Below are 70,000 nucleotides of genomic sequence, written 5' to 3' on the forward strand. Positions count from 1 at the left end.
TTTATATTGACAATACTCTATCTTGGAAACTACACATTAACAGCGTTTGTTCAAAAATGTCATCACGAATGTTTCTTTTGCAAAAAATAAAACCATATCTAACCCTTGAAATGCGTAAGCTCTTCTATAATGGTTATATCTCACCTATATCCGACTACGCATGCGTTACCTGGAGTTCAGCGGCCAAAACGGAAATTAATAGAATAGTCAAAATACAAAAGCGTTGTGGTGCACATATTTTAAATAAAAAGTACAACACTAATTCAAAAACACTGTTTAAAGATCTAAAATGGTTGACTTTCGAACAGCGTAATCACTATTTCACGTCAGTTATTGTATTTAAAGCATTTCACAATCAAACCCCACATTTGACACGACAACAAAATAATCACTATAACTTGCGATCTTGCGAAAAGGGGGATTTAAAGCTAGTGCGAATACCCAAAACAAACTATTTCAAACAATCGTTTGAATTTTCTAGCAAAACAATTTGGAATTCGTTACCCCAATCTAAACGTCAAACAAACAATTTAATTACATTTAAGAAAAAAATAAAAGCTTATCTTTCTTCCACACTTTATGAAATAAACTGAACATGCTTCATGTTGTTTTAGTAAATAACATTAGTTTAATGTTTAAATACTGTTCTTGCATAGATGGTTATTGTAGTTTTATGTCTGTCATTTGTTTTAAAGTATAATATATATCATTATATGTGTATGCATATATGATTCTTTATGTTTTGTTCTTATTGCTCAAGATGAAATATGATGTATTTGTTGTAAATTGTATCTTGTTAAAAGACCTTGTTGAAAATAAGAAATGTATTATATAAATTGCATATTATGTAATTTCATCTGATGTATTTCTTAACAAGTCTATCTTCTTTAAATAAAGATTTTTTATTATTATTATTATAAATCAAGTGTTATGTTTTAATAATATTAAGCGAGGATGCATGTTTCTTAAAAACTTAAAAAGAAATAATGGAAATTTCTAGTGAAAACATCAGTGCTTAAATGCGCGCTTTAAAATACTCACATACTTGTGAATAAGCTTAGGCATTCAGATTTTAATGTGTTAACTATATTTCACAAATCGGTTTTAAATTCGACACAGTGGTTCACCACACAGAGCAATAACGATCCGTAACACTTTTCGCTAATATAAAAATTCATTTGGGCCGTGCTCTGTGAAAAGGGGGTTTAATGCATGTGCGTAACGTTTCGTCTCAGATTAGCCTGTGCAGTCCGCACAGGCTAATCAGGGACGACACTGTCCTCCTAAGCTTGATTTTTGCATAGAAGATACTTTCTTGAAACGAAATATATCATATTATCATATTATGTATGTAGACTTCACAGGCTAATCTGGGACGACACTTTACACCCATGCATCTAACCCTTTTTTCACAGAGCACGGACCATTTGCATTCTGTATAAATCTATTCAGCATTGTACGTAGTATGCGTCTGCTATTATACGTTCAATTCATCGATGTGTCTGAACCATTTTTAGAACTGAACTATTGCCAGGGTCGATACATGAGCCTCGTTATGCGAAAAGTGGGCTAAATGCAGAGGCGTAAAGTGATCTACCCGATTAGACTGTGCAGTCCTCACCGGCCTATTTCGGATTACACTTTCCGCCTAAACTGCATTTTCGCTAAGAAGAAACTTCCTTTAAACAAAATATAACATACCAGCGAAATCTGTCAACCCTGTTAAGCGTGTGCGGACTGCACGGACAAGCAATCTGGGACGAAAGATTACGCACAGGCTTCCACAGAATGAGGATCATAAAGTGCGAATTCAATTTCATTTAAAATATGCTATACAAGACAAATCTTAGGGTTAGGCTAACCCTAACCCTAACCCTAACCCTAACCCTAACTCTAACTCTAACTCTAACCCTATACAAGGCAAATCTTACCACCAACAGTTCCCTCCGACGCTTTGTTTTCCTGGCCCAACAACAATGTTGAGTGCAAAACCAAAACTAAGAACGTGGAAATAAGGACACAGTTTTTGGACACCATCTGAAATCAGAAACCAGATAGTTCCAGATAATAATTGCAAAATGTATTCATCGGTTTTACTCTTAGCCATCATCAGCAAGTCTTTTCAAGTAATAAAGATTGGAATAAATTTAGCGCATTGGTAGGCTTATTAAAATAATAATGTTTCTTTTATACTTTATGATAAAATATGACATTTCGGCAGTGAAATAACAGCAGTGAAAATAAATAATTTGTTATTTTCACCGGTGAAAATAACACATTTTCGGAACTACTTTTTCTTTATTAAGATTAGCAAATCAAGATTTTCTTCATGATTTTTATATATTTATTTGTTCACGAGTGAATTAAAAACGATATTCCATCGAATCCAACAGATTTTCTTTTTATTTTATGTTTTTTTACCGTTTATTTACATTGTACAATTACGTCATTTTGTGTATTGAAATGTATTGAGGCACGCCACTGGAGAAAGGATAACTTTCCATCGCAAGGGAAACACCTTATAATTATTTTCTTGAAAAAGGGGCATAAAAGAAACAGAAAATGTGTTCATGTCAGTGAAAGATCGTTTGTTATTTCACGAATGGTCATAGAAAATATATTTTCACGGCGCATACACTGACATGAACAAATAACCACGATATATTAATCTAAATCAGTTAACAAAGCATTCGTCTTTAAAGTTTAAAATTTTCATTGATATAATGTTGTTCACTAAAACGGTCTCTTACAGAGTGATAAAATATTTCTGTGAAACAAACAAAATATCGTATAAGAGGAATTTATCCGAAATTACAACTGGATTTTCATGTCTGGAAATGCAATTTGCGGTCTTCTCGATTTGAACTAAAACCGGCGCCCCATTGAACATACGCTATCTATTTCATTTCTTTTAATTTCATGCAATTTTTAATTGCTTCTTATGCTGTTGTCATTTTTTGTTTAAAGGCTGTTTTGTAAAATGCCGTAATGGAAATTAACCACTTCTGCCATTTTGGTGTTTCATGCCATGCGTACTTAATACGAGTCGAGTATCTGGTAATATAACAACTTTCATCGCAATAATTGCACAATACTCACCGTTTATTTTAAATATTTGATGCAAATGAAGCGTTAAGTCTCTGAAAAATTTTGATTTAATTACTAATTTATTTCTGTATCCCCATGGTGCAGTTCTCATAATCACATAATTCCGAAATGTTAATACACGTGAAAACAACGTTACGCGCGCGGTTATAACTCGTTGTATTGGACAAATAATCCGCGCTAATGACTTGTTTCAGACCTGACACAGTTTACATTATTTCTTAATTTTATTTGCGTCAATAAATGTGTCAACCCTTGACTAATTTATATATACTTAACAATAACATTGGCGTTCGCGAACATTTATTCGACATCGTTTTCTGTCGATTTCTAGCGTGTCAGATGTAATACCAGTTATGGCGATGATGTCGCATTAGGACTTAATTGCGAGTTTATGGTACTCAAGTGGCGTTTATTGTAAATAATATACATATCGCTGCGTCAGGTGCTATATAGTATGTGCATCAATTCCGTCTTCTGCCTACGATATGTTTTGGTAGACTTCTGGTTGACGTTATACGAGTTATTGGGGCTCTTCGTTCACCAGCCTCGTGCGAAACGGCGATTTGTACTGAATCTGTCCAATAAATAACATTTAGCGTACGTGACACGCATGTGTAATGCGGAATAGCCTGTATTTACAATTAATAAGAATGACCACCTGATCAAGGGGAAGATATAAATTGGAAGTGAGAATTAAATAAGGGTCTACACGCAGGGTCATAATAAATTTACAATTAAGGTATATACTTTTATGCATTAATTGATATTATTATGCTTCTTATATGCTTATACATAATTTGAATGTCCTTTATTAAGGTTAATGACCTGATATTAGTTAAGGGGCCGGACCCAGCTGTCAACTGCCACTGCCCTCTCAGTTCTACTTGTGTGTAACCGCATGGCTGGGATTTCACCACTCTGGATCAGCAGACGATTTATTCCATCTTACGGAGGAGTCCGGAGAAAGCCGATGTATCACGATTGGGATTTCACACGACATTTTTCAATATTTGAATCTCTTTTTCAGGATAACGAAACAATGCATTTATTCAGAAAGTGCCGCTCCTGAATGGTCTGTTTGGACAACACAAGCTGATCATAGATGACAATTGTCAAGAATTCTATCGTATGTTGAATGCAGATAATTTTATTAAACATGGGTAAGAAAACTCAAACACGAGTCTCGGCTGTTGATAGTCAACGAGAGCAAAATCAAATGACGACTAAATAAAATATTACTGACACGTCAATCTCTTGCACGACGGTCACATTACATTCACCTCTGTGTTGGGCTCAGAACGGACTATTGTTATGAAAGCGTCTCATTCATGTCATGATCATTCCAAGCATTCATCATTGAGGTTACAGTATACTAAACAATCTCTTGCACGACGGTTACATTGCATTAACAGCATTAAAGAAAACCATCTCATACCATGATATCTTTTATCAGTCTTTATTCATTATTATATAAAATTGATATGTTTTTTATGTTGAGAAACCAATATACATACACACGTCGAAGCAATTCCTAACGTCACTCAATAAAAAAGTACGTTCAATTGTTTACATTTGTGAAGTGCATGGAATGATTCCATCTGCGTAAATGGGTGATAAAATAGTTCCAAAGAGTTGCATTAAAACTCGCAAGTTTTTGCACGAATTATCGTACATTTTAAAGTCATATTTCTTAATTTAATGCATGCGATCTTAAATATCCAATCAAATATACATTGAATGCGTTTGTTCGGTTTTAGCTATTTGGTAGACAAAATGGCGTGCTGAGCCTTACGCAGAGTTGTATGTGATAGCAAGGAACGACAACTCTGCGTGGAGATTGCTGACACGTGTTTGCTCAATCGTGATACATCGGCTATCTCGGATTCCTCCGTAAGATAGGCCTCGTGGCTAACGGTCGCCATATTGCCTTGTATTACTACTTTACTACCCAAAAGGTTGTCAGTCTATTGTTATGAGGCTGTATACGATGCGCGTTGAACTAGCGCCAAACTTTTTACCGAAACTTTGATATTAAGAGCACTATTAACGTTCATTTGTGTTGCATTTTGACCTATTATCCAAGTGATTTACTTTTCCATTATTATTTAATCACCCTATCATCCAATTTTTAAGATGAAATTACGGTGTTTACAAAACCAACCAAACCGAAAGTGAAACTAGATGCATTACGTTTCGCGATGTAAACATTAAATATTTGTTCAGTTTGAGGAAGCGAATCGATAATAGAGGGTGGAATATGTATGCAATACAGACTATCATTGCCGATTGTAGTACTGGCTAAAAAATACCTTTTATGACAGGTCATGTATAGAACGTTAATCAAATAGTGACCATAAATCACTACAAATGTCTGCGTTGTTCATTAATATAATTAATGCACGTTTCTGATCTAATTGCCTGTATCTAGTTGTAATTACCATGATATTGATAAAAATAAACGGTTTTTTCATAAATTAACATTACATGTTTTATTTTTATCATTTAGGGAATAAATAATTGTATCATTATCATCATTAAATATTCTGAAAATAATCTAAATTATCATGATTACTTTAAAGTAGAATTTTTAAATTTTACTCATTATTTTTAATGAATTTCCACGTTTGCTTGATTCAAAATAAAATGTATTAATAAGGGTTTCAGTTGTTAGTTTTAACCCATTTTTAGTTCGATTAAATTTAAATTACTAACTACGTACATGTATGTGAAATGCTCTTGAGTTCGTTTCCTGGGCCTAGAACCAGTACTTGGGTGTCTCTTGGAGATTTCTTAAGAATGCTCCCAAACTGGGGATCAAACCAGTGACCTCCAGATCATTAGGTGGACACCACATCCATTACACATCAGCGACCTTTAATTAGTAATTTACTTTAGTATTGCAGCATTATATAATATAATGTTGCTACATATTTTTGGAAAATGATTAATGTGCAGTACTAAATAAATCTAAATGCATACAATTTTAATTGTGTATATTGTGTGATTATTAGTTACAAATTCCCTTTTTACAGGTATACTGGATTATGAAAGACTGATAAACATAAAATTGACAACTCATCTCCCCAACGATACTAAGTGTGGCTCATTCTTAGAACAAACCCATAGTCAGTGAGAAAACTACAGTGTAAAAAGACCACTTGATTGTGACAATTATGGCTGACCAAGCAAATGTTATCATTTAAAATAAAGAAAACTTCCAGTTCAATATACATTTTATACCAATTATGACATTGACCAACACAGAAAATAATTATAAGGTTGATTTTCCCAAAATTGACTGTTACAATTGGATACTGTTTTAAGCTTCACTCTACTTTGTCTGAAAATAAAAGTCCTAAATGATGTAATAGAAACATACATATTTAATTTTTAGTTTTACAAGGATATAAATATATATATATACATATATTTATATATCTTTTTTACTTAAATTGATTGACCATCGATAAAAAGATATTTACTAATATATACATACACATTATATACATGTGTATGCTTTGATTTTTTTCTATTGAAGCCAAATTAATATCCCATTAGATAGATAGATAATATCACAACAGTATTCCTAGTTTGTCTGCAAGTACTGCAGAAATCATGGATTATTATTTTACTGAGTCAGCCTTAATCTTTATATTATGATTGTTAAAACAGATTAAGTTGTGCATAATACAATTGAGGATGCATCAAGATAAAAAAATGGTACATGTATAAATTAATAAAGAATCAATAACAATCAGAAACTGTGCATTTTTTCAGTATTGTGTGAAAGGATTTGAAGTAATTATGTGTTTTTGAAATATGATTTATGTGAATTTAAATAAATATATAAAATTTAGTGATTATCTCAGACAAAACTGTTAATTACATGCTTAAGTATTCAGAATGTATTATTGTAATATTCATTCGAATTTTTTAGTACAAAAAGCACTTTTCCCTGGCATTTGTATTTATAGTAATTGCATATTTTATAATTCTAACAGCATTTATAAACTGTGTTCATGCAAGCATGAACACGGTTTCATTTTTTGAGTATTTAAACAGGAGGGCCATGATGGCCCTGTATCGCTCCACTGCAGAAAAAAAAGGCTGAAACAAATTTCTCTGCATGTGCAAATACTTAAATAAAAGCCCTATTTAAGCACATGTACACTTTTGTGACCTTCTGGGCTGGGTCAAATTTAACCCCAGGGGCATAATTTGAGCAAACTTCATAGAGGACTACTATATCTCACTACAGACAAAATGTGGTAGCCCTAGGTCCTAGAGTTAAGGACAAGAATATTTTTAAAGTTTTCACAAAATAAGCAATATATAAGCGTATATAATGTTCAATTTTGTGACCTGCGGGTCAGGATCAAATTTGACCCAAAGGGCATAATTTGAACAAACTTGGTAGAGGACTATAAGATGTTACTGCATACCAAATTTGGTAGCCATAGTCCAAATGGTTTTCGACAAGAAGATTTTTAAAGATTTCACAAAATAGGCGCTTTATACGCGTTTATTCAATTTTGTGCCCCCCCGGGGCAGGGTCAAAGTTGACCCCAGAGGCATTATTTGAACAAATTTGGTAGAGGTTTATTAGATGCCACTACATACCAAATTTGGAAGCCCTAGGCCCAATGGTTATGGACAACAAGATTTTTAAAGTTTTCACAAAATAGGCCCCATATAAGCGTATGTTCAGTTTTGTGACCCCGGGCAGGGTCGAATTTGACCCAAGGGGCATAATTTGAACAATGTTGGTAGAGAACTATTACATGCCACTACATACCAAATTTGGTAGCCCTAGGCCCAATGGTTATGGACGAGAAGATTTGTAAAGTTTTCACAAAATATACCCTATATAAGCATATGTTCAATTTTGTGACCCCCGGGGCAGGGTCAAAATTGACCCCAGGGGCATAATTTGAACAAATTTGGTAGAGGAATATTAGATGTCTCTACATACCAAATTTGATAGCCCTAGGCCAAATTGTTATGGACGGGAGATTTTAAAAGTTTTCACAAAATAGGCCTTATATAAGCAAATTTTCAATTTTGTGACCCCCAGGGCAGAGTCAAATTTGACCCCAGGGGCATATTTTGAACAAATTTGAAAGAGGTTCACCCCAGGAACATTCCTAAGAAATTTCATCAGAATTGGACCAGTAGTTTAGGAGAAGATGTTTAAAGGAAAAGTTAATGCACGGACGCAGGATGGACACAGGACCTATGGCCAGCGGAGCTAAAAATCAAATTAAACATTTAGTTTTGATGTAAAATCAGTTTTTATATGCAAGTGTCTATTTCACTTATAAATTAAAACAGCATATTATTCATTATTGAAAAGATTATTCCAAGCTTGATGTCATATTTCAACTTTGCATAGTGTAGTTAATTGAACCTTGTATTGAACTGTATGGGCAGCTATATTTTTTAATTTATGTATGTTGTATTATACAAAATGCATTATTTCTACCACAAGTAGACCATATAAGGCCTACTGCTACTAAATAGGCACTGGTATGAATTTGACACTGTTTTTGATGCTCATACAAAACTTTAATTATTACTACACTTTAGTATATTAAATATTTTCAAGTTTTTGTTCAACATTTTTTGCAAAAAAAAAGAGTGTCTTAATGCATTTGAAAATATACTTAAAACAAACTAAAAATGCATTTTAACATACCCTTTTCCTGGTAAAGTGTATTTGGGATGATAAAAAATTCACTTGAAGAGTATTAATGCTGGACAAATGCAGAAAAAAATACATTTGTTTCTGTTAGAAGTGTGTCTTGTCTGCATTTTTAAGTGTATTAAATGCACATCAAATGCAGATAAATATACTGTTACATGTATTGTAATGGACATAAAATGCACTTGTTCTTGTAATTAAATGCTTTAGTGAATTGAAATAACCTTTTATAACGTTTTAACAATTAATAATACCTTTTTATATAAATTTTCTTTTGAAATGTGACATATAAATGATTTTTGCACCACTAGTAAGAGATATAATTTGTGCTCATAATGCTTTATCATTACACTATATAATATCATTTGTTGTATGAAAATTACCCGTAAAATTCATGTGAAAGCTCAAAAGATCAATACCAGCGTGCTATACCCTGCTCCTTTTAACATGACTTGACGGTATGTAGTCCCCAATTCTACATGGCTAAGGGAAAATTAATGTGAAGATTTGACAAATAAGTCTTAACTGGGATCCAATAGGCAGACTTTCATATTACTTGTATTTAGTTTAAATCATGATCTGAATTGCTCTTTGGCAAATCTTCGTTGGTCACAGTATTCAACTGAATTTTGTTCACTTTGTAGTGATTATATTTTCTATATTTATCAGACAAACATCTTTCTTCAAAAGTTTAACATGATTGCTTGGTTAATTTAGAAACAAGATCAATGCATCATAACATAAAATGAAAAAATGTGTAATAGTAAAAATGGCAGCAAAAAAGCACCAGATTATCTGCCTTAAATCTGAGACGATATGTTGATGTATTGGAATTTCTCATAAATAATGTGTCCCATAGTTGTATAATTGTATAGTCGCATGCATGAGTGGTGTCAATGTCACAATACCAATTAAAGCCTATAATTTACTAAAACAATTTGAAGTTTGATGTGTGTTTTTTTTCAAGATCTGTTATATATATTTATAATTTATATATATATATATATATATATATATATATATATATATATATATATATATATATATATATATATATGGTTGAAAAGTTAACATGCAATAGGTTTACTGTAATTAAGTGACAAATAGTTTTACTGATTTGGTTGGATGCATATATGCATATATATCATGGTTTGTGCAGAGGACAGTAGCAAAAACAAGAGCTGTCTCCGTAGGATGACGTACGCCCCCGATAAACGCTTTAATAGAAGTTATGAGCATTTTTCAAAACCTAAACGCTGACCCTAAGTTCAAGGTCAAAGGGGTCAAAATTTGTGTGTGTATGGGAAGGCCTTGTCCATATACACATGCATATCAAATATGAATGTTACATCTGAAGCGACATAGAAGTTATGAGCATTTTTTCGAAACCTAAATGCAAAGTGTGACGGATAGACAGACGGACACTGCGAACACTATATGCCCTCCTTTGGGGGCATAAAAATGTGTTTCACATTGTTTTGGTAAATTAGTAATGTACAAACATGTAGTTAAAAGAACAGAATCATCAATTATAAAGTTATTGATTATAAAGTGTTGCTGGCATATTTCATGCATTCATCTAGCTATAAGAAGGTCCCTGTTTTATCCCCACTGGCACCGAGTGAGGGTTCTCAAAATCTTTAAACAATATGAATAACTACATGTAGGGTCGATTGCCTTGTTGATATGGGGGCTAAACACCTGAAATCAAAGCGACCCAGGTTAAAGGCCGAGGCAAAATAAATAAACCAGAGGCCGCATGAGCCTGCTATACTCTGAACAAGTATTGTTTCTTCTCAGAAAACTGGCTTAAGTGTCTTACTAAGCTTTAGACTTTGAGTTTCAGTGCAATCTATCTAAAATAAATTGGTCAAATTAAATAATAATTTGTAAAAAATAAACTTTCTGCACAAATTCAATTATTTACTTTACCTGTGTGCATGAATCATTTTAGTCTTGATGGTTAGTGAACTATGTCAAAAGCACCATAGCTATGAAACACTTGTATTTTGAATATTGCAATGTTCAACAGAAATGATGCTGATGATTATTCTACACGATGATGAATTACTAGATATATTTCTAAATTCCATTTCCGGGCAACAATTCGGTTATTCCACTACCAGTTCAAATGCTTCGTACACAGTTGAAAATAACACTATTCCACTCAACAACCGTGACACATGTACTCAATTTTTCAACTTTTCGCAATTAAAATTGTCTCCTACTGTTATTGTTGTTGTTGTACTTTTGAAAGTAGTTCGAAAGATGGCGACCATTAACCCAGAGATTGATTTATGAAATAAATCGTCTGCTGATCCAGAGTGGTGTTTGCTGTTTAATTCAAGGTTAAGGTACAATAAGTTTATTATTAAGTTAATATGGGCATTCACGGGACTGTTTGACAGTTTGTAAAATTGATAAATTACAAAACCAAAATGCCATAGATCAAAAAAATGTATTCATGTTATTCAAAGAATCAAAATAATGCCCCTGACACAGAATAATTATTAAAAAGTTATGTTCATTTAATGATAATCATCAATAGTAATTAGACAATAATAAAGCGCGTGTAGTACCTGTCATTGACATTTAAGCAACAATGCATTTTAACCAATTTTTGCATAGTGTCTAGAAAAATGGCCTTGGAAAACAGCGCAGACCCCGATGATACGCCGCATAATGCGGCGTCTCATCAGGGTCTGTGCTGTTTGCTTAAAGGAATTTTTGTTAGGAATATTCTAAATATAGAAATAAATATACCAGACATCCCTGATTTGGAAATAAATAAATCCAATTTAGAATGATGGAAGATTCCACTGGACGTAAAATGGGTTAATCGACATTACGTTCCGACAACCATCGAACTTTTAGTCGGCGTGTTGTTGTGGCAGCGCGCTTGCATTTGCGTTTAAAGGTGCAGGATTCGAACAAGTACCTTTAGGCCATGCTCTGTGAAAAAAGGGTTTAATGCATGTTCGTCAAGTGTCGCAGTAAGCACAGGCTGATTGGGGACGAAACTTTCCGCTTTGATGATATGTTTAAAAGTCTCTTCTTATCAAAAATCAAGTTAAGGCGAAAATTGTCGTCCCTGATAAGCCTGTGCGTACTGCACAGGCTAATCTGAGACGACACTTTACGCACATGCATTCAACCCCCTTTTCACAAATCATGGCTCATTAAAAAAATTAGTGTTTTCATTTGTAATTAAAACTATTTAAAATAATTGCAATATTGAAGGAACACTCATTTGACACTTCAAAAAGTTAATCTGCGAAAAGGTCCCTTTAAGCTTAGTTACAACTGAGTCAATACCGCTATGCAGCGACCCATGTCCGTTACTGCAGAACCTTTTCTGTGCCGAAGTTTCTCCGGTCGAACCTGCACCGCTGAACACAGATTCCTTCGCCTGTCGGAGCGGGACAGTTTCACGGCCTATTTGTCATATGATGTTTACACAGTATATCCACATTTTTACATTTATTGAATGAGAGCGGAAAAGCTGTATTGATAAGTCTAGCTAATTACTGTATTAAATCATATGGGCTTAGGTTCGATAATACTTATATAGGTTCGTATATAGATTTAGGAGAGAATAACATTTTGTATATAATACAAAGTGCATATTTTTGTATACGAATGTAATCGATAACGGATTTTTTACATTCACTTAACTTTGTTTAAACAGAGTGAGTCCGCTCATGCATTCTACATTCTCTCTATAAATTGTCAAACATGCATAAGCATTTAATTGTATGTTTTTTTAAGATCACTTTTTCTTTTTCTGTTTGTGTTGTTTTAACGTTGAGACATGTGTATTACTGTTGGAATTATTGCTTGATTGTCTTTGACGATGAGCTGTATATGCTTAAACTTTTATTTCTTAAACATAGGCGCCATAATGCGGATTACTTATAACAGGGACCAACACAAACCATATGTGTATAAGTCCCTGTCTATAAAACACTCTCTAAGGTTGTTTGCTCAGCGACGCTCTGTAAAAAGAAAATTCATATCATAGCTGCACAGTAGAGATATTTTGTTAAATCAGTTAATAAATTATTTATAAATCGCGCCTCCGAAACGGTTTGTTCAGAAAATGATTGATATGCGATTAACTTAACGTAGATTTATATATTAAATCAAGTCAATTCAGATATCCCCAAATCATCGTATATAGCATGGTTATTATTAGAGGATGTTTGCTAGACACTGACTGATTGTTCGCAATCCATACTTTTAGTTTTTTGCAATAATTATTGTGCTCTTCCATTAATCTTGTATTCGACAAAGCCAACAGTACAAATGATGCTTTTAAATTATCAAAGGTATGTGCATAACAAATAACATTTAAAGTAAATCACTTACAGAAAGCGGGCACTTATAACGTCTATGATCCATGAGTACAAACCTAAATAAATGTATGCAAGACTGTTTGTTACGAAATTTAGTAAATGTGTTAACAAGCAACCGGTCGTTGACCGGTTCAACCGAAAAAAGTTATATTTTTTTTTATAGAAATAAATATCTGTATATAGAAAAATGATTGAACATATGACGATATCTTTGACCTATCGCTTCCGGGACTTTCTATGTATCTCAAAATAAGCTTATTCGTGGGAGAGATACTACATAGTTGGACATATTGATAACTAGCGATAAATAACGGTAGTAATAAACAAGTGTCTATCAGCTTGTGATCGTTCTATCATGCGAAAATTTGCCAATTGATCTCAGAAATTAATTACCCAATTCTAGTATTTTAAACAGAATAGTTCATTAAAACGCGATGAAATCGTTTAAAAAGTATTTTACGATTTCTTCTAAGCTAAATCTTTGTTTTGACTGTGAGTATTTGTTTATATATTCTGTTTGTTATTTCGCTGAATGTTAAGAAAAACAAAATATGAACACAATTTACATTGTTCGTGTGTGTGCGTGTGTGTGTGTGTGCGTGTGTTTGTGTTTGCATCTCGAAATTTATTTGCGATCCATCCGCGCCGAAAGTTGACTTAAGCCGATAAGCTAAATGAGGTGCGTATTAAAAGGAAGCTATTCACAAACGCGTTTAGCATTCTTCATATAACGGTTATAATTTCATTTTGAACTAACATATACATGTGCATATACTACATATAAAGCAATCAAGAAGAAATTAAAGTTGTGAGGCCATATGCAAATATATTATTAAACACCTAATGTTGTAATTAAAATATTACAATATACGGGATTACATAATAAATAATAATAAGAAATTAAATATTTAAGTAACATGAAATTCAAAAATAGGAAAATAGTTTTAATGCATGTGCGTTGTGTCACACATTAGCCTCTGCCGTCAACACAGGCAAATAAGGGACGACAATTTCCACCTAATCTGATTTTTCGACGCATAAAGACTGCCTTTCAACGAACAATTCCATAAACGATGACAAGGTTGTCCCTGATCAGCAAGTGCGCAATGCACTGGCTAATCTGAGACAATACGCACATGCACATGCATTAAGCCCCGTTTTGCCAGAGCGAGGTTCATTTGTTGTAGTCATGACAAGAACTATGCAATTGGTGTAAATATTTTATAAATAACGCTCGATTGGTCATTGTCGGCTCAGGTACTACCTAAATGTACCCCGGGTACTCTTAAGTAAAAAATGTACCACTGGCACGGACAATATTATGAAACGTACCGGGCATTCTAACGGTAAATTGGTCGTTCTCGGCATTTTTTTTTTCAAATTGATTATATATTCATTTGTATGTCCATATTCCGTATAAGGACCTCTATATTATCGAAACTCCTTCTCAAAAAAACATGTTGAGGCAGGTTTTTGTTTAAAAAGAATTTTGTTTTGTTGTCCGTAACTCGTTTTAAGACAACGGATTTTGGGCGGGAATAAAACTCGGTTACAGGCTAAATTTGCCGGGTACGTTTAAGTATATTTTCCGTACTTGGAATACTTTTAAGTAAACTTAAAGAGTACCCGGGATATATTTAAGTAGAATCTGAGCGGACAATGACCAGTCGAGCATGCATAACAATTGTGAACATGATTCAATGACTAGACAATACGAGCCACGATCTTGGAAACCTGGGATTAATGAATATGCGTAGTGTCGTACCAGATTAATATGTGCAGTTCGCCCAGGATAGTCAGCGATGACACTACCTGGAGTTTTTCATTGCGCAATCGCTATAAAATTGCGGCTTGGCCGGAAGTACCTTTACTCAACATTCGTTAAGAAGAGACTTAGGTGAAAAAGGCTTATCTTCGACGACTTTTGACGCACATGCAATTCGCCCAAATTTCCCAGAATGAGTCTTAAAATAATAATAGTGTGAATGATGCAATCGATGACTAGACACTCACATGGGAGGCAGCTAGTCATAGACCAATGTGTTCTGTTTCAAAAATAACTTATAGTTCAATATTGTTTAGCATATGCTAACAGTTGTCAACAAATTATTAATAAGCAATGCGGGAATTTTATTTCGAGCTCGTCTTACCTCAAAATGTGATCAAGTCGTCATCGGTTTCCGGATCATGTACGCATGCGCATTGGAATGACATGGCAAGAAGTCCTACGCCTAGGACAATCCAATGGCTATGATTGATAGGCTAAGTTCAATCTATAAAATGCCAACACAATTCAATACCTTTTATCAAAGCGTGATTGTTTATTGCATAGTCTTATACATAAATCAAACATAACATATCAAGCCCCGGTTTGGTAATGTTGAATTCACTTACTTTACAAGAATGCACTTAAAATATCAGCAATAAAAAGTATAATTTGAGTTGTGTTTTATTTAATTATCGCTTTTCTGGCGTCACTTCTCAGCTAAAATGTGTGCTTCTGCGCGTTGTATGGCAGGTAATAATGAAGTACTTTTAATAGGTAATTCCGTAGAACTAGTTCATTGTTCGCAAACAAGTGCTCGAGACGCTTCCAATAAACGTTTGCAAAAGTCATTAAACAAACTCAATCTCAACTTATTTCGCTTAAGGCAGATCACGTATATCATGTCAGATTTGTTCATCAATAATGTCGGCATTTCCTGATACGTAAAATGATTGAGCGGTAGAAAGATCGCGTTGTGCATGTATCAGTACATATTGACACAGGCTTGTTTACAACCCTATGCAATAAAGATTTAACCTTACAATTGTTTAATAGAACTGATAAGTATTGATGAAAAATATGCGTATTTCAGAAACTTGAAGAATGTATTTATGCTGAGTAAAACTGTTTAATAGTTTGTTTGTTTTTTAAACAATTATTGTTTGTGTTTTGTGACAATCTTCTCTACGATTGATTTTAATAGATGTTGCTTTGTAATTTCAGATACTTCGATTTTGACGCAGAAACGTGGACATGCATTGAACAATATGAATAAATACAACACAAAATAACAAAAATGTTGTTGATGTTTTTTTCACGAACTTACCCATTTTCACAATGAGCGTTTTATCTGTCGATAATGTGTCTTCTATATATAAAGAGGCAAACCAGGTATGGGTTATTTTGCGGAGCAAAAAGTTCGGACAAAATGTCCTGTAAAATGTCGGGAATTTTAATAATGAAATGGACGTGCATAAATCTTAAAATCGTTACAAACTTCCCGTTTCATTACCAAATGATGTAACAAAAACGCAATTTATTCTTATACTATATATAAGTATTTTAATGCAAAACGTGTACGTTGTTAAACTTAAATTAAGTTTTATATAATTATGTTACTGTTATTGCGGTATATCAATTACACTGACGCAATAATACATCTGGGTTTCTATTCTATCGCGTCTATACTCCTGACATTGAGTTCTTCGACTATAAACGTAACAATATACCAATATTATTTCGTGTCTTCAACTCGGAGAATATGATACAGCTATCATTACAGTAAGACAAAGGTTCAAGCAAATACTTTTGATTTAAAGGATCATTATTGACGTAAAAAGCAAAAGTTGACAAGCAGTCGTATCGTCCTTTATGTCTACTGCTTTCATTACAAATGTTAAACCAGGCGAGGGTTCAAAGGTCGAGCGCACTTACAAAAGAATCAAATGACTATATAAAATAAACATATCTAACTCCACGGCGTTCCTTAGTGTATCAGCACAAGTAATAGGAGTTGTTTACTATAGATTTACAGAACGAATAAACTGTGATACAACAAGTATGTAACTACGTAACCAGAATATTTTTTAAATATTATAATGATAAAGTAACAATTACCCGAATGTATTTCTTTCTAGATCAGTAGAATAAGATGTTTTTGTTCAAAGTTTACAAAGGGAGTTAAGCACCGCAATATTTTAATCATTGAAAGCAATGGTGGCTTCCCTTGTCTTTCGTTCTATCATTAAACTTAACATGCCTTCTATTGGTATACATAACGTGACGTCACTACGTTTAATTACGTTACTGTCATCTGTATACGGATGCCTAAGCGCACTAATCTAATGTACATTACCCACGCCATTATAAAAGGAAGAAAACATAAATCCATTGCGCAGTTAAGTCGATACCTTATTTTCACCTAAATGGAAGGCTAAGACATAATCACAGATACTGACATAACCCAGGTATTCGATAAACACTATAACAATTTAAAAAAAAGAACAACCAAAGTTACGAAACAAAGTTCCCGGCGTGGTTGCCTCCATATAGAGAGTAGTGCCTCTATAGAAAAAAAACTATTAGGCTTTGAAATCGCAATGCTTGACATTTGTAGACAAGACAGGATTGCGCTCCAGTCCGACCATAAGAAAGTGCATGGGCACGTATTTAAGGTTTACAATGCGAAGAAACGCGATGCTCAAGTGGCTGTGGGCACGTCTGTTCGATTTTCCAAGGGTTCATCAAACAATTGCACAAACAGTGTCATCTAACATAGGACCACAAGTGGAATACATGTCACTGTTTCGAAGTGGTGACAAAGCCTAAATTTTTAAAGTATGGCCCTGTGTGTTATATTATTACATGATGGTAACACTCATTTCTCGCCTGATTATTTCTGATAACCATTTATGAAGTTTAATTATTATATTGTAAGGATTCAGCCATGTTAATTAATGTCCATTCAATATTATTTCGCGCGTCAGCATAAGCCATTATATTCATTAAAATTCAGATTCAAAACAGCGTCGAAACAATTTAAGCCATAGGCAAGAACCCTTCATAACATATTTTTCATTTGTTTGCAGACCGAGACACCGACTGCAACACAAATGTAATTGAAGGGAATATACCACTATGCATATCTTAAATGTGTTTCAATGCACACGAATTATATTAAATTAATGCTGAATTTTAAATACGTGGCTTGTATAAAAATTGGAATTTTCATTGATGTTGATATGGAGCATCATTTTTTGAAGTATGGATTGCGAGTAAAATATTTCCTTTTTTCCAATAACTAACGAATTAGTGTAGTAATTATTTATGTTTAAAACAGTTTATTTAAGCAAACTTCTAGCATGTGTATGTCTATTTTAACGCATGCTTAGGTCGTGTGGTAATGGCTTAGAAAGATATAGAACTATAAAGAAAGGCAAGTCCTTGTTTGTTTAACAGGTTAAAGAGTTTCTGTCATCCATGCGAGGTTTGCGACCGTAGACAGGTATCCTCCACGTTTAAGATGATGTTGTGTCTTGTATGTGACGGTCAACTGCATATTGACACGTATGGCAAAGATGCTACTAATTAAATAGCACCCACATGCTGACACATCTGAATTTGTGCTGTAGTCAAATTTATCATTACAAAAAAAAATCTACTACTTTTTAATGTCAATGGATATTTGATATCAACATGCAAAGTGTTTGGTAAAAAAGGTTTCTTAAATTGATGACTCTTTTTTAGCTAGAATAAAGAAATATATGGGCCGTGACGCGGCAAAACCTGTATTCGTGACATCAGTTATGACGTTGGGAAATTCTCTGCAAAGTGACGTCAACATTTTATTTAATTTGCGCGATTTCGTCATCACTGCAACATGTGGATCTGTGTAGCTGTTTTGGACAGTTTTATATTTGTGTTAAATATGAAATGATGTGTTATGGATAATGAAATAGAAGTAAGTAGTATATTTTATTATTATTGGCTATTTTGCAAAATTGGTTTGATCTAAATATTTAATAGAATATAGCGAACTAGACGTGTTTACAAATTAACCACCAGGTTAAAAGTTGTTAAGATATTCAGTGAACGAAAATGTATTAATTTACGGTATAACTTATCAGACTAAAAGTTCGCTATATATTGAACATGAGAGAATTGACAAAGGAAGAGAAGGATATTATTGTCGTGAGTAATCTTAAGTGTGGAAATGGCCTGATTACAAAACGAGGGAAGCCAAGGAAACGTTCGATGGTTTCATACAATGCATTCCAAAAGCCAGTTTGCAAGAAAACGTTTATGCTGGATAATGACATTGGTAGATCAGCTTTAGAAAGTCTTGTAGACCATTTTAAGCAGAATGGTCCATTGCCAAGAAAGCATGGAAACGTAGGCAAGAAACCACCACAAGCCGTCATTTATGATGATGTTAAACGCGTGGTTGAATTTTTGCAAAATTATGCGGACACGTATGGTATCCCCCAACCAGCAGCTCCCCGAGGAAGCGACAATACTCCTCCAATTTATCTTGACAGTGGTAAAACAAAACTAACCATTCATAAAGAGTATATAGAAAGTTGTCGCGAGGCTGGGGTTAGATCTTTACAGCGAATTGCTTTCTGTGAAATTTGGAAAAGCTGTCTGTGTCACATTAGAATAGCTTCGCCTAGGGATGATGTATGCGCAACATGTGAAGGCCATAGAAAGAACATTATGAAGGCAATAGAAGAGAGTGAAAAGTAAGAGGCTGCCGAAAACTTCAAACAACATGTGATAAATGCCCAAAAAGAAAGAAAACTTTATAATGACTGTGTAAAGCGTGCCAAGGATACATGCATATTAAGTTCTAATAAAATAACAAACCACTATACTTTTGATTTTAGTCAAAATGTATCCATTCCTCACTTCTCGCGGCAAATGGGGCCAATTTATTTCATGTCCATTCGCAAAGTACAGATTTTTGGTGTACGGATAGATGGACTGCCTAAACAGCTCAATTTTTTGATTGATGAAAGTGAAACTATGGGCATAGATGGTACCCAAACCCACGGACCCAATGCTGTCATCTCGATGCTGGATATGGTGCTAGACACCCACGGGCGTGGTGAATCGACATGCTCCATCCATGCGGATAATTGTCCAGGTATTATTTTGTAAAATTATCCAGTGGTAATCAATCATATGATTCATTTAGTTATATTTGAATAAATATTTCAAACATATGAGTAAAAATTTTGTTCTTAACAACTAAACATTATTTTTATCTATGACTATATAGCATATGGTAATAATTGTTTGATTTTTCTTTTAAAGTAGGCTTAACATAATGTGTAACGTTACCTTAATAACAAAGAAAAAAAATATAGTAACGTTTTAGTATGTATTTTTAGAATGTAAGCATATGGTCTGTAATATTTTACAGGTCAGAACAAGAACCGCTACCTCATTGGCTATTTCACATGGCGTGTGATGACCGGCAGACATGACGTGATAGAATACCACATGCAAATACCAGGGCATGCCAGGTGTCTGGTTGACAGTGGATTTGGGCATTTAAAGAAACTTTACAGGTACCTAAAAGCCGCCTTTGTTGTATGTGTAAGAATTTAAAAAAAGGTAAATTTTCCTTGTATGAAGTGTTTTATTTATTTAGCATGTAGAATAAGATCGAGTTTACATTTCTTCTCCCAACAATACTAGCAATCTGATCATTGAAATTCAGGAGGTCGAACATTTAGACAATGGACTCATTGACCCAGATGGTGAATATGTCCTCAGCATCCAATGAAGCAGTGAGGTATCCGGCATGGAACTGGCGGGATTGGGAAGAGTTTTTGTCCCGACTGTTTTGTCCTGTACCAGCGATAAGGTATTTACTAACGTAGGCCTATGATAATTGGTTGAAAATGTTCACACCACTGAGTAGAATTGTTAATATTTTTTTCTGTATAACGGTTTTATACTGCTGTTTAACAAAAAGTGTAAAATTCCTAAAGTGCAATACAAAGCGAAAAAAAAAAACTCGGACATAACCATGCACATTGTCTTCAATATAGTTACCAATGCAAATGAATATTATTCGCAAATGCATCATAATTTTGTGTCCTATCCAAACGTTTTAAAATGTTTGCCAAAATAGTATTTTTTTTTATTTTCAGACAATATCAGTACTTCCGCATGACGACGGAAGAGCCAGGTGTGGTCACAATGCGCACGAGAGTCGGATGTCCAGAGGTCAAGGTTACAGTGGCTATGGATGGCGTCCATATTCCATACCAACGACCGCAGATTGTAGAGGCCAAAGGACTCAGCCGAAACAGACAGGAGTACTTGTACAAAGTTGTCAGGCCATATCTCAGCGATGCTAACAAGGATGCTACTTGCCCTTGCCCAGAAACATAACTATAGTTATGTCATCGCATCTACGGCGAAAGATTACACACATTATACTGTCAATATTTACAGGCGAATGACAAATAACTTCAAACTTATTCTTCACTTCTTTTTGAATATCCTTCAATGTCTGTTTGAATACATTGGTTTATTTATAACACATTTAAATAACACCTTTTAATATCAAATGAAATATTTGTATTCACTTCTGTTCGTTTCTATAGAATTCAAGGCAAACGAAGAATTCTGCATACAGTATAAGCTGTACGATAAATAAATTGTGAACATGCTAAGAATAATTATAAAAATTATTAAAGATTACTCGACTCTTAATTGTTAGGAAAAGCACTTTTGGGAAATAAAAATCTAACATTTCAACACAATGAAATTATTTTTATTATTATTATTATTATTGGATATTGTTGGTTTATGTATTAATGGTGTAATTGATAATGTTTGTTTTGATGTGTGCATTCCTATGAAAAACTAAATGATATGTTGTGAAAATATGTGAGATTGGTTTAGAAAAAAATTATTTAAACTGTATGGTTTGCTGGTCGATGTAAATATAAGTGGACTTTGTTGCTAAGCAACGTATGCTATATTACAGATTAATGTTAATCACAACTATTTTTAAAACAAATAGATACCTGATAATATATTTTTAACAAAATAAATGTGTTCTTAAATGTTATTTCATGTCTTGTTTATAAGTGTGGATTTTGATGTAACATACATCTGAATGCGGTTTACTTGAAAACGTTGTTAACGTTGTTAACGTCAAAACACCTCTGCAGTGCTGTTACTAAAATAAAAATTTCTCAGTAAGTAATGGGGCTATATCTATAAATTTGTTATCATAATAACAAGCACAAAACAGTCTTTATCAATCCATAGAAAACAAAAAATGTGAAATTTTGTCACGAATACAGGTTTTGCCGCGACACGGCCCATATGTATTACTGCAATTGTGTAATCATCATCATCATCATCATCATCATCATCATCATCATCATCATCATCATCATCACCATCATCATCATCATCATCATCATCAACATCATCATCATCATCATCAATATCATCATCATCATCATCATCATCATCATCATGTATCGGGGCGTGTCATGTATCTAGCAATATCCACGTGACACATTTTTAAAGCTGATAATATATTTATATTAAATTGTGTATGAAAAATACAAAAGTACGATACAATAGCCATTCTAATCAGCAGAAATATGTTTACTAAATAGAATAAGATTAAAATAATCTTTTTTTTAAAAGAACAAATCTAGGCACCAATACATTTGGCTATATACTGTCTTAAGTAAATGCATCGGCATATGTTTAATTTTACTTGGAAATATATAATGATTGTTATTAAATGTATTTATTTGGTATATTTTAATTTATTTAAGACAATATGTGACCATCTTAAAATTCTAAGTTCAATGGTATTGTGGGATTGTCGTACGACCATCGGAAACCTTTTCTGTAATCAATCAGCTATGGGACAACAAAGTCCTGGCGGATTGTCCCCGGCGTTCAGAAACAGTTGATGATGCGATCAATTTGATTTTGAGGAACAATGTGTAGTTCATTACCAAATGTATGAAGGAAAGGAAAACAAAAAGTGTAAGGGGGTAAAAAAGACCGTTGTCGAAAACACCATTGCACATGAAGACTATAGAAATATGCTGTTTTCTCGCCAAAAATTGCTTAGATCAATGCACGTTATCAGATCATACGCGCATGAAATGTATAATGAACGGTTAACAAAGTAGCTCTAAGCGCAAATGATGATAAACGTGTTATTCAACAAGATGGCATACATACATTGGCTTATTGAAATTTCCTCCTAAGAAAAAAACAAACTGAGCAATAATCTCACAGACAATCAGAAGATAATGAAGAAGTTTAAGAGCGTGGGTGGGCGTGTCGTACCCAACATTCCCATTTACAGCACTTTCTCAAGCACCTCACAACTTATTGAAGTTGCAAAGCAACTAAAAAGTTTAAACGTTAACGCAAGGTATGTACGTGACAACTATCCACGTCAATTAAATATGCCGGGTACACACTGGACTGCATGGATCAAAAACGGTCAAAAACTACACTTTGATACGTTTAGTTTAGAGCCTCCACTTGAACTTGTAACGTATCTAAACAATCAAATGAATTATAGCAAAACAAAACATTGATAGCCATATCTTAAAGCTACACACCTTGAAATGAACTACATGGCATAATAATTTTAAGTATAAATAAGAAACATATTATATCTATGCCAATTAGAATAAATCTGGTGGTTACAAGGTAGAAATCGGTGCTTTTTGCGCTTTAAATCTTAAAATTAATCGCGTTTGTCGAAATGGACGTATACGTCTTGAAATCCTACTTTCGGTTTTAAAAGCGGTACCGTTTGAAAAATAATAAATAACTTGCTGACTAGGCTATAGATTTAATTTTATCTATGCCAATTAGAATAAACCTGGTGGTAACAAGGTAGAAATCCGTATATTGTGCGCTTTAAAACTTTAAATAATCGAGTTTGTTGAAATAGTGTATACGTATAGAAATCCTACTTTCGGATTTAAAATTTTAAAACACTTATTAATTACTTGCTTACTAGGCTATAGATTTATTGACAAATTTGCACACTTTTAAATTGCATCTATATGTATTGATTAACATGTATTTCATTTAAAGATGTGTGGCTTTAAATTAGTTTTAATACTTAAAAGTATATTAATGTTGAAGGAGTTGTATTACCAAACGAACCTCTATCCGATTTTCAGTTGATAGATGCTGCTAAAAAGATAAAAATTAAAAACTTTAGGGGAACTTTGTTCGCGATTAATTGCTAAAAAAACCTTAAAATGGTAGATTGTGGAATTCTAAATTTGTGCGATTCGCGAGGAACTCGAGTCCGTTTCCTGTGACTAGAACTAGTACTTGTAGTCTTTTAGATCTAAAGCACGCTCTCAAAATAGGGATCGAGACTGTGAAATCCCGGTCGCTTGGCGGACACCTTTTCCACTACGCCACCAAATTCGCTGTTCGCAATAGCTTATTAGGGACGACGCTTTCCTCATATATTATGTTCGTTTAAAGGAAGTCTTTTCAAAAGAAAGTTTAGTCCAGACGGAAAGTGCCGTCCCTGATTAGCTTGTGCGGAATGCGCATGCTAACCTGGGACGACACTTTACGCGCATTTTATTCATTAAACACCGTTTTACCATCCTCATCAGTGTAACACATTTAACAAATGGTATGCCGCCTTTCACATCGATTTATATAAATATGAATCATTAAAAACGACAAAATATGTGCTTCGCTTCGTGTGTTTTGAAACGTTTTACAAGTCTATTTATACCCGTATAATCATTTGGTGCACTACAGTAACCTCTACTACCTCCGAATACTTTGTTTACATCTGTGTCAATTGAATTTAAGACCAACAGGTATCTGTAGATACATACTGTATTGGATAAAGAGCTTACAATGACGGGTATAGGAGAAATTTGATATTACAGCTCTAAGTTTGTGAAATTTTAGTAATATGAATTTAGTTTTCACCTGAATGCTTTCACATACAGTACTGGTGCGAAATAAAGGATTTTATTTTTCAACGAACCGGTAGCTGTAGTTTTTTGTCTTGGTGTTTGACATTTCGAGCATAGTGAAATTCGTGTGCGGTGACAATTTATTCAAAGGTAAGCTTATATTAGTTAAAGGAGATCATTCATGTATTTCTCGATTTCTTCATTATACAATATTGTTTTTCTTAAGTGTCTTGATATGATTACTTGTGTTCTATCAATGAATTATATCAGACAGTATTAAACTGAATAAAACAATATGGTTAACCGAACATTTATTTTTTTTAATTAAAACGTGTTTGAATCAGTCGAATTCTTCGTGTTTAGCCCACACTAACTATTTGCAAATGTTAATATTTTCGAAGCACGGTTATCCTGGTCGGAATGCAAACGCGCTATCCACTCGGCCATTCTGGCGCGAAAAATTATCGCGGTTGTCGAATTTGTAGAAGTTTGTTTAATTTTGAGTTTAAGATGTTTTATGTTGAACCTTCTCAATTTCGAATCATACTAACTCATGAACAAAATGGCATTCATGGTATATTTCAGTTAGTACTTTTCGTTATTGTGCATCGCATTATCATTATCATCATCATCCTCATCCTCATCATCATCATCCTCATCATCCTCATCATCATTATCATTATCATCATCATCATCATTCTCATCATCATCATCATCATCATCATCATCATCATCATCATCATCATCATCATCATCATCATCACCATCATCATTATCATCAGCAGCAGCACCACCATCATTATCATCATCATCATCAATATCATCATCATCATCATCATCATCATCATGTATCGGGGCGTGTCATGTATCTAGCAATATCCACGTGACACATTTATAAAGCTGTATTTGGTCGTAGCCATATAGCAGAATCCCGGTTTTCTCAATACAAATCTTCTGCACACACTCCCAACCAGGCAATGAATGAAAAGACACATGGGTGCAATTTGCTATGTTTTAATTTTGACACAATAATGCATGTAATGCGATATGTGTAAGCAAAATATTGCGTTTTAAATTAGTATGCAGAAGCCTTACGCTTTATTAAACAAGAAAATAATTGGAATTAAAGTTCCTGTTAATACATTTGGCACCCTGGAACTAAGCATACATCTGATAATATATTTATATTAAATTGTGTATGAAAAATACAAAAGTACGATACAATAGCCATTCTAATCAGCAGAAATATGTTTACTTAATAGAATAAGATTAAAATAATCTTTTTTGAAAAAGAACAAATCTAGGCACCAATACATTTGGCTATATACTGTCTTAAGTAAATGCATCGGCATATGTTTAATTTTACTTGGAAATATATTTAAAAAATTATTAAATGTATTTATTTGGTATATTTTAATTTATTTAAGACAATATGTGACCATCTTAAAATTCTAAGTTCAATGGTATTGTGTGGTTGTCGTACGACCATCGGAACCATTTTCTGTAATCAATCAGCTATGGGACAACAAAGTCCTGGCGGATTGTCCCCGGCGTTCAGAAACAGTAGATGATGCGATCAATTTGATTTTGAGGAACAATGTGTAGTTCATTACCAAATGTATGAAGGAAAGGAAAACAAAAAGTGTAAGGGGGTAAAAAAGACCGTTGTCGAAAACACCATTGCACATGAAGACTAAAGAAATATGCTGTTTTCTCGCCAAGAAGTGCTTAGATCAATACACGTTATCAGATCATACGCGCATGAAATGTATAATGAACGGTTATGTACGTGACAACTATCCACGTCAATTAAATATGCCGGGTACACACTGGACTGCATGGATAAAAAACGGTCAAAAACTACACTTTGATACGTTTAGTTAAGAGCCTCCACTTGAACTTGTAACGTATCTAAACGATCAAATGAATTATAGCAAAACAAAACATTGATAGCCATATCTTAAAGCCACACACCTTGAAATGAACTACATGACATAATAATTTTAAGTATAAATAAGAAACATATTATATCTATGCCAATTAGAATAAATATGGTGGTTACAAGGTAGAAATCGGTGCTTTTTGCGCTCTTAATCTTAAAAATAATCGCGTTTGTCGAAATGGACGTATACGTCTAGAAATCCTACTTTCGGTTTAAAAAGCGGTACCGTTTGAAAAATAATAAATATCTTGCTGACTAGGTTATAGATTTAATTTTATCTATGCCAATTAGAATATACCTGGTGGTAATACCGAGGTATAGAAAGTTCGTGTATGCCTTCTTTAAGAAGCCTAGGACTGATCATGTCTGGGCCACTTACTTCGCTTGGGTCAAGAAGTGAAAGAGCGTCTTGAACGTCTTGGGGCGTAATGGTGATGCTTCTCAAAGAGGATTCCGTAACACAATTTATTGGTGGAGGATAGTGATCTCGATCGTCGACAGTTAACTGAGAGGAAGAGTAGTTGTTGAGAAGATCAACTTTGTCATCGTCAGTAGTTGCCTCGTGATTGTGGTCGTATAATGTTGGTATTGTTTGCGATTGTGTTTTGTTTGCAAGTTGTTTAGCTGTTTTAAACCATGTTTAGGAGATGTGTAAGGTTGATTTAATTTCTCAATTAATTTATTTTTATAGTTTTGTTTTGCCTGACGTATATGTTAAGTGACTAACTTTCTTGCGTGTTTAAACTTTGACCATGCTTCTGGCGTATTCATTTTTTTGCTTTTTTATGAAGTTTTTGCCTCTTTTTTATAACAGTTCTAATCAGGAGTGACATCCATGGGATGTCATGAGGTCTTACTGTGATTATCTTGTTTGGGATATTTTGGGATGCTATTGATAGGATTGTGTCTGTTATTTTCTCGGTAATATCATCTAGGTCGTCGTTGTCGAAAAGGCTGTTCCAGTCCGTCGACCGTAAGCCGGCTCTGTAATCATCATAGTTTCCTCTGTCGTAGACCCATATACGTCGTTTGAATGGAGCTGTTCTGGGCTTATGCAAATGAAGAACTACCACTACTGGACAGTGAAAACGAGTTAAGTTTGGAATGAAAGGGTCTGCAACAAAGCTGGATAGTATGTGATTTTTGTTTTTTTACAAAGATTAGATCGATAAGTGAGCTAGAGTGTTCTGTGATGTGAGTTGGTGAGGAAATAAGTTGTTCAGCGTTGTATGATGTCATAAGATTTATGATTTTATTTGGGCATTGACTGAGGACGTTCATATTTAAGTCTCAAATGATGATGATATTATCATAGGACATGGAAAAAGCTTGATCGATGTTATGTTCTAGTAAGGTCCAGTGGTCATTGTTTGGTCCGGAATATGGTAGATGCCTCCCAACAATAAGATGTGCCTACCTGTTGATAATTCGACCCAAAGAGATTCTAAGCCATTTATACAGAGATCTGATCGCTTGGTTGCATTGATACCTTCTCGAACATATATAACTACACCGCCGCCAAGACGATTTATACGATCACAGAGAAATGGTTGCTGAAAATGCAATAAAGCGATATCATCGTCAGGAATCGATGGGTTAAGCCAAGTTTCCGTAAGAACGAGTACGTCGTATGGATGTGCCTCGACTTCAAGGATGTCAAACTTGATATCTGGGACGGTTGAGTAGAAGCCATGCCGCCTTTTCAGTTGCAGACAATGTGTGGTGGTCGGATCTCATACTCGCCAACGTGAACCGTGTACCAAAGGGGTTACTTATAAAATAAAATAACCAGATGAGTGGAATTATGTAACATATTATGATTAAGGACATGATGCTTAACGGGCATTGTGGTATTGGTAAGTGCTGGCGGAAGAACAGTATCTTCAAAATATGGGTATCGTGGAAGAAGCTTCTAATGGAGGTCGTCAGGCTAATGTTTTAAATCCTTTCATATGAAGTTTTTAACAAGTAAAAGGATTGGTTGTTTGAATGCGTCTCAGTAGCCTTGTTTCCGGTTAAATGGTTAGTAAACGTGTCCCACTATAGCAAAGACATCACTCCATTATCTTAAAGAAGAGATGTGAATTGTTAGTACATAGTTGTTAAATATCGTGTATATGTAAGCATAAATATAACATGGCAAAATTCTATGATATTACAAAAAAGAAGCAAGATCAAGATACACGGCGGATAAGGACATATCAGATTATTAACACAGTACTTGAATGTATACAAGTAAGGGTGCTATACAGGTATGACCTGTTTGGTAAGCATCAATAACCAAAAACTACCGCCGAATACTTTGTTTACATCTGTGTCAATTGAATTAAGTACCAGCAAGAATCGGTAGAAAAACAAAATGCATTGGATAAAGAGCTTACGCTGACAAATATCTGCGATATTCGATATTGTAGCTCTAAGTTTTTGAAATTTAAGTTATATGAATTTATATCTAATGTTAATTCTTAAACATACAGTACTGGTGCGAAAGGAAGGATTTTATTGTTAAACATACCGGTAGCTGTAATTATTTATCTTGGCGTTTGACATTTGGGGCATAGTGATATTCGTGTGCAAAGACAATCTATTCAAAGGTATGGTTATATTTATTAAAGGCGATCATTCAGGTATTTCTCGATATCTTCGTTATACGATTCTGATTCCCTATAGTGTCTTGATATGAATACTTGTGTTCTATCAAGTGCATTATATCAGAGAGTATAACTGTATAAAACAATACTGTTTAACAAATATTTTTTTAATTAAGACTTCCGTGTTTAAATCAGTCGAGTTCTTCGTTTTTTATCCCTCACAAACTATTTGCAGATGTTAATATATTCGAAGCAAGGTTATCCTGGTCTGAATGCAAACGAAAAAATATCGCGGCTGTCAAGCATCATATTTATCATCATCATCATCCTCACCATCATCATCGTCATCATCAGCATCATCATCATCATCATCATCATCATCATCATCATCATCATCATCATCATCATCAACAACAACATCAGTTAATAAAGTATTCACTGATTAGAACATAAGTTTATCACTTTAACATGATAATGGCATTTATTCAGCAAATACTGATGTAAGGGTAGACAAACTAACCCTAACCCAGCAGGTTGCTGAAAATGCAATAAAGCGATATCATCGTCAGGAATCGATGGGTTAAGCCAAGTTTCCGTAAGAACGAGTACGTCGTATGGATGTGCCTCGACTTCTAGGATGTCAAACTTTGGTCTAAGACTCTGAATATTCAGGTGCATGATGCTGAGTCCGTTGTTGTTTAATATATGGCTGTATTCTGAGAGGGAAGAACTACTCGATGAGTCGGGGCCGGGGTTAGGGTGGACGTCTCCAGAACACAGAATAAGTAAGGAGCACAGGTACAGCTGTGTATGGTTTCTGAACGTTAAGGGTCGATGAATGAGGTTTAGCAACAGAAAACTAGGTTTGTAGTAGGATGGGCGGCATGTCCTATCAGTGTAGAGAGTCATTTGACTAGGTAGGATGATATCTGGGACGGTTGAGTAGAAGCCATGCCGCCTTTTCAGTTGCAGACAATGTGTGGTGGTCGGATCTCATACTCGCCAACGTGAACCGTGTACCAAAGGGGTTACTTATAAAATAAAATAACCAGATGAGTGGAATTATGTAACATATTATGATTAAGGACATGATGCTTAACGGGCATTGTGGTATTGGTAAGTGCTGGCGGAAGAACAGTATCTTCAAAATATGGGTATCGTGGAAGAAGCTTCTAATGGAGGTCGTCAGGCTAATGTTTTAAATCCTTTCATATGAAGTTTTTAACAAGTAAAAGGATTGGTTGTTTGAATGCGTCTCAGTAGCCTTGTTTCCGGTTAAATGGTTAGTAAACGTGTCCCACTATAGCAAAGACATCACTCCATTATCTTAAAGAAGAGATGTGAACTGTTAGTACATAGTTGTTAAATATCGTGTATATGTAAGCATAAATATAACATGGCAAAATTCTATGATATTACAAAAAAGAAGCAAGATCAAGATACACGGCGGATAAGGACATATCAGATTATTAACACAGTACTTGAATGTATACAAGTAAGGGTGCTATACAGGTATGACCTGTTTGGTAAGCATCAATAACCAAAAACTACCGCCGAATACTTTGTTTACATCTGTGTCAATTGAATTAAGTACCAGCAAGAATCGGTAGAAAAACAAAATGCATTGGATAAAGAGCTTACGCTGACGGATATCTGCGATATTCGATATTGTAGCTCTAAGTTTTTGAAATTTAAGTTATATGAATTTATATCTAATGTTAATTCTTAAACATACAGTACTGGTGCGAAAGGAAGGATTTTATTGTTAAACATACCGGTAGCTATAATTATTTATCTTGGCGTTTGACATTTTGGGCATAGTGATATTCGTGTGCAAAGACAATCTATTCAAAGGTATGGTTATATTTATTAAAGGCGATCATTCAGGTATTTCTCGATATCTTCGTTATACGATTCTGATTTCCTATAGTGTCTTGATATGAATACTTGTGTTCTATCAAGTGCATTATATCAGAGAGTATAACTGTATAAAACAATACTGTTTAACAAATATTTTTTTAATTAAGACTTCCGTGTTTAAATCAGTCGAGTTCTTCGTTTTTTATCCCTCACAAACTATTTGCAGATGTTAATATATTCGAAGCAAGGTTATCCTGGTCTGAATGCAAACGAAGAAATATCGCGGATGTCAAGCATCATATTTATCATCATCATCATCCTCACCATCATCATCATCATCATCATCATCATCATCATCATCATCATCATCATCATCATCATCATCATCATCATCAACAACAACATCAGTTAATAAAGTATTCACTGATTAGAACATAAGTTTATCACTTTAACATGATAATGGCATTTATTCAGCAAATACTGATGTAAGGGTAGACAAACTAACCCTAACCCAGCAGGAACAAAACGTTGAAATTTAAACATTGGATATTCATCAAACGTAGTTGAAGGACATTTACTGTCATACTTATAGGTCTTATGTCACATGCGATCAGCGTAGCTCCAACCAAACTTGCGAAATCACGCAGTCTGGACTGGAGCAACGCTGTCTGCTATGAAGTCAAGCGAGGTTTAGTTGTCACATTGGAGGACATGGTAGCTCCTGACCAGACTACTTGATTGCACGTAATGGGAGGATCTACTCTTGCCGCATATGACATAAGAAATATGTCCGCATGACGTAAGTCATATAGAGCAAAAGAGATTGTAATACGGGTACTTCAGAACATCCAGTGAACACGATGAATCGGCTTTAAATGATACGCTCATATTCTACTTGGTACTTAAAGGGTGTCAACGTTGTTTTTGTTTGTACAGTCAGTTATATTGATTTTATTGAAAACTTCTTTAACTGAATTGAAAACAGTTTATTCCTGTTTTATTGTATCCACCACGCGTGACTTAATTTTTTAGCAACTGAAACTTCAGATTAAAATAAAGTAAGATTTTAAACGACCTTTACAAATAGAACCTGGAGGAATCGAGATATATATATATATATATATATATATACCATCGTCATTATTACATGCTCGTTTATAATACATCTTCATGCATTTCCTTTGTAGAACTGACAACTCCCTATCAATATAATTATGCAGCATAGAGTTAGGTCGATGCTAGCAGCGTTGTTCGCAATTACTTCCGGTTTCATCAGAGCACATGGACTGGGAACAGAACTACTTCCGGGCGACGCCTATATCGAGTTTATTGGCTCCGTGTACTTGGACACCACTTGTCGCGTACCGGATGTGCAGGTGCTGCAGGTGATAAACGCAATCAAGTGGACGCTTGGGCGGCTGAACGACGACAACTTCATCAATGGGCTTAAACTTGGTAAGCCACGATTTGACTGGTTCCGAGCAAAACTGGTATCAAATCCACGACACTATTCCTTATCGCGTAACGATGGTCGATAATGATTATTGTTTCTTAAAATTATTTAAAATCTTTCTATTGTATCGTTTTATATTTTAATTGCATTCAAACCCTTACGCACTGTGATCGGGTCTATAGTCTATTCTTAATTACGGGGTTTAACGATAGGTTGGTTAATTCATATCGGCCATCGTAAAATGCTCTTTAAGCAAATCAGATTGAAGTGGATGTAAGGTTATAGGGGAATTCTTTCTTTTTTCTTTTTGTTATAAAAAAATACTATCACGGCCACTTCAACAACAACTACTACTACTACTACTACTACTACTTCTACTACTACTACTACTACTACTATTACTACTACTACTACTACTACTACTACTACTACTACTACTACTGCTGCTACTACTACTACTACTTCTACTACTACTACTACTACTACTACTACTACTACTACTACTACTACTACTACTACTACTACTACTACTACTACTTCTACTTCTTCTACTACTTCTACTACTACTACTACTACTACAGTTCAACCAATGCGAAAGACATCGGACCTCGGACAAATCCGATAAAATTCGACGAGGTCCGATAATATTTCCCAAATTGTCGGACCTCGTGTCCGACAAGAAAAAAAAAAAACAATATGTAAAACTTTGATTAAAAATGAACACGAAACTAGGAATATTAAAAAAAGGTCTAATTCATGTTTATTTTACTTCGATAGATTATTTAACTTTAAAATCAATTTTCCAACCAGTCGAACTGGCTGTCTTTGCTGGTGACGTAACAAACTCCAAGCGCGATTCTTAGAACCAGTTAAATATTGCACATTGTTTCGTGACGTAGGCGACGCATCAATGACATCATGGTTGAATTAAATTTTACTGGTTTCGAGCATTGTGATGATCGTAAATAGAAAGCGGGGAACCACACGACCGTTGCCTGTCCCGTGTCAAGATTTGATGAAGAAGTAGAAGTGGCTGTGTCAACGATCGCGAAAACGTGGATAACTTTTTGATCAGGTGATTCCGTTTTCATATTGTTAAACGTTCTTGTAGTACCTTTATTTAATCACTTTCTTACTGATATCATGATATGGCTGGAAAGTGAGCGGCATTTAAAATTTAACAACTTTTAATAAAACGGCGAAACATACTTGTCTCGGCACGGACGAAAAACGAGGTCCGATAAAATCTGGCGAGGTCCGACAAATTTTAAAAGTTATCGGACCTCGTGTCCGACAAGATTTTTGCGTCTTTCGCATTGGTTGGTTACTACTACTACTACTACTACTACTACTACCACTACTACTACTACTACTACTACTACTACTACTACTACTACTACTACTACTACTACTACTACTACTACTACTACTATTACTTATACCACTACTTCTTCTACTACTACTACTACTACAACTACTACTTCTACTACTACTAATACTACTACTACTACTACTACTACTTCTACTACTACTACTACTACTACTACTACTACTTCTACTACTACTACTACTACAACTACTACTACTACTACTACTACTACTACTTGTACTTCTCCTATTATTATTATCAAATTTGTTAATTTGATGTTTCCCGCCTTAAAATTTGTTTATGAATCGGTGGACCTTCTTAGCTTGCGACGCGAAATTCTGTACACAAATACTTATAGAATAACATATCATTTAATGAAACATTTAAAAGCAGTCATCATTATCATCAACATCATCATCATCTTCTTCTTCATTAACATCTTACTCCTCCTCCTCCTCCTCCTCCTCCTCCTCCTCCTCCTCCTCCTCCTCCTCCTCATCATCATCATCATCATCATCATCATCATCCTCGTCATCGTCATCGTCGTCGTCATCGTCATCATCATCGTCATAATCATCATTAATATCGTCATCACTATGAGATTTATTTAATGTGAAATGTTCATGATAACTGCCTGCCGCCGCCCTCATGTCCCTGCATATGTTTTCTGCGCCTAGGTCTGAGAGTGAACCCGACGTGTCAGTCCGTGGAGAGAGCCATCCAGGCTACACACAAGCTGATTGTGGAGATGGGAAACAACGACACAATAAATGTCGTTGGTAAGACTGTCTTGTGGTAGAGTATCCGTCTAGGCTTCGTTAGTTCGAACCCCAGTTTGGCCACATTGTTTCAGTTGGGGCGGGCATGATATTAGTTCGCTACTGACAATATGATCTGCTTTATTATGCTCGTAAAATATATGAAAAATTTATGACTCAAAAAACTATCAAAACAATACATCTGTAATAATTCTGTTCTCACTTCCATCTCAATTTGTTTTTAAATGCGCAAATAGTATTATAAATTTACCAAAAGTTGCATTCCCAGAAAACCCAATGTTTTATTTGCTATTAGCTGCGTTAAGCTACGTTGCTTCTATTCTGATTGGCGTTACGATTCAAATCTTGGGACTAATCGTAAACCTATTGTGGTGATCTTATCAGACCTTGTAAAAACAGCGTTGTTCCAGATTGGCAACATTGTATCTTATCGTTGTGCAGTGCATTGATTCTCGATAAACGTACTTCCTCGTACAAGAACGCACTTATTCGGGATAGATCTTGATAATCTAGTCGGATCGACATCAGATTGACTACGTTTTCAAACATTAATTATTATTTTGTAACATTATCTAAACTGGAAAGTACACCGTTTCAGATCGTTGCACCTATAACAATCGATCGCAAAGAAGCGTATCATATCGCGCGGCCATACATCACATAATATCTAAGCCTGAAATCGCGGAGAAAGATCGCAATCAGTTACGTGTGGTAAATCTTATACATGGTTCACACCAACGGCGCTTTGATGGCGCTTTAAAGCGGCGAACAAAGCGTCATCAAAGCGTCACAAAGCTTGATTAATGCGTCAGTGTCGTAATAGATCGTGAGAAAGCTTGGAGTAAAGCGGAACATCCGGCAAGAACGCCAACATTTTTTCAACTGTTTAAAAATTTTGGGCGCTGTATCACGAATTAATTAAAGCGCCGAGAGCGTATCAAAGCTTAAAAAACCGTGACAAAACGCAGCAAAGCTTGACTCAAATCGTAGAAAAGCTTAACAGACCTTTGTTGAAAGCGGGGACCCCAGTCTTCACGGTCTGTCACCACTTGACACGCTTCGTTAAGATGTCTCAAGATTTGCTACGATCTGGCATGAAGATCTGATACGAGGTCAGACGCTTTCATCTAAATCGGACACGCTTTGTTACGCTTTGTTACGTTTTCATAAAGGACTCTCCCGCTTTCCCACGAATTGAGGCGCTTTGATCAAGGATTGACACGTTTTGTTACGCTTTGTTACACTCGGCAAGTTTCCTCACGCTCTTTCACGATCTCCTACGATACCTACGCTCTGTCGTCATCCCTATAAATTAGCCTCTGACCCATTCCTCTCTTCAACTGCAGCATGAAGTACAACACCAGCCATTCTTTGCTGCCAGTCAACAACACCCACTGGAGGGACAAAGAAGTCTCTGAGATGATCTCTCTGATGTCTGGCATCCACAGTGGCGAGGTTCCCCCTCGCATGTGGCTGTGGAACATCTTCCCAGTGAGGTCCATGTATCCAGGCCCCTGGTACGAAGTTGTGTTATTCATCCTCGTGGTCCACCTCATTGGCTGCCATAACCAACCTATGCCTCAACAGATTGTGCAGCACCACAGCAGTCTCCACCAAATTTCTGACGTTCTCTACCTTCTGTTCCAGTGTTCCCAGCAGGCACCTGAACCTGTTGGCCAGGATGTCAAAGGCATATTCCACCACCCTTCTACCCCTTGCGATCCTGTAGTTTCAGATTCTCTGCTCATCTGTTATACCTCTTCTACTGTATTGCTTCATCACCCATGATGAAGTATGGGATATCTGGCTCAGTTTCCTCAGGGAGAGGGCATGATAGGTGCAGCCCTATGGACCCATCTTCTAGGCATTCAAAGATCTCAGAGTCTGTAAATATCTGGGAATAAGACATGTGTCGTTTACCTCCCAGCTCAATCCAGATGAACTTGTATTCTGCATCTGCAAGGGCCAGCATTGGTATGGAGAAGAACCCCTTGTAGTTGCGGTAGAAACTGCCTGTGTTTGCTGGCTTCTTGATGGCAATGTGCTTTCAATCCTAGGCACCAACTGCATGGGGGACATTCAACCTCTGTTCAAACTGCTGGGAAAGGTGTCTCCGTGCTTCAGGGGTTATATGTGCGTTGAAAACATCATCTTTATACACCAGTACAATGGCCGTGCACACGTCTGGAATCAGCTCTGATATGGTGGAGATACCACATCTGAATCCATATGCCAGTGACCTGTAGTTGTCCCAAGTGGCCAGATGTCTCAAGGTGATTGCCAGCTTGATGCCAGCTGACAGGGGGTGCCTGTAGTTAGTCTGCTGCTTCTGGATGACTGGTGCCACTCTGTTCAGGATATAATCGAACACCTCAAGGTTTAATCTGGTGAAGTTGCTGAAGGCAGCAGCCAGCAAGGTCTTCTAATCTGAGTTGTGTGTCAAGGAGGCTAGTGTAATGAAAATGTTGCTGTCTTCTTTCTTCAGTGAGCCATGGCCTGGTCTAGCAGCTTCTGATAAATAGTCTTCTACCTTCTGCTGGTAGGCCAACCTCCCATTGTCTTTTCTGTTCTTATTCCCGCTCATCCGCCTCAAGGGCTAAGATATAGTTATACAACAGGGAGACAAACGTCATGTCTTCTTCAGATAGATCATGCTCTGGTAATCTGGAACTTCTGGATCTTGTTGTTCTGTCATCGTGTTCTGGAGTCAAAGATGCAATGATTTTGTGGATCTGCTGCATCTTTAGGATCAAGAGCGACAACAATCGGCGATCTCGACATTTTCCAATACGTAACAAAGCGTAAAAAATGCACACAAGAGCTTGATAGTCGTATCAGAGCCTGATTTGAAGCGTCAAAGCGTAATAAAGCTTATTAAAGCGTCATTTCAAACGTAGCAAAGCCTGATAAAAGCGGGATCAAAGAATAAGGAATCGTAACAAGTCGAGAAATATTTCGTCCCCAAAGCGGCAACATATTCGTATCAGAGCGTATCAGAGCTTATCAGAGCGTAAGAAATCGTGATATGTTTGGAAAAGTAAACAAAAATGACGGCGCTTTGCTCGCTGATTTAAAGCGCGGCATTCGCCGTTGTTGTGAACTAACCATAAAAGAATAGCACGACAACACGACAGTAAGAATGCCGCACGACAGTAAGAATGTCTCATGACAGTAACAATGTCGCATGACAGTAACAATGTCGCACAACATCATGACAGTATGAATGCCACACGGCAGTAACAATGTCGCACAACATCACGACAGTATGAATGCCGCACGGCAGTAACAATGTCGCTCAACAGCACGACAGTATGATTGCCGCACTTCAGCATGACAGTAGGAATGTTGCACTTCAGCTTGAAAATATGAATGTCGCACCACAGTAGTAATGTCGCACTTTAGTATGACAGTAAAAATATCGCACGATAGATGGAATGTCGCTCTTCAGCATAACAGTAGGAATGTCGCACGACAGCACTGCCGTAGCAATACCGCAAGGCGGTAGGAATGTCGCACGGCAGAAGCAATGTTGCACGACGGTAGGAATGTCGTATGACAGCACGACAGTAGCAATGTCGCACGACGGTATGAATGTTGCATGATAGCACAACAGTAGGAAAGCTGCAGACAGCTCGCCGGGAGGAATGTAGCACGACAGTAAAAAAAGTCGCACGACAGAACGACAGAAGGAATGTAGCACGAGAGCGCGCCGGTAGGAATGTAGCACGACGGCACGGCAGTAGGAATTTAGCATGAAATAAGGAATAACGCACAACGGCCTGACAATAAGAACGTCGCACGACAGCATGACAGCAGCAATGTTGCATGACGATAGGAATGTCGCACAAAATCACGACAGTAAGAATGTAGCACGACAGCATGACAATAGGAAGTCGCACGACAGCACGACGGTACGAATGTAGCATTTTTAGACTTTTAATGATTATAAGTACGGGCTCTGATGCAATGTTCTCAAGTTTACACTGGGGTATTTCAGTAGCACAATGAGTGACTTTAGCAAACAGTTTCTAAAAACTATCGCGTTCTTTCATGGAATATTATATTTTGTCATTTAAATGTTGAAATTTGACCCACTCACGTTTCATGTGGTTATTCAACGAAAAATAATGTTTACACAGGAATTTGGTTAAATTATAATGAAACATGAACTACAAGTTAAACTATTTCATTGTCGGAGGAGATTCGTTTACACTATATAATATTTTTGGATTTGTTATTCAACAAAAAATCTAAGGAAAACAAACCTTTCAATTTAACTCAAAAGGGTAATCTAAGCCCGTCAAACAGGAACAAAATTACGGCTTAACCATCCGTGTTTATAAATAGAATATATTCAAGTTGGCAATCAATGGGGAATCAATACTTATACGCTAAAGATTAAATCACTTGTCATTCGTAAACATATTTTCAAACACGTAATTTAAGTTTATTAATGCGTTTACTCATTTCTTTTGTAATGTATAGAACACAAAGGTTGTTTTTTAGAATATTTCTGCTGGTTGGAAGAACACATTTACCCATATATGCCTAGTGGACTCTCCCATCCTTCTTAAGTGGATCAATTTATTTCCAAAATTAGGGATGTCTAGTATATTTATTTCTATATTTAGAATATTTCTTACAGAAATTCCTTTAAGCAAACAGCACAGACCCAGATGAGATGCCGAATAATGCGGTGTCTCATCTGGGTCTGCGCTGTTTGCCAAGGCCTTTTTTCTAGACGCTAGGCATAAATGGGTTTAACTTTATAAGGAAAATCGTTTTTGTGGTGGTGATGAAAAAAGAATGCATAATGATCTGTATGCTGCAACAATGGCTATTATATCACAATGGCGATGCTTCACAGAAGATGAGGTCACATTTTTAAAATAATGTGAAATTAACACCATTTTTAATTGTATGTTATTTTTTTATAATCCATTTTGAACCAAGCCAAGGTATCTAAATCAACGATTATTAGTGGTGTTGCTGTCCGTTTTTTTTTAAATCTTGCTTGAATCATTCTTTATCTTAGCCGCGTAATGCGTAAATGGATCATGTGCAAAAAAGGCTAGCTTAGCTTATGACCAGCCGCAAGTTTTCGTCGTCTCATCAACGGATAGAGTAGCCTCTGATCAAACTGTGTCAATGAGCACGCCAGGAGGAAGAACCTCTGGATGCATATGACATAACACCCATGGTGTGGGTATTTTCACGAACTTACATAAACACAAGCTTAGCATTCAATCAAATGAGAGAAGATCATAAACCATGGGCTTTTAGATAAGGCTTTACAAAACGCTAGTAAAATATTATAAAACGTCATTGAAGATGCTGACATGCGATCTTTTCTCCGTCAGGTGTGATTGGCTCCGACTTCAGTTCCGAGTCTGAAGCAATCTCGCGCATGCTCAGTCCGCTGCTCGACCAGCATCGTCTATTACAGGTGAGCTTCTCGGCCACTTCCGCATCACTGAGCAACCGCGACCTATACCGGAACTTCTTTCGGACCATCCCCGCAGACGATATTCAAGTGCAGGTAGTAAATTTTGATTGTGATGCGTTTTACCCTCTTTCTTTACATGAGCCGTATGTTGCAAAAATGGGTCTTCCGCACAGTCGTATCAGGAGCGCCTTGTCCGCTTATGAGACCAAGTGACCTTCGTAAATTTACAGCGGAGAGCGGAGAATTTGACATGACTGCGCGATTGCACAGGCTAGTCTGAAGCTACGCTGGTCGCATATGACTTGAGATCACATTTTGCATGATGCGACTCAATTTATTAATGTATAAATTTACATAAACAATCAAACCGCTGTGATGATATTAGTTCCGACCACGAGTTCTTAATCTTAATATATAATTGATTCTTCGTATAAAAATGTTCCATATTAAATACAAATTTACTTTATCATAAATTAAATACTTACTTGACATATTTTGATATTTACTCTAAGTAAATGAATGTTTTATATTGATCTATTAAGTATATATTCAAAGTAATCTGTTTATAAAATGTTGTTGTTTTTTACCTGATAAATTGTCACTTGGTGTGAATATTGAGTCTGGACAACCCAAATTTAACCCGATTTAATGTGACCATAACCGTCAATTCACCGCCCGGTCTAGTGCGTGCGACTATTGAGTATTGATAACCGCCTATTAATCGCCCAGTCTTATGTTGGCAGGTGATGCACGAATTTCTCATGGCGGCACGCTGGACCATGCTCACGGTGATCTACATCAACGACACGTACGGGCGCGGCGGCTTCCGGGAGCTAACGGAGAGACTCGTTGGCTCCGATATATGTGTGGTTGGCAGCATTGCTATAGAGCCCGAGAAATACAACGTCACCATGCTAGAAGATGTAGTGAAGAACAAGGCCTACAAGATCAATGAAACAAGTAACGAGCCGCCCGTAAGCGGTATAATAGTGTTCGGAGGCTATAAAATTGTTGAAGCTTTGTTCCTAGCCATACAAAATCTTGAAAACGACAACAGAACTGCTCACTACAACAGACCCAGTGTCATTCTTTCTGAAGCCGGGACATATTTTGATGGAAAATTTCCTAATGTTTCGAAGGGCGCGTTTGTATTAAGCCCCCCTCGGCGAATAATTTCAGAGTTTCAAACCCACTGGATGAACAGTCTTACGATATCGCAGAAACTGAAAGCAGAAGTCGATGCGAATCCCTATTTCAAAGAAATGTTCGAAATACTCATGAACTGTCAGTTTTCCAACTATTGCCGCCCAATGACGTCAAAGGAACTGACCATGCACGCTGCGCCATCAGTGTACACGCAATACGCCATACAGTCGGCTCTTCTAACAGCGTTCTCCGTCAAGCGCGTTCACTCGACGGCGTGCCCGGGCGGCGGTGCCTGTGACGTGTTTAAAAACGCGGATATGACCAAACGGTCCACCTTTATAGATGTTATTCAAAACCAGAACATTGTCTTTGATCGTGACTTTGGTGGTTTACGCCTGCAGGAGTTTCAGAGCCCACTGCTTGCCGTGCGGTTCGAGGGTTCCTCCGACGTGAGGTTCGTACCCAGCAACTTGTTCCCCGAGTACGAGGTCTACAACCACCGGCTGGATCCCCGATGTCCCAAGTCGGATACCCCTTGCCTTATCAAGGTGTGTGCTATATAAGAAACCAAATTCCCAAGCCAGAAGTATTGTTCACTTATCATATTTTCAGATAACGAATAATATTAAATAACTTCTTCCGTAAGTAATAACCCAATATGTATCGAAGAACGAAATCAGCATCAGATGAAACGCTTTTGTCAAACATGCATGATTTACTTAACAGGTGGCAAGTTATAACAAGCAAACCTCATTGGATCAGTCGCTGTTTTCGGAAATCCGTGATTATGAAGATAACAACAGTGTTTTGACATGGCCCACAATTCGCAAGTCACAATGTCCGGATGGATACAGATCAGATTCCTGTCTGAGGCAGCGGTCGGAAACCTCCATTCTGTACCACAAGGGTGACATGTACATCGTTGGGCTTGCACCCGTGCACAACACGGGTACCACGCCTCTAAAATGCGGAAAAATCAGACAAGACGGGTTGGATATTGTGGAAGCTATCCGGTACGGAATATTGACTGGTAGCGGCCTGTTTGGTGGTGCGAAGATCGGGTTGATCTTGATTGACGACTGTGACGATCCATATATCATACAGGAACATATACTGACGTTGCACAGACTCGGGGTCTACAACGACGGGAAGTATGAAGAGATTGCCGACAAGATCCTGGGGTACGTTGGCAGCTTGTCAAGTGACGTCAGCACAGCCTCCGCAAAGATAACAAGCCGACTGGGTCTCGTGCAGATCAGTTACGGCTCCACGGCGCCGTCGCTTAGCGATCGCGACGTATATCCGTACTTCCTGCGCGTCCCAGGCGCCGACGACAACCAAGCAGCGACGCTGCTCAAGATCGTTAAGGCGCTTGGGGGGAGCATTATCCAAATCATCTATGGCAAGACGATCTATGGCGAGGGTGGGAGAAATCTCATACAGACACTCGCGGGGAAGCCGGAGTACAGCATCTGTATCGGCAACGAGATAGGCGTGTCCACAAATACCCACCCGCCGACCATCGTGAAGTCGCTCCGTAAGTTTAAGGAAGCGCAAATAGTCGTCTGCTTCATCACATGGCTTGAAATGCAGCACATAATTGGCTACATGAACCAGGAGTTGGCGTTGAACGAGTTCCTGTTCGTCGCGTCCGAGGGATGGGGGTTGAGTATTAACATGACCCAGTATCGTAACCTCCAGGGCACGATCACCGTGGCCATTCGCCTTTGGGACACTGATGGATTCGAATCCCACCTTAAGGCATTGCGGCCTGAAAACAAGGAAAATCCATGGATACGACCCTACCTTGAGATGATCTATAACTGCTATTTTGAGAGCAGCTTCGACAAATCTGTAAAACCGAAATGCAAGTAAGATCATATTCGATCAATTATGATACTGTAAATAAAATAGTGTAATGGTATCCTCTAGTCCAAAATATTATTTAACTTATATAAACTTTATATTATCATACAGTATGATTATTATCAACGCCACCAGCACCATCGTGTTTATTGGCAACACTTCAACTCTACCATCAACACTCCACCAACACTATTTCCATCTAAACTTTAAAACAAAACAACCTACCTAATATTTGTTCCCACAATCATGAACAAATCTTTTCTCATCATTATCGTCAACACAACTTGGTCATAGTCGTGCACGTCTTGTTTTTGTTCCTGTTTTTTTTCTATATTTCTTCTTTCTTGTATTATCATTCTCATCATCATTTAAGCGGCACTGAGAACCTTGATGAAGCTAAAGGTGTGTACATTATTGACTCATGGGCGCCTTTCGCTGAACGCGCCGTGTCCGTGCTGTTAAAGGGGGCGGCGTCCACCTTGCAGAAAGTATGCGGTACCGCCCAGTTTGTTTGCCCGGAGTACTACAATTCTACCGGTATGGTACGTACGTTGGTATTTAAACGTTTTGTTTAAAAAAGTAAAAGAATTAGTGGTAGTACTAGTAGTAGTAAACGTTATGGTAAATATTGTTGGTAGTAAAAGAAGTATTAATCTTTATTATTCCGTTATTCCTATGGTCCACTTGACACTGGTGTTTTCAGCTGCTGACGGAACTGAAGCGGCAGGAGGAGTTAATGGAGCCGCAGGACATCGTCAAGCGGCGTGTCTTCGACGACAACGGCGACGGTACGATAGGCTACAGGATATACGTTATAGACAGTAATGGGGAAGCCAACAAGGTATGTTGCCATAGATACCTTCAACGGTAACACGTGTCAGAACATGTGCACATTCTTAAAGAACAATGTTTTACTTAGAATGGTCTCACTGATACGTCACCTTGAAGTTGAAGCCGTTCAGACAAGAGAACTGTTTCACTATTCAAGAAACGTCTTTATATGGCGTTTAAATTTGAACTTTGTTCAATTATAGCGTACGACGGTTGGGTGATTCAATGCTCTATTAACATGTTTTTTTGATGCTTTTTGTAAACCTTTTGCGTTTGAAAATATTTCAGTTCTTAAGTGGTCGTCTAGAAACTGTGCGCGACTTTGATAACATTCCCGCACTGAAGAAGTTATCTCCCATATGCAGTTGCTTTGTCCCATTGAGATGTCTCAGTGAGGAACACTATTGAATACGTCTTTATATTACAGCTGGGTACCAGTGACAGTGACGGGTTCCAGTTTCCGGTGCAGAAGTACTACACCTACCGACCTATGGCTACCATTACAACCAAATGTACCGACGGCGACGTCTGTCGGAAGTGCTTTCCGCAACCCACCTCGTAAGTGCAAGCGAGTTCTGATTCCAAGGCAGAGAACAACTAGATCACAATCACAGTATCAGTTCAAAATGTTGTAAAATGCTATGTTTGACCGCGTATCACTATTCGTTACCAATCAAACTGCTGTTTATATTTGATCGCGTATCGCTATTGGTTAATATTTAAACTGCATTCTTACATCCGTCGTATGAATGTGTTTTGGCCTTTACCAAGGGGCGTAAAAACTACAATTAACCTCGTTTTTAGGTATGAATTAAATCAGTAATCTTCTGATTTTTCCAGTCTATATGACAGTCCTTTACTGGTTGTTGTTTTGACAAATAATGGGCTGTCATTTGTAGGTTCCCAGCATAACTGAATAAATTAACTCGGGAATCAATGATCGGCATATTATCAAACGTAGACTTGTGTAACGGTTTATTGATAACGATTGCAGTCCATTGACTTCTGAAGCCAAAGCCTAAATAAAATTGCAGCCTCAAGCATATTTTCTTAACAATCGCAGCAAACATTATTCATAAAGTCATAATGATTTTCAAAATATCAAATAGATCTTCCCTAGATCTTATTGCCGCGATCGCGTCCTTTGTGGCCCCTTCGACCCCTGGGACTACGTATCCGGAACCGTTAACCACTATGAGAGAAAACCGCTATAAATGGTTTGACTTTGGACATAATCAAACTGGCCAACCGCAGAGGGAAGGTTACCGCTATGAGAAGTTGGTAACTATGGGCCGAGTTGTACGGTGACATATGTGTTCTATTTTCAAGGTCGCCGTGTGACGGTAAGACGACTCTGCCAGGGGGCGCTGTGGCGGCCATTGTTGTTCTGGCGGTGTTCGCCTGCGTCCTTCTCCTGGTTCTTGTTTACATTTTTAAGCGCAACGGATGTCGTCTGAGTGGTACGCATAAATGGAGAAAATTATCCATGTTGGCTCTTTGATATTTTCAGATACGCGAATAATTTTCTTAAATCTATTAATTTTAGTTCGATTGTATAGACAGCTTTAAGTATATTCACAGCTCTCAATGTTCGTTTTCTGAGACGAACCAGTACCTGGTTCCGATAGAAGAAATATTTAGAAGTTTCGCAGAGTTGGGATCAAACCCGTGACCTCCTGATCCATAGGCGGACACTATAATCACAACGCCACTGCGAATTCTGAGAAGGGTGTCTTACAAAAAATACAAGTCCTTACAAACATATAGGCAACCATAGGCACAATGCCTGGCGTTATAGTTAAAGTTCGCAGGTAACAAACAGATATACAAAAATGTTGGAAAGAATTCAACTTAACAGGAATATTCGTTTGACAGCCCATTTTGGATGAAAAGTATGTGTTTTACTTGTGTAGCATAATATTTAATATGTAATGTGTTTAATACCGTGACGATACTTAACGCACGTGCATGAGGCTCGGTTTTCTCCGAGAACGCCTCAAAATAATAAGCAATGTTGCTCATATATGTGATTATATGTCGTAGTAACGAAATATATTCCGTATATATACATTAATAAGATAATTACTAGAAAGTTGACTATCCTCAAGTTTCTTTAATTTATTAACAGAGATAATTCTTGAAAAACTGGGCTTTAATAATGTGCGTAAAGTGTCGTCCCATATTAGCCTGTACAGTCCGCAAAGGCTAGACAAGGATGACACTTTCCGCTTTTATGGAAATTTTGGTTTATCTGAAGTCTCTTTTAAACGAAAATCAAGTTTAGATGGAAAGTATCGTCCCTTATTTTCTAAAGCGGACTACACAGGTATTAAGCCAAGTTTTACAACTACGAGGCTCTGTCGACTGCTTCAGGAGCTTTCAATCCCCGTTCTGATGGCACTTACCTGACGGCGATACATGACGAAAAGGTCCATCAGCAGGGAGTCGACGAAAATGCATGTGCGTAAAGTATCGTCCTAGATTAAACACACTTATCTCTAATCACTAAAGTGTCTCCCTCTAAATGAAAAAAAATGCATTTATTAACAGCTTTACTGCATACCATTGGTCAACACGATGCCTCGAGCCGCTATCTGGAAAAATTGGGCTTAAATCATGTGCGTTAAGTGTCGTCCCAGATAAGCCTGTGCAGTTCGCCTATACTGAAGTTTTTTTGAAGAGACTTTCTTTTAACACAAAATTCCATAAAAGCGGAAAGTGTCGTCCCTGATTATATAATGCGGAACACCGGCTGATCTGGAATGACACTTTACGTGCAGGCATCAATTTCAGGTCTCAAAGAACGATGCTGTATTGTATTTTTCAGATGCCTTAACTCCCCGCTCCCATGACACTTACCTGACGCCGATACACGACGGAAAGCTCCATCAGCACAGCGTCGAAGGAAGGGAAACGCCGATCGCTTGCACAAACAAAAACGAAGATTACGACTTCCTGAAAGATCAACCGGACGCTGCATTGCGCTAAGGCGATATCGCGGGTCAAAATAATTTGAGCGACACAGAGTGCATTGAGAACGGAAGTAGCGGCCAGAGTCGGAATTAAAAAGTTCAGAGAGAGCGGCCTGCTGATTCACAGGACCTGTCACGGGATGTCGTCAATACTACAACGGGGCTTTAATATACTTATATAAAATCCGTGAATTATAACTCTTATGTCGGTAATGATTGTCCTAATTTATCAGAACTATTTGTGATTACTATTTTATAATATGTACATGACGTTGTTCAATGAGATCAAAGTAAAGTGCTCTTTAAAAGACGGTGCAGTTAAAACGTGACATATATGCCCGGTACAATAGTGTTAAATTAGAAGACAACTGCTACAAGATTGTAAAAGGGAAGACCACAACTTTAATTATACACAGACCCACTCGAGGCAATAGATCTAAAGATGACGCCAATTGTTCGAAAAACCAATATTCGTATAGCGTTAAAACTTTGACCAGGCACTCGTGAACTCAATTAGCATACTAGCAAATCATACACTTGAGCTGTTTCATATAATGTTATTTGTTTTTGGTTTTGATCGTTTGCACGTTTTAAAAGAGTTTAACAAGGCCATAACCTAATACTTGGAATTCTTTACTCTATTGAAATCAACTCATGTACGGAAATAAATGTACTCATCGTAACGGTATTTTAATATATATTCTATGGAAAGCCAAAGGGGACCCCCGCTAAAATACATATACTTATATAGTAAATATCGGGATTTTGATTTTTCGCGGAACTTTCACTTTCCGCGAAAATCCAATGCCAGCATGGCCATAAAACACTTCATACAAATCGAAATCTAAAAAGCGCGGAACTTTCACATATTTTCCGTCGGAACAATTATCGTTCAACCCTGTAGAAAAAGCGGGCTCAATTAATCGCGCGGAACCTTAATATTATCTACTCTGTACAAATGGTAGTGTATAAAATCGCGCGGAGATTATAGAATGCTATTTTAAGAAGTCTATTGAAGAGAGAAAATCCAGTAAATACCAGATCCAAAAAGCGCGGAACACAAATATCGTCCGCGAAAATAAAGCATTGAATTACTGTACAAATCTCGGGTTGTTTGGTGTTAGAATTCTTAGTTACCCGAAAAATTTGATTGGATCCGATACTTAGAAATAACCAATCAGAAACTTTGTAACAAATTTAACACAGTCAGTATAACGTTTCAAGATGGCAGAGGGAATTGCATGGTTATTGTTTCTACTCGATGGATTCGCAGATAATTCGGAAATAGATCAGATTGGGATCAATAACTTTAATGCATACGATCATTAACATGTATTATCAGGTTTGTATTTGTACTTTTTTTAAATTGTGTAAAACTATCCGATAATATGCATAATGTTGTCTTGTTGACAATCGTTAATTAAATGAGCCGCGTTCTGAGAAAACTGGGCTTAATGCATGTGCGTAAAGTGTCATCCCAGATTAGCCTGTGCAGTCCGCACAGGCTAATCGGGGATGACACTTTCCGCTTTTTATGGTATTTTTTGTTTCAAGGAAGTCCTTCCTTACCGAAAATCAAGTTTAGGCGGATAGTGTCGTCCAGACCCTGATTAGCCTGTGTGGACTGCACAGGCTAATCTGGGATGACACTTTACTCACATGCATTTAGCCCAGTTTTCTCAGAACGTGACTGAAATAATAACTAATTGTAATGTAATGTACTTGTGTCTTGTATTGGTTCAATTGAACGTCAATATATTAATAAATTTATTTTTGTTTTCAACCTATTAATTAAAATAAGGTATTGGTTTTAATCCGCTTTTAGTTTCGTTATAGCTGACATAGATTTAAATATTTCGTCATAATATAAATAAATAAATAAATAAATTTATGTTTTTATATATTTTATATATAAATTTTGTAGGTGTGTGTTGCCAGTAATAGTTGAAGATATGCCAAACAAATTGTGCCTCTCTATACAGACAGATTTCAGGTCTCAATTTCGACTTCAAAGGTCAACATATCACTGATATCAGGTTTGTCAGCTATTGGTTTGTATTATTCTTATCCACATTGCAGCAAGAATAACTGGATAACTTAACTTTTCAATACATGTAGCTATTACATGTGATTTAAATAAATCATGTTTCTAAATCAATCACTTAATGCGGATAATTCTCCACTTGAAAGTGTAGTATGTTGGAAGTTTTTTGTGACAAAAACTTGTAGTAGATCTATTTTACTCCCAAACTTCCTTCCTTTAAGAAAGCGCAGCCGCTGTAGAGTGATGGAAAATCTACTTCTTTAAAGTATTTATAAGAGAATAGACCCTTTTCACAATAAGCCAAAAGCGCGTAGTCAAATGACTCGCAGAATTCCAGAATGAGACTTAACGTGTAGAGATTTATAATAGTGCATCGCAATATCGCTCTGCTTTTGATCATTTGGCGACTTAATGATATTGCCAACACAAGTTGACTTTGTCAGAAATAGCCCTTAATTACTTAATATATACTTTCCATTTTAAGTGCCAATATATGAAATACATTTTCTTGATTAAAGTACTTGTTTGTATTCAATTTTTTAGCGAGGCTGTTTTTGGAGAAAACCCTAGCTATTGTCAGCCTGCTCGCCGTCCGCCGGCGAAATGCTAAAACCTTAACATAAAATCAAAGTGCTTCCACCTACAACTTTGAAACTTCATATGTAGATGCACCTTGATGAGTTCTACACGCCACACCCATTTTGGGTCACTAGGTCAAAGGTGAAGGTCACTGTGAGCTCACAAGCTTTCGCAGCCACGCGTGGCACCTGTTATGCGGTGCTCTTGTTTGCACAAATTCTGACACTCCAGGTATGGCTTTCAATACTTAGTGTGTGTAAATTTACAGTCTAAAACATATTGGATTATCTGACACTCTTTGAATGCGCATTATTTGGGCGATCAATCAATTATTTTGTATATTGATAGATCTTGCGTTTAAATGCCCCTGTATTCAGCACAAACCCATAACCTCGTTATGATCAGATACTGTGCAGACAAATACTAAATAACAACGTGATGTCATAAACCACAGGTTGCAGATATCTGGTTTTTAAAAACAATTAATGGCACCTCCATGTGACCATGTCTTCTCATGGTTGTTGCATTGGGTAGTCATTTCTTGGAATAATTTAACGCCAAATACTTAATTGTTGCTTTTATTGAACATAAAAGACATTGTCAACATTGAAAGTCATTTTTCCAAACAGATTGTCAGAAAATAATACTGTATAGATACTAGCCAGTTTTATCATAATTATAAAGTGCTTTATACCTATGTATTTTTAATACTTCAAAAATGTAATGCTAAACATAAACGTATTTAGCGAGTACCCGAAAAATAACACTCCCTCTTTACCTAGTCTTATACAGAGTGTACAGTAGCGTACGAAACAAAGTAATAAAGACACACTTTTTTGTTCGATCACAACGTAAGGGGTTAAATAATGTTCCCGAAAAATACAAACATTAAGGATTTATGGTATAAAATGCTGTATATTTATGACACAATCACTTATATAGAGATTCCAATATACATAAATTTGCACCACGTTCGTTTTTTTTTCTTATGTATTTAATGATTCTTCAATATTGTCATTCACTGTAAAAGAAAACTAACTAAATTTATAAGAAAATTAACATAACCTTTAAATAGTGTCATTTTTTTCTATTTTATAGGGCTTTGTCTTAATTTTGGATTCAACTCTTACAGGTTCTATCATTCATGAAATTGTACACACACTAATACACCCATACCTTGGAGAATCGTAGTTATATAATACTTTGTATTGTATAATAATTATGCTGCTAATTAATGACTTCGATTTGTGCAATAATGGATGTTTAGTCTTTAGACCACATTTACTCTGATTCTTATGGGTAACTCATATTTTTAAATAAGATTAAACTAAATTTATTAATATGCACTAATAGTACTAAATATTATGTCGTTGAATTATTATTTAGATGTTATCAATTCATTGACAAAACACATGTCTGTATGCATATGTTTGACTTTTAAAATATTGTAACCAGTGTCAGTACGCATTTAAATCTTGATATTCAACGCAATTTGCATAGCAAAAGAAAAAACAGTTACACGTTCAGCCTCATTCTGAAATTCGACGCGTCACTTGATATCTAAAAATAATATCAGTGTAAATATTGTGAAACAGGTCTATTCTTCGTTTATGATATATTTGATGAATCAAGTTTATTTTTGTTAAATATCTGTTCAATATTTTGTAATTAATATTATATAAAAGTTATGTATAGGGAATTGGTATTTTAAATGTATGCTTGAACAAATCTTTTATTTTGTAGGAATCCTGTGAAACTGTGACCCCATGTATGGTACGTGAGCGCACAATGTCTGTTGACAAAAGGATATTGGCAACTTGTGGATGCTTGGTATCCAAGAATCCTACAGGAGCGTGGCTGACCGATTTGGAACAAACAAAGGTAAATTTTATGTGAAGAAGTCATAACTATTGCGAATATGGTTAGTTTTTAGCTCCACTGGCCAAAGGCCAGCAGGGCTTATGTCATGGTCCTGTGTCTGTCGTGTGTGCGTGTGTGCGTCCGTGCTTTAACTTTTCCTTTAAATATCTTCTCCTAAACGTCTGGTCCAATTCTGATGATATTTATCAGGCATGTTCCTGGGGTAAACATCTTTCAAATTTGTTCAAATTATGCCCCTGGGGTCAAATTTGACCCTGCCCCGGGGGTCACAAAATTGAAAATTTGCTTATATAAGGCCTATTTTGTGAAAACTTTCAACATCTTCTTGTCCATAACCATTGGGCCCTGGGCTATCAAATTTGGTATGTAGAGACATCTAATAGTCCTCTACCGAATTTGTTCAAATAATTACCCTGGGGTCAAATTTGACCCTGCCCCGGGGGTCACAAAATTGAACATATGCTTATAAGAGGCCTATTTTGTGAAAACTTTAAAAATCTTTGTCCATAACCATCGGGCCTAGGGCTATCAAATTTGGTATGTAGTGACATCTAATAGTCCTCTACCCAATTTTGTTCAATTTTATCCCTGGGGTCAAATTTGACTGTGCCCCGGGGGTCACAAAATTGAACATATGCTTATATAAGGCCTATTTTGTGAAATCTTCAAAACTCTTCTTGTCCATAACCATCGGGCCAAGGGCTATTAAATTTGGTATGTAGTGACATCTAAAAGTCCTCTACCAAATGTGTTCAATTTTATCCCTGGGGTCAAATTTGACCGTGCCCGGGGGGGGGTCACAAAATTGAACATATGCTTATATAAGGCCTATTTTGTGAAATCTTCAAAACTCTTCTTGTCCATAACCATCGGGCCTAGGGCTATCAAATTTGGTATGTAGTGACATCTAATGGTCCTCTACCAAATTTGTTTAAATTTTATCCCTGGGGTCAAATTTGACCCTGCCCCGGGGGTCACAAAATTGAATATATATGCCTATTTTGTGAAAACTGAAAAAAAATTCTTGTCCATAACCATTAGGCCTAGGGCTACACAATTTGGTATGTAGTGACATTGTATAGTCCTCTACTTAGTTTGTTCAAATTATGCCTCAAAATTGACCCTGCCCAGGGGGTCACAAAACTGAACATACGCTTATATGGGGCCTATTTTGTGAAAACTTTAAAAATCTTTCTGTCCATAACCATTGGGCCTAGGGCTACCAAATTTGGTATGTAGTGACATCTAATACAACCAAATTTGTTCAAATAATGCCACTGGGGTCAACTTTGACCCTGCCCCGGGGGGTCACAAAATTGTGAAATTTTTAAAAATCTTCTTGTCGAAAACCATTCGGACATTGGTTACCAAATTTGGTATGCAGTAACATCTTATAGTCCTCTACCAAGTTTGTTCAAATTATGCCTTTTGCGTCAACTTTGACCCTGACCCGCAGGTCACAAAATTGAACATTATATAGGCTTATATCTTGCTTATTTTGTGAAAACTATTCTTGTCCTTAACTCTAGGACCTAGGGCTACCACATTTTGTATGTAGTGAGATATAGAAGTCCTCTACAAAGTTTGCTCAAATTATGCCCCTGGGGTTAAATTTGACCCAGCCCAGGGGGTAACAAAAGTGTACATGTGCTTGAATAGTGCCTATATTTAAGTATTTGCACATGCCAAGAATATTTGTTTCAGCCTTTTTTTCAGCAGTGGAGCGATACAGGGCCATCGTGGCCCTCTTGTTTGTTAGGCTCGCAGGAAGTGGCCCTAATCTTCATACATAAATAAAAAGCTGAAGGAGTATTTAAGAAAAATACTGTAATTAAGTGTGCAATCTGTTACATTATTAACAATCAAATAAGACAAAACTTAGAAGCTTCACTTCATTTACTCAATACTTTGTCAGGCTGGCGTAGTGGATATGGTGTCTGCCTAGTAATGGGAACGTTTTTGTTTCAACCCTGTTTATGAGAAACCCTCAACGCGCTATCTTCATATCTTCCAAGTACTGATTATTCCCAAAAAAACGGACTCTAGAATGTCTCAATAAGCCTAAGGATTTCAATGCAATCGAGCATAAATAAAATTGCTAAACTCTAGCATGAATTACACATATACTGTTTTTATTTCAGGGACTTTACATCTCACAGTCATTTCAACATGTAGAGTCTTGTGGACATTGATGGATCAGTACATCAGATTTCCAGAATCTCGTCATGAGCTGAAGACCATTGCCGATGGATTTCATCAACTATGTGGAATGCCTGGCGTTGTAGGGGCTGTTGATGGATCCCACAGTGCATGTCCTGCTCCAACATTCCAGCATAGGTCCTTGTTTATCAACAGTTTAGTTGTTCAAGCAGTCTGTGACAGTAACTTGAAATGTTTGGACATATGCTCTGGATGGCCAAGTTCTGTGCATGATGCCCATGTATAATATGAACAGCCCAGTAGCGCATTTAATTGAAAATCTTCGGAATTAGTACCATGTTCTCGAGGATTCAGCATACCACCTGACAAGAAATCTGCTTGTTCTATATCGAGGCCATGAACATTGGTACCATTTGCAAGAGAAATTCAACAAGTGCCATTCATCTAAGAGTTGATGTGGAACGGGCAATTGGTCTCTTGAAATGCAAATTCAGGCGGCCAAAATACTTAAACATGCTAGTAGAGCTGGAGATGTTGCTAGTGATCTTTGCTTGTTGTGTCCACAACTTCATTCTGCTGCAAGAGTCAGACACAGAACCTGAAGTTGACACATTTGATCAGATAGACATATGCCCCCGAAGCAGTTGGAAATGGTCAGGCCCACCGAGAAGCAGAGGAGAAGTGGCGTGCTATTGCCCTGGAACTGTGATGGGTTGACAAGTGATATGAATTCCCTACTGCGATATTTGTGCCTGTGTTCATGCTTAATAGTTGATAAATAATTGGAAGTCATAACGTGATGGTGTTGGTGGGACTATGAATTTTGTTAAGGTAAAAAGTGTGGAAAATATAATTAAAAGTCAAAGAGTTCTGCTATTGTTAAGCATGCTTTATTGATTTGTATTGTTTGAAAGATAGCATTATTAACAGAATAAAATGTCCATAATTTGAATATTCTACTGTTTTCAGCAACATTTTATTTGATATAGTACAAAATGCTGTATCATGTTATATCATGATCAGTTATGTGAACAATCACATCTCTATGTATATTTGATAATTTGTCAATGGATGTTACACGCGTTAGCCCTACCATTAGCCCATACAGGTATTGCTTAGGAGTTTTGCCACCTTCTAGAGAGAAAAACTTCTCAGGAACAATTGCTTTTGGGATAGTCTATGGCTAGTAAAATTTGGATTGATTTGGGTTACCCAATGTAACCAATTTATGTTTGATGAATTTGCAATAAAAAGCTTTGACAGAATTTTCCAACATAATGTCACAGAGTCGAAAAAAAGTGTATGGAATAAAGTGGAAGTTGATTTAATGTGTAATACACATGCATATGCTACTTTGATTCAAAGTTTGTATTTTCACTAAAACTGCAAACATAGTATTATTATGGTATTGCAACTAAATAAAAGATTCAGATTTAAATTGTATTATTTGAATGCTCTGTCTAATACATATGAGCCTCGCTCTGTGAAAAAGGGGTTTAATGCATGTGCGTTCCAGATTAGCCTGGGCAAGCCGCACAGGCTAATCAGGGACGATACTTAACGCACATGCATTAAACCCCTTTTTCACAGAGCAAGGCTCATATATGTTCAATAAACCAAAGATAATCAAAAACACAATGAGACATTTAACCCTGTACCACTCAAAAACACACTAAGACGCATTTGAGAATCACTTTAATACCTTTCTTACTCCTTTCTTACTAGATTAAAGTTTTAAAGGCTTTGTTTCTAACCCAAGGATACTGATGAGCAGCATACAGCATAAAACCTGAACAGATTGCGAGTTACTTGCAGGCTGTTCTGGTTTTATGATGTTTGAATGTAGCCATTTTAAAATTGCTTCAGAGCAGGAAAAGGTTAATAATAACACAACAGCAGTTATACTTAAGTTATTTTAAGACTTCATACTAATGCAAGTAACTTGCAACAGTCTAACCAAAATCGGAGATAGTGGAAGGCAAAATTAATGGCTGTGCAACTTGAATTATCTATTCATACTCAAACAATATAATGTTGATCTACAGTATCTTGTACAGCATGCATCTAATACTACAGCCAAATTTGCTTACAAATAATATTACAAGAAACACAAGTCATTTAAGACTTAACTTTATTGAATCAACCATTTAGCAGGAATAAAATATAAAGAGAAAAATTATGGCAATTTTTTCATCTGAACATACAAGTCTTGATATACAATCCCATAGCATATAAAAACGACAGTTTACTATTTCTCCGTTCTATATGTCAGCATAAAGACAAGATGATATTCACTGTGCAATAAAACACAAGCAATCCTATTACAATTGCTTTTAATTATATGAACTGTACCTTCACTAACATTCAAGAATTTTAATATTAATACATGATGAAAGATGAGCTTTTTCTTGTCTTAAAATAACTTGATACTTTGCAATGACCAAACAATACAACTTAACATACAAATTATCCAACAAAATATATTTTAATGACACAAAATTTTTATTCAACAATAGGAATAGCTTAAGGTTGTAACGTATAACACTAAAGTCACAGTGTCAATCTAAGCAAAGTGTGAAATCATAAAGAGATGTCCACAACGTATGATGTGCAAGCTGGCTCTGACTCAGATTTCCACATCAGATGATGTGCAAGCTGGTTATTACAAGGATGCGAACAACCGATGACGTGCAAGCTCTATGACAGATATCCACAACAGAGATTGTCCTTGCTGGCTCTGACTAATGTCCACAAGTAAATAACATGCAAGCTATCTCTGACTGATGTCCTAAACATATGCCGTGCATGCTGGCTCTAACACAGATGTCCACAACAGATTACGTGCAAGCTGGCTCTAATACTGATGTCCAAAAGAGAGGACATGCAAACTGGCTCTAACACGGATGTCTACAACAGGTCATTTAGATAAAAACCCGAGTTAAAAATAAGACAAAAATGTTTAAGAGAACTATTACTTTTATACTCCGCGTACACCGTAATACATGTACATTATCAACACAGCGAATAGTATAGAGTTTCCAGTAAAGAAACATCAGAGTATTTGTCTTGTTTGTTGTTTAAGTACATTTTCAATATTCAGTGGCCTATGCTAGTCGTCTGCTCAGGTACAGCAGTCTATTTTAAGACATGTATAAAAAACAGATATCGTATGAAATCTTTCTTACAAAGTTCTCATTCGCCGCAAAATTTGTTATAAAACGTGATTGTCCGGTGCAGTTTGTAACAGTTTCATTGCTTGTACAACAAACAAACGGCCACGTGGTATTATTGCTGGGCAATTAAATTTTAATTGTCTTCCAATAGTAGGTTATGTAGTCTATGCTAGGCGTCTGATACGCTACAAGCCGTCTAGACGTTTTTGTTTTTCTTTTTTTAACGAGTGCACCGGGATTGTCTCCCATATGGCCATCGCCCCCAGAAAGACGTGTTAGTTGGTTACGGGGGATAGTGCAAGATACAGGAGACACCCCGTTCCAGAGGTGACCCTGGGTCTTTTAGTGCCCGGTGTATAGCACCTAGTACACTGCACCTCGGTTTAATGTCTCATGCGAAAGACGAGTAAGTAGGTTAGGTGCAGCGGGGGATCGAACCAGCGATCTCTGGATTGTGAAGCCAGTGTGTTACCACTAGACCACGGATCCGCTACACCGTCTAGACGTGAATTTATAATCTCTGCTTTCGAGGTCGCGTGATCAGTGGTGCGGATTAAAGTGCACCAGATGACCTGATGACCTGAATTTTTACAATATCTGCGTCGCTGATAAAAAATGTAAACAATGTGCCAAGAAAATGGGGTTTAACGCCATATAGTTTAAAGAAGATAAAGTGGTTTGTGACCCAAATTGTTCAGCTATTGAAACAGACATAACTCAATGGATATTATTATTATATTTATTTATTGCTTATTAATGGACAAACAATATGTAATTGTTGCACTGAATTAAATTGATTGACTGACGCATTTTGTTTTGTTTGTTTTACAATTATTAATTAAAATGTCGCGTAAGCCGTAAAAATTTGCTTACCGGGTATACAATTAATTCGCCGGCCAGGAAATTCGAGTAATATTTCAATTGAAAATAGTTTACTCGTTTTTCGGGGCCAGGGAACAGGGAAAAGCCTGAACAACCAGGACGAAAAAACCGGGAAGATGAAGTTGTAGAAGCGTTTATGAAGACAAAGGTTGGAAATGGCCTTGAAAAACAGCAGTCTGAATTTAGAGCAAAAGGCGACGCATTTATAAATGTCTGTAAACAGCGATACCACAGAAGGGAAAGTGAACTTGGCAGTATTGCAGTCTTGGTGGTAAAAAAAGCTGACATTTGCAACCTACAACAAAGGGTTGATGTGAAGGTGAATACCTGTCCTGGCAGTCTCGACCTCACCATGTTGGCGACATCCAAGACTCTGCTAGCTTGAGGCGGACCCACCCTTTTTCAGAAGTTGCTTGAGAAAAGAAATTGATTGTTTATGTGAGTATTATATTAAATGTCGTTGCTAGTGCACTTGTGGACTGGTTCCAGTCAATATCAACGTGAGTATTAGATCTATATTTAGTGTCGTTGCAAGTAATAACTGTTGTTGTTGTGAAAGAACCCCAAAGAGCTAACCGTAAAAACACTACCATGGCGCCCAATGTGGGGCAAGGTGAAATTTGTGTTTAACGGTTAAGCTATTTGAGCGTTTCTATAACTTTTTTGCAAATAAATCGGCATCGTGAAATTAAGCCCGGACAGCCGCACCAAACCCAATTTAAAGTTCTGTGTTCGTTTTAAAACGTTAGTTCTTTAAAGTTGCACGCATTTTTCATCCTATCCTATTCTATGTGCACAGACAATCAACAGACGGCAACGTGGTCTCACCGCTGGGCAATCCTCCCGTGATCAGTCAGCGCGACTTTTGTTTTGTGCGCAGCGGTGCATGAAAAACTCGATTGGTCAATTGCCACCTATAGCAGTGTTATTTCTGATTTAAACAGTGTTCCAAAAATTGTGTGTTTAAAGTCAAATTAAAGCGGCGTGTTTTTAATGCAATTTTTTTATTTGATTAATTGCGATAGCGATTTTGTTAATTGGTCATTATTGGGCAATTTAGTTTTAAATTGTGAAGGCTGATTGCCATTTTTATTTATTTTCATCATAATGTCACACGAGTAAGAATGATTTTGCAGCAAGAGTTAAACTCATTAATGCGCCCGTTGCACTGCAGGAAAAGCCTATTTGTTTTGCTGGAAAAAGCTGCAGTTTGCAGTTGTTTACTCAGATGGCAGATGGTTAGTGGAGGTCCTACACAAGGAAGAACAGAGGCTGTTCTGCGTTCTCTTCGTCCGACGATTGATTCAGTTTGGAATACCGCTCAAACTCAAGACGCGGAAATAGGTCAGTCGGTTATATAGCAGAGTTTGGAGATAGAGACTGTTTTTGTGCTCTGGACGTCGACCTGCGGAACAGGAAGATGTTAGTCTCCGTGGAATAAAGCCATAGCATCTGTAATAAAAATAAACAAAGAAGCTGTTTCGTTCTGAAACTAGAGGGCGAACTCTATGTCAATAACTTCTCCCAGAAAGGAAAAACCAAAGGCTGTAGTCCTTCTGAAACTAGAGGAATAGTTCTATGTATTATATTATAATCTGACCTTTATAATCTAAATATTTAATGATGAATACTTAATATATTAATGTTTTATTTATTATTTTTATTTTAACTGGGGTCACTAACATTTTTTGTATATACAGAATTAACATTATTGTTTACACTATTTTTACATTACATTATTCTCAGCAATGATACTGTAACAGAGACAGAGTTCTACAGTGTGGGTTGTTCTGTGACCAGTGTGTAAATCTGCACAGTCAGCTGTTTACAAAGCACATCATTTATAACAAAAAGGAATACGTTCAAGTGGCTGGTGTCGAAAGCGACGGAAGAATTTCTATTTATTTGTGATGGTCATCACTGCTGGGACAGGAGGTATACTTATGGCCGGAGGGTTATTAGTGACTAAGGGGTTATTTGTGGCCTGACCAGACACAACAGGGGGATTGCTTGGAACCATGGGTCCGGTTGCAACAACAGATGCACGGGGATCAAAGGCCCCGCAAACTGGGGAAATAAATCGTTAATTTGGAGATAGCCTCAACAACTCCAACCTGGGAGGGACGATAGCCAGTCCCAAATGTGAGGAACATAAAGAAAAGATAATTAATCCATGTAGTATTGACAGGAGGCGCATATTTACTTTTCCTGCCCAGAAAAATGACCTAATAACTTAGGTAAATAACAGGTATACATACATTATTAAATTATTTTTTATTTATGGACTTTTGTTTTCCTCCATTTACTTTTTGATATACTATTAATGTGTTGTGTTATATGTATAATTTTAAATTATACGAGTCTCTATCTTTGTATGAGTCTTAATTTTTGTATGAATCTTAACATATACGTATGATTTGGCGGAAGTGGGTACTTCCCAGAGGAATTAGATATATGGATATACTTTACGATAATATGAATGTTTACAATTGGTAAAAATGCGCAAATTCTGCAATAACAATACTCCCACCCTCACTGCCAAATTTTTAGGCGGTACAGATTCTGGAAGTTAGACAATGTCTGTTAGCACATGCTTTGTGCTTTATTTTTAATTGTATGAGTCTTTATTTACATTATTAAGATGAATTCTTTTTATTCATTGACATTTGTTTTTAAATTTATATAATGGATATTTCAGAACATATTAAATGTTCAGTATTACTGTTCGAACAAAATATAACTTCAAAGCAATTTTGGGATTACATGAAAAATGGCGTAGCTCAACAGCAGGGACCTTCCAAAATTAGAAAACAAGTCAAACAAAAAAAAGAAGAAAAAAGAAATCAGGTGCGACCAGAGGTGGAACCATCATCTAAAACAACAAAGATATGATAAAACATTACAACGTAATATTTTTACGCAAACTCAAATTACAATTTTTTAGACACTGTCTGCACATATTTTGTGCTTTATTTTGCTTTTACTTATATAGCAATTACGATGTAATACATAAATTCTACTAGCAATACACATCGCCCTTCATAATAGGCGGTACAAATCTTCAAAGTTTGACACAGTGGCTGTGAGCACATCCCTTGTGCTTTCGCCCCTTATTTTTCCCACATTCCTAGCTCCCAGCCCCACCACAGTCGGTGAAGAAAAAGGACCAATGGTAGGGCTGACAAAATAAGGAGCATCTGTTTCCACAAGCAATCGCTCTGTGGGTATTGTGCGCAATGCTAGTAGCGCTGCAGGTGACAAATCACCAGTTTTGTGGGTATACCCAACATAAGTATTTGGGAATGAATCCGTGAAGGCCCGGAACATTTCCAGGTCTCCACGGAAACAATGCAGGTGGATTCGCTGATTGGGACTCACTAATCCATGTAGTATTGATAGGAGGCGCATATTAACCTGAAAGAGAAGGTGTGATAGTTTTCTTACCACCAGTCCGGGTCCTTTCCAATGAGGGCATAGCTTTTTGCACTTACCTTTTATTGTGGCGGTGTCGAGAAGGTATACTGCATCCCCAACTTCGAAATTGCGTTCTAACAAACGCAAATCGTAATTGCGCTTCATGCGCTTTGTGGTGGCCCTTAGTTTGCTCCTTGCGCACTCATGTGCGGTTTGGAGATCATTCACCAATTGGTGAGCATAATCTTCTTCTTCCATAGGTTTCCCATTTAAAGGAAACATTTAATTGGCCGGAGTATTTACTTCCCGACCCAACATTAGTCTGTTTGCCGTGAAACCTGTGCTACGGTTGACAGAAGTACGTAGTGCTCCTGCTATTTGCTGTAGGTTTTGGTCCCACCGGTTCTGGTGTTTGCCAATATAACACCGGACAGAGTCCATTAGCGTTCGGTTGTAACGCTCTACTTGGCCATTAGCTGAAGGCAGGTACGGCGTGGTACGAGCCTTATGAATCTCCAACACATTGAATAACTCTGCGAAGAGCTTGGATTCAAAGTTTCGTCCCTGATCAGAGAAAACCTGAAGGGGAAACCCAAATCTGGAGAAAAAATGATTTACAGCGGCACGAGCTGTGTCCTCGGCCGTCTGCGTTGGGAGGGGTACACAATCGACCCATTTAGTGAACTGGTCCACCATCATGAGTATATACTCATTGCCATCGCGCGTTTTTGATAATGGACCTAAAAAATCCAAATGGACCCTCTCCATGGGAGCTCCAGCCTGATACTCTGTCATGGGACCTTTTCCCTTCCGATCGGATTTTTTATTCCGGTTACAGGCCTCGCACACGGACACATATCCGGCCACCTCTTTGCTCATACCGTACCAGGTGAATTTCTCATTGACCTTCTCCTTGGTTCTCTTGATGCCCTGATGGCCCGCGGAGGGAATATCATGATTCAACCGGATTGCCTCCTCCCTCAGGAACTTTGGCATTACCAACAGTTTATCCCCAGTCACAGGATTGTTTTCATATAAAACATCATCAATTAATAACAATTGACTTTTGTTTAACCAATGAAACTTAGCACCTGGACTTGCTGCAAACAATTCCGCTTCCCCGGGCTCGATCCCTTGCTCAGCCACTGCAGAGCAAAGCTTAGATCCGGATCATGACTTTGCGCCTCTAGCAAATCCACAAATGTGAAACCCCAACTGCTGGGTTCCGACACGGCTGACCCGGCTTGAACCTCCGGTTCCGGTTCTGGAACACAGGCACATACCCAAAAATCGCCACCAACCGTCAACACATCAACCTGACATGAATTCTGAAACAAATTTTTCAAAATGAGGTCTTCCTCCTGGAATTCAGGATCCGACTTGCCACTCTTGTCTCCTGTTGCTGCTCCTATAACCTCACTGACGCTGCCAGTCTCACCATTGTCTCCTTCAGTACTCTCGTCGGTGAACACCCCAATGTCACGGACGACTGATTGTACTGTTGGCAGCACCAATGGAACGGCATCATCAACGTCCTCAGTGAATGCATCCCACAGATCTGCACGCTGGCAGTGCTTGCACCCTCCACAAGGCAAATCTCCAGACCGAATATCGCATGAGCCCTCGGGAATACGGGAGAGAGCATCCGCATTCGCATGCTTTCGGCCAACCCTGTGTTGCAGCACCGTGTTAAACTGTGATAATTCCTCCATCCATCTAGCCAGCTGTCCCTGTGGTTGCTTAAAGCGCAACAACCACGTTAAACTCGAGTGGTCAGTCCTTATTGTGAAAGGTCTACCTAACAAATAGTGTCTAAATTGACGCGTAAACCGTACTACCGCTAGTAGCTCCTTCCGAGTAGTGCAATAACGCCTCTGTTCTTTGGTCAGGGCGTAGCTACCGTACGCTATCACCCGTTCCTCCCCATCTTGAAGCTGGATGAGTTCTTCTCCTTTGGCAACATCTGACGCGTCGGTATCCAGGATAAACTCATCATTCTGATTTGGGAGCCCTAGTACGGGTGGAGACGTCAATGCCCTTTTCAATGCATCGAACGCTTTTTGTTGCTCATCTTCCCACCGGAAGAGACTCTTGCCCGTGACCTGATACAATGGCGCCGCTATATCAGAGTAATTTTTGATAAAAACTCGGTGATAATTTGCTAAACCGGTGAACCTCTCCACATCCTTGGCACACCTAGGTATCGGCCAATCTTAAACAACCTGAATGTCGGTGTCTGTCATGGCAATCTCATTGCTGCTCACTCTGCGACCCAGAAACTCAACCTGCCGCTGAAAAAGAACACACTTTTTGGCCTTTAACTTCAAACCATGCAAACGAAATCTGGAAAAAGCATCCCGCAGATTTGACAGATGATCAGCAAATGAGCTACCTAAAACCATGACGTCATCCAGGAAAGCCAACATGGTCTCCCAATTGAGACCCCTAAGTACCAGGTTCATTACCCGGGAATAGGTCGCGGGGGAATTACAGAGTCCAAAACCCATTTTTACATGTTGGAAGAGGCCGTACTTCGTTACAAACGCAGTCTTCTTCCGGTCCTCCTCCGCAATGTTCACCTGCAAATAAGCCGAGTTTGCATCGAGCTTAGAAAACCAAACACTACCTGCTAGAGTGTCTAGACAGTCATCGATCAGGGGTAAGGGAAATACATCCTTAACAGTGACGTAATTTAACTTCCGGTAGTCAATGCACCACCTGACGCTACCGTCTCGCTTCCGGATCAACACTGGGGCTGAGGACCACTCCGACGTCGATTCCACAATCACACCGGCCCTCAACATCTTCTCGAGATGAGACTCCTCCTCCTGTACGAACATGACGGGTGTCCGCCGCATACGCTCTGTGACCGGTAGGGCGCTTCCGGTATCAATAGTGTGTGAAATAGCTGTGAAATTACCCAGGTCAAACTCGTCCCTGGCGAACACATCTTGATAATCGGTCAGCAGGTCCGCTAACTGCTTCCGCTCTAACTCATTTAGATGCTCTCCGGAACGTTCGTATAATTCCCGGTTGTGCTCCGGTAATGCTTTCGTCATCACTGGATCCACACGAGAGCAAGATTGTACCCGGCATCCCATTGAATCTGGGGCAAAAGAATCCTTGGAGAGGTACTCTGCAACTGGATACGCCCTTGCAATAAGAGAATTCTTTTTGACCAGTTGAAAGCGGTCCGTAGGGTTGACTAGGCACAATACGGGATTAGAACCCGCAGACAGTACCAGCCTAGGGACAAGCAGCTTCGATTTACCAAAAGATTCAACCACATAATCTGTCACAGATTTAGGCATCTGGCATTTAACCTTCATAACTGAATTTGGGGGTACTACACGCCTTTTCCCCACTCGCACTTCCGCGATCTGCCTATGTCCGTCTGTTGACCCCATGTCTAGGCTCAGAACCTGTCCATCAAAAATTAGAATGGCTTCTGCCATGTTAAGAATAGCTTTCCCACGATTAACCAGGATATCAAAACCGAGGAGCACATCTGTATCTATTGGGGCAACATACAAATTTTCCTTATACGAACAGTTGCCAATTTTTAGCTTTACTGGGCCTACAATAGAACGATGCATGGACAATTTCCTGCCTGCAGTCAACAGTTTAACGTCACGTAGCTTAGGAGGGGGATGTTTCATGGATTTATATATTTTATCCGAAATAATGCTGACCTCGGCAGCTGAATCAACAACCGCGTTTACCACTATGTCGCCTACCTGAACCTTCATGCAAAACTGTGAAACCAATCCGAGTTGGTTAACATGAACCACTTCCGGTTGACCTGACTGTACAGTTGTTATTACCTCCACAGGCGGCGCCCTCCCCGTTTTGGCCACGGACGTGAAGGTCGGACATGGGCCGCGATATCCGACCTTTTCTAGTTTAAAGGTTGTTGAGGGGCAGGGGCGGGCTGTGGGCATTCCCGCTGAAAATGACCTAAGCCCTTACATCTAAAACACACCATATCTTGCCTTCCACCTCCGCGTCTTCCGGGTCCTGGTGGAGGCGCATAGCCAGGGCGACCCCCCCCCCTGTTCGCTACAGGCTGGTAAGGGTACCTACCTCTGTTAGCACCACCATACCCTCCGCGCTGTGCACCCACTGGGATTGCATTGCGATTATTGTAGGGGTTGTACTGGTTCGGGTATCTAGGTGGACCGCCGGCACCCCTACCCTCGGCGTACCTACCCTGGTTTTGGCCATAGAATCCCCGGTTAGGGGCGTTCCCTTGATAGGGAGAATTATTATAACCTCCATTTCGGGACGGCTTACCCAGTTGTTGGGATCTGGGATCAACGCCCGAATTTCCCCCGGCCCCAGACAAATGCCCAATAGCGCCCTCTAGGCGCTCTACTGCTTGAACCAACCTACCAACAGTGGACCCATCCACTGCAACTGGGTTTGGCTCTGTATTTACGGCGTGCACCCGCTTTGAATCTTCTGGTTTTACCTTAGCACCATCTCTAGGAACAGAGGCACATGCTGCGAGGACATAACTGTGCATTTTAATTTTATTCATGGCGTCCCCCATTGAGGTGGGTACTTGCAGGCTAACATGTTTGCCTGCCTCCTTATCGCTCAGGCCTTGGCAAAACTTTGCCACCGCCTGTTCGGTAGCATATTTTGAAGGCAAGTCCCCAAAAGCTTTAGTTGCCAGCGTCAGCACACGGTCGGACCAATCTTCCAGGGACTCACCTGATGCCTGGTGGGCAACCTGAAAACGACCCTGAGCCGTGGCGGGGAGCTCCTTTGCCCCAAAACGCTCCTCCAACCGCTGCATAAGATCAGCGTACTGTACTTTAGTATTTCCTTCAGTTAACACCACATAAAAATCCGAAGCATCACCTATTAGACACCAGGCTAGGCACTCTGCGCTTTCCTCATCTGACCATTTGTTCAACTTAGCGTACCCTTTAAACTTACCCCGAAAGACTGGCCAGTTGCTGCGGCCGTCAAATTGCAAGGCTTTGGGAAGCTTGGTGAGTACATCCCTCTTTAAAGGGGTAAAGAGGTTTGGTGTGGTAGGTGGAAGTGGGACGGAAGTAGGGGCGTTATTTGTTACAGGTATTACTGCTGGGACAGTAAGAATATTTGGAGCTGGAGGGTTACTTGGGATTGTCTTACTGCTGGGACAGTAGGGATATTTGGAGCTGGAGGATTACTTATGGTTGGGGGGTTGTTTGGAGCTGGTGTGTTGTTTGTAGCTGGAGGGTTGTTCGTAACTAGGCCAGACACCACAGGGGGATAAGTTGGGACAAGGTTTGTGGCTGGAGTACTTGTCACCGGAGGACTTGGGAGAGCTCGTGCAGCGTTTAAAAGTGACAGTTGATGTAAAAAGGCCTCATTGTCGTCACTTAACATGCCCAAGTGCAGGCGGGGACGATTTATTAGTGATCGGGTCTCTGTCTTGAGCGTCGTCACTGGACTGTGCCACCTTAGCACAGGTTCCCTATCTGGTCGTCCCGGGAGCAGATTTAATTCCCTAGATATCCTTGGGGTCTGGGACAATGTCACATAGGACTCTGGCCGGGGCAAGTGTTTTGCCTCTTGGGGATCATGCCCATAGTTTAATGAACGGGATGAAGTTGTTTGTGACTTAAAACGTTCGTAACCAGCCTCAAGAGCTGAAATTTGGGCCATAAGTTGGGCCTTCTCGCGACTTACCGGCTCCTCCAACACAGGCATATTTGCTCGCCTTCCGTGTGAGTACATGGGACTACTTGCGATTGACCGCCTATCCCAAGCATTTTCCGCACCGTCCCCATACCACAGGGTTTCTCTAAATAATGCGGGGTTAGTGCTAAAATCCAACTCGGTCATGTCACCCAAGGTCAGCGGCCGCCCTATAATTGTCCCAAAGGTATTTGGTACCCAATTTCCCGTGTTTACCCGTATCAAAACAATGGCCTGTGCCAGTTGTCTGCCCACCCCCAGAATATTGCATAATCTAGTGGGAGTGTCAAAATTTACACGAACTTCCCTGGGGGCTACCGGTGAAAATGGTGGGGTATATCCACTTCCCATATCCATTGTTAATTTAGAACTTTACAAGTAAATGAAGAAAATTTAAACAAAACCAAAAAAAACGGACTTGAAGTTACTAAATCCAAAAATTCTTAAATGAAAACTTGTGCTACAAAGGTAAGGACAATGAACACGTTTTTCAAAAGAAACAATAAAATTCCTACCAAATGCCTATCTTCCACGTGAACTTAAGCCCTCAATTGTGGTGACAACAACAAAGATGGCCGCCACTGACGAGTTAACACGTGGCCGGGAAATTCAAATAAAATTTCAAACGAAGTATGGCGTCAGAGTATTCCTACGTTGCGTGGCTGGTTCAAACCAATAACAAAATTGTTAAACTACAACATGTGGTCCAACACGTGGTTTACCAGAAGACAAAACCTGGAAACAAAAACACATGAGACACTGAATCCTGCCGACAACGCCAATGTTGTGTTTTTAATCCGGTTAGCTTTCGGTTCGGGGACAGTACTGGTAATCTACACAGAAATATATAATAAAGGGTGACTTACAATAATACGTTTCTCAGCTTCTTTAGTAATCACAACAGTTCCGCACGTCTGCTCTGGTCAACGTCTCGTCTAAGAAGGGCCGTTTGGCTGCACTCTCACATACACGAGAATCACGGACCCGCTTCTCGTGGAGCTCGGCCAACATCCACTAACATCTAAGCGTAGTTCAATAGAAGTTGGTTCCTTTGCACATAGACGACTGGTGCCCGGCACTACACAGTGTTGATATTTAGGAAAAAAAAACGATTCCTGGAAATACGATGTCAAACGGTTGAAAATTTTGACCACTGTGAAGAATAACGTTTAGAACCCGTGTCACTTACAAAATTTCATATTGTTGGTGAGAAGTAAAAGGAGATAAAGTGGATTTATGCTTGTGTGATGACTGTAGCCATGTGAACGGGTTATCATACGGCAAAACCCATCACGTAAAGAAGAGTCTTCAACTTTTCAAGAAAGGAATGTCTTGTTTTGCTATCAACACAAAGCTCGGAACAGGAAGGTACATAGATTTTTTTTCAAGTATAACCGTTTCATTATTCAAAATTGGAGTAAAGTAGATTTTGTATTAAAAGTGCACCCTGTCAGTAATTTTTACCACATAATCAGGCTAATATTTGCTTTCATTTTGAAAAAGAAAACGTGCCATGTAAGGAAAAAGTGGGACGATTGGACTTCGCCGGTACGCAACACTTAACAGCAAACAGCTTACCCTAACCCTTAACACCTAACATATAACAACTAATGCAACACCTTATAATCCTATTAATCCTATATATTTCCTTAGTATCGGGGGCTACCGCACCCAAACCCCAGCTTTGTCGATAGTGGTAAACAACTGCGTACCGGTAAAGTTCAATCAAGCCGAAAAAGTTGTGTTGTAAATGCATTGAAATCAAGGACAGCATATTTGAATTTTATGACCGAGTATTGATGTTTTTCTCAAACAAACAACAAAAAAGTATATTATGTCCCAAATACAAAAATTACTATTCTGAAAATGATATTCTTTTTGTGTGATCATCTAGACTATATATATACATTCTTCATCCAAATGTTAATACCAAATACATGTATTATCCCTACTGGATATGTGGTGTTTACACTTACTTATTAATCCAGTTTAAAGGAATTTATCATATAAAATACTAGTAATGACATGCTATGTCGCGAATGTCTGAATAAATAAAAACGATGACGCATATCATAATGGATCATTTCACACTTCTCATGAAACACTAATATCAGTTCTTACTCCTATACAAGTGCTTGTGTATTTGACATCTGTATATAATTATTTTGTTAAATAACTTGAAGAAAATGTTGTCAATTTATAGAAACAACTTTGAGAAGGCTTATTGAAACCAAATTAATAAGAAAAGACCAAATATTTTTATTTTAATAAATACAAATGGTTAAAATTATTCATACACAATTTTGCTCGACTGAAACTTATTGATGATCTTATGAACCTGTCTGAATATAACTACATGTACTAGTCAAATATCAACTTCAACATTTCAGTGATACATTGTATGCTGATTACCTGTGCAGGAGGAAAATGAAACCAGACGGATTATGGACTCAAATTCAACCCGTAAAAAAGCTAGGAATTTGCAGTCACTGAGTGTTCTTGTTTACAGTCATGTGTTCAATGCTGCCACAACATAAATATTATAGCTGGCTCTGGACTCGACCTTATGCATCTTAAAATGATCTTTGAACGCGATGGTCTCAAGAACATTTTTATAATGAATAACTTTGACGGTCAGCCCAGGGTCACCAATGCCAAGCGTCTTTTGGAGACACTTATTCCAACCTGTCGAAGTTCTTCGAAGAACTACCATGACAATCGTGTATTTGTTTTGTTTGTCGTAATAAGTTTAATGATTAATATCACTAGTATCACTAGTCATTGATACATTGATAAATCTATTTTCCTTTAAACGTGTTTGATTGAATGGTTATATGTGCCTTGTTACTTAATTATTAATGTTCTTATTTCCCTGTAACATTTTTAAGTCTTATTTATACAAGAACGCATTTCACGTGCAATTTCAAACTAGGTTAGCAAATCTTACTGCACTGAGTAGGTTCCATCTCACACATGATATATGAGATGTATTAATATATGTTTATGGGTTTATTATAGGCTTTT

The 70,000-nt window shown here is 37.6% G+C and overlaps 1 protein-coding gene, 1 long non-coding RNA gene and 1 pseudogene across 4 annotated transcripts; all 3 read left to right on the top strand.

The window, feature by feature from the left end:
• Window positions 1-18,794: 18,794 nt before the first annotated feature.
• On the top strand, window positions 18,795-47,832 carry LOC127860999 (uncharacterized). Of its 3 annotated transcripts, none has more exons than XM_052399325.1 (12): window positions 18,795-18,890; window positions 32,475-32,742; window positions 34,787-34,888; window positions 40,249-40,427; window positions 41,078-42,028; window positions 42,207-43,351; window positions 43,720-43,888; window positions 44,050-44,187; window positions 44,605-44,735; window positions 45,507-45,637; window positions 46,551-46,637; window positions 47,005-47,832. In XM_052399325.1, the coding sequence occupies exons 2-12, from the start codon at window positions 32,502-32,504 to the stop codon at window positions 47,163-47,165; spliced, it is 3,435 nt and encodes a 1,144-aa protein (XP_052255285.1). In that variant the 5' UTR covers window positions 18,795-18,890; window positions 32,475-32,501; the 3' UTR covers window positions 47,166-47,832. The 3 variants fall into 3 exon arrangements, with proteins under 3 accessions (XP_052255285.1, XP_052255287.1, XP_052255286.1); XM_052399326.1 differs by lacking the exon at window positions 18,795-18,890 and adding an exon at window positions 24,759-25,044; XM_052399327.1 differs by lacking the exon at window positions 46,551-46,637.
• On the top strand, window positions 19,459-20,646 carry LOC127859585 (uncharacterized; annotated as a pseudogene).
• A 136-nt stretch (window positions 47,833-47,968) lies between the features above and the next one.
• Window positions 47,969-55,122, top strand: LOC127860761 (uncharacterized). Its single transcript, XR_008039919.1, has 4 exons — window positions 47,969-48,491; window positions 49,074-49,185; window positions 51,516-51,653; window positions 53,795-55,122. It is a non-coding gene; the product is annotated as an uncharacterized LOC127860761 (long non-coding RNA).
• Window positions 55,123-70,000: the final 14,878 nt, after the last annotated feature.

Source organism: Dreissena polymorpha, chromosome 15, assembly GCF_020536995.1.
Source record: "Dreissena polymorpha isolate Duluth1 chromosome 15, UMN_Dpol_1.0, whole genome shotgun sequence".
Classification (NCBI taxonomy): domain Eukaryota; kingdom Metazoa; phylum Mollusca; class Bivalvia; order Myida; family Dreissenidae; genus Dreissena; species Dreissena polymorpha.

Coding starts and splice junctions, on each gene's coding strand:
- LOC127860999 (XM_052399325.1), top strand. CDS start 32,502: ATGCAGCATAGAGTTAGGTCGATGCTAGCAGCGTTGTTCGCAATTACT. Junction 42,029..42,206: donor ATACCCCTTGCCTTATCAAG/GTGTGTGCTATA, acceptor TTTACTTAACAG/GTGGCAAGTTATAACAAGCA. Junction 43,352..43,719: donor TCTGTAAAACCGAAATGCAA/GTAAGATCATAT, acceptor TCATCATTTAAG/CGGCACTGAGAACCTTGATG.